General features: G+C 39.5%; 1 protein-coding gene and 1 long non-coding RNA gene across 3 annotated transcripts; one reads left to right on the top strand and one right to left on the bottom strand.

Annotated features, from left to right (window-relative positions):
• Nucleotides 1-20,754: 20,754 nt before the first annotated feature.
• On the bottom strand, nt 20,755-38,045 carry LOC130471555 (uncharacterized). The gene is made up of 6 exons (XM_056841749.1): nt 38,037-38,045; nt 36,857-36,961; nt 36,466-36,726; nt 22,092-22,508; nt 21,861-21,914; nt 20,755-21,142 (listed from the first exon to the last, which is right to left on the bottom strand). The coding sequence occupies exons 1-6, from the start codon at nt 38,043-38,045 to the stop codon at nt 20,870-20,872; spliced, it is 1,119 nt and encodes a 372-aa protein (XP_056697727.1). The 3' UTR covers nt 20,755-20,869.
• A 168-nt stretch (nt 38,046-38,213) lies between these two features.
• LOC110777904 (uncharacterized) lies at nt 38,214-53,289 on the top strand. 2 transcript variants are annotated; one of them, XR_008932862.1, is made up of 6 exons: nt 38,214-38,414; nt 38,791-38,844; nt 50,454-50,575; nt 50,660-50,798; nt 50,907-51,057; nt 52,540-53,289. It is a non-coding gene; the product is annotated as an uncharacterized lncRNA (long non-coding RNA). The 2 variants fall into 2 exon arrangements; XR_008932861.1 differs by having other exon boundaries at nt 38,216-38,414; nt 50,977-51,057.
• The last annotated feature ends 18,800 nt before the right edge of the window (nt 53,290-72,089 follow it).

Genomic DNA, 72,089 nt, shown 5'->3' with positions numbered 1-72,089 from the left:
CCCACACGCGCACAGCCACATAGGCGCTGGGCCTTGGGCCGCGCTGTGTGCGCTGCTGCTGCTGTACCTCGCGTGCGCGCGCGCGCCCAGCCAAGGCTTGGGCCTTGCGCGCTGGCTCGCTGCTACGCCCAGTGGGCCTTACGCGCTTGCGCGCCTTGGCTCGTTGGGCTCGCAGCGTTGCCCCTTTCCGTATCCACGATTAATATATTTTCGATATATTATTTATCGTTTCGTATACGGCGAATCACCGTCGTACGATACGATTTATTCGTTTTGCCTAGCTTACGAATATTCGCGATACGATATACGATTCCGATGCAAGGTCGTATCGTATAATACGTTTTCCAACTAATTCCCGAAAAGCTATTAAATGAATTTCCGATTCATTTAATCCGGTGATCTTTTACGTGTCATTGGTGTGACCTTGTAGGTTTAGTCAAGAGTAAGTTGTGAGTTCAATATCCATTAGAACTCACTGATCGGAAGCATTGCTCCAGCTAGCTGTTCCGATCACTTGATCTCACTGAATTAATTATTCGCAATTAATCTGAACCTTGGTATTAGACTTAATGCACCTTGGGTGAAGGACATATTTCCTTCAATCTCCCACTTGTCATTCAGACAAGTGTGCATCCACATTCCTTTGTCACTTAGTGTTACTTACTGAACATAAGGTAAGATCCAAGCCATCCTTATTAGGTCCAGAAGTGTTTCTCGGATTACAGAGTTCAACTGTCAAACTTTTGCAGAAGGTTAAGCCTAACCATTCTGAGCACGGCCATGCATTTTACAGTATCTAACTCTCCGAGAGGCCTTGTTACACAACAACACCATATCCTATCAAAGATAGGAGGACAGTCCATTCTTGCAATCTATGAACACTCACTTTGATTCATAGTACGCCCAATAACTGCTTTTATAGCCTCCTTTTACGGTGCGACGTTTAGCTAGTATCAAAGCGAACTAATTCTCAAACGAGCAGACATAATCGCTCATGTTCTGAGGAACGGTTTCTAATCACCATTAATGAGAAATACCTATGACATGACTTTAATCTCTTAAAGTGTTCTCATGGTCAATCCGATACAAGATCCAATAAGTATCTATGCAAAAGATTCTGACATCCAGTCACTCTAGTTCAAGAAATAGAACTAAGTAATCTACTTGCAATCTAATCTTCATTAGTCATTGGTCGTCCACCTTTCAATGACCTGGATTAGGGATCCTTTGTGACTTCAATATTCAAGTTCACTTATGGGTGTTTCTTTGTCGAAGAATCCATCTTGACATCCCATTTGAATGATTTGAATCACATGGACTTATCATTTAATACTAAACCCAGATTAAATGAACTATGAAATATAATTTCATAAATGATAAATGTTTAAACCAAATGCTTACCAATTTGTGGGCCTCTAACCCAAAATCAATCATTTAATGTCTTACACATATAGGCCTTTCACCCAATACTTAAAACATTCATGGAACTTAAACTTAATTCCATATCTGCATATGAATGTTGTGTATCATTCAATGTAGAGGTTTAGTTTATCATACTTTGCTATCATTAGCATCTTTTCTATCGAAAGCCTTTCGATGTAAGATGAAAAGATATTTGAATATGTTTCTAGAATGATCTAGTCTTTTGTTGCTGTTTAGAATGATAATCATATCTAAAATAGAAAATCATCCAGGTAGCAGACTTGTGATCAACTTGAGTTCATTGAAGAACTCCCACTAAAAACAATTCTCTTTTATTGCTTCTTAGGCAACAATGAATTCATTTCAATTATGTAGAATTTCAAATGATGCTTCCCTTTTGGAATGCTCCAACCAGTTCACATAGATGTGGGAGATACATCTTTCAACTGTGAACTTGGAAACCAATCATTGATCCAGTTTCCCATGCATCACATATGGTTTAGAACCTATGTAACCACCTTTTAATCACGACGCCTAATTGCCCGTGTTTGTTTGTGGTTTGCCTAACAACAAGATTCAACTTTTGCTTAGGCAAATGCATGTAGCATCAAAACTTTAGTTATCTTCACTTCCTCTTATCAAGTGCTCATCCTACACGTCCAAATGTATTGGATGTTCTTGATACTGTTCCAATGATCTTTGATCCAGATCAATAGAGATTGGTATAAACTCGTCACGATCCAATGTTCACGAGTTATCTTGGCGATCTATATATCACATTATACATGATTGATTTGTAATGAAAAAACCATTCGCATTTTAAAATCCATCCATGTAACTTTTAGCTTTATTCTGTTTCAAGAGACACTGAATCTTGCTAAAATCTTGGCATTGCCATGTGATATAAGGTGAAGGCACCTCATCAAGGTTCTTCATGCTTAACTTTAGTGATAACAGCCTAGCTTTATACTTAGTTAAAGCATTCATAACTTAGACTTACTCATATGGGTTGAGAGTCTCTTTTGAGTCTCTCCATTGTGTTTGATTTAGTAATCACTTTTACAAAATCCAAACAACGCTTTAGATCCTATCCAATAGATCTTTTACCCAGTATGTTCTAAGTTTCGCCATGGTTCTAATATTGACAAATACTTTCAAATCTAACCATTTGAATGTCATTTTTCAATAGAGAGATATGTATCTCATATATAGAACCAATAAACGTGATCTAGCTCCCACTAAACTCCTCATCTACAAGATGATCCATATTTTCATAAAGCTATGATTGCTCAATAGCCGTTTAGAAAAATATGGTCCAATTCCCACTTGCATGCTTTAATCTACGAATATATTCCTTAAGCTTGCTCTTATATCTAGCATCCAAAACTTTTACATTGTGTGATGTACACAATTCCTTTCTACAAGTCCAATTGAGTAAGGTGTTTCGTTTTCAAATTGCCATATTGGCATATGCAATGATTGCTAGATTTATCCAAAATAGTTCAAGCATTCCGACTTGGTGAAAAAGATTTCAACATTATCAACGCCGTGAAGTTGTTTACAATCTTTTAGCCACCAATCTAGCTTCTCTTTTGTATGTGAATACAATATCATCTTTGTATGTTTTAAAAACATGTTTGCAACCAGTGGGAGTAAACCCTTTATGCAAATCAACGTTGTATGTTTAGAAAACATGTTTGCAACCAATGGGAGTGAACCCTTTATGCAAATCAACGTTCTATGTTTAGAAAACATGTTTGCAACTAATGGGAGTGAACCCTTTATGCAAATCAACCAAATCATAGATTTGATTCTTCAAGATGAAGGTACTTTGGATGAAATGGCCTCAAACCATTTTGTATGGCCTCGAACCATACTTGGGAATTTTAATTCGTCGTAGCTAACCTGTAAGTCGTATGTTTTTGAAGCACTTTCCAAAGTCTTCATAGTTTTCATTCCTCAAGATATCTATGTATCTATCTTGGTTGAATTCTATTTCTTATACGATTTACCTAGGTATTGAACATCAAACGTTAGTGTCTATAAAGACATTACTCAAGTCCTTTGAGTATTAGGATTCTCTTGAAGCACTTCTAAAGTCTTCCTGAAGCTCTTCCAAAAGCTTCTAAGTACGGAGATTTTCCAAAAACTCCTAAGTATCCTACATTTGTTTGTTGCTTGACTCGAAGTCCATTCGAGGTCAATTTTCTCCCACTTGCCTTTTTGGAAATATGATGGTTTCCTAAAAGACATTATCTTAAGAAACAACCATATGTTCTCAGATTTGTGGTAGAATCAATACCTTTTGTTTCTATGAGTCGCTCATAAAGAAACATATATCTATCCTTGAGTTTGTTTGATGAAACACTAACTCCCACTGGGTTCGACAACCCTAGATATATATGTACTGAAAAGATGTACTGAACCGAAGTTCAATCCTTATGACATCTTATCCTTAGCTTTGACAACCTTGTTTAGTGTGATAGTCACTTGAGAGTATCATTTAGAAACTATATAGGAAAATAGTCGTGATTATCGTTAATCGAAATAGATTCCGATTTCTCCATTTGGACATACCATATTCTTATGGAGCTTCGATTGTTTTAATGCCATATAAACAATCTAGATAATCTTTCTTGGCTCATGAAAACATCACCTTGACGCTATCCTAGATATTCCAAAATTCTTGCCAAGTTGATTTTATACCCTTTTGTGAATTACATTGAAGTATTTCACATATTTCACTTTGAGTAAATAAAGCCATATTTTCTCAAATTCTTGTGAAATAGGTAGGTCATAAAATCCATCTTTGGCCCATGAACTTCATTGTCTAGAAACTTCTAACAACAGTCCATTTCTATGTCATGTTCAACAAGCAAGACCCATATGTCTTAAATTAACCAACTTTCAGAAATCCATGCCATGGAATCTTAGAATGTTGACTTGTTGATATGGTCGTATGACATTGCCAAAGATATGTGGAACACAAATCAAAATGTTTGATTTGAACCTTCTGAAGTTTGAGTGTGAAGAGATTCGTTTGTTTATTAATCAATCATATGACTCAACCCTTAAGTGACCATTTCATTCAAATAAACACTCAACGAATGTTTTTGTTTACTTTGAATGTGAGTCTTTCCGTTGTCCAAACAGAAATTGATTATGATGATTAATGGAACATAATGCCATTAAGTTCCAGCCTTTAGAAGGACTTTAAAACAAACATGATGACCTTACAATTAATGTAGCACAACTTTGCTTCATTTCCTACTTGTAGGTCAATAACCAGACTTAGCTCCCGGAATTTGAGTTCTTAATAAGAGTTTAGAACCTCAACGGTAATCTAATACCATAGGAGTTTATTTGCTAAGTCGTTTCTCTTTAACATAAACTTCAAGGTAGAAATTGAATATTGAATTCATTTCTTTTGTTCCCCTTTCCTATCCTTTCCAGCACGTTTTCTTATAGTCCTAAAGATTTTACTCTTTGCTTGATCTTCTTACTTTGTTATGCGTACAAAGTTCCTTTCTTTTATTCACTTTGAGTGACCACATCCAATGAGTCTAGTTCATTATCGAATGAAAAGAAAATTGGTTGTTAACCATTGGTTATACATGAGTCTTTAACTCAATACTTCATTATTTCAAAACTACCCAGTATTCTGAATATATGAGGTCCAATTGGTCTACCATTCAAATTTTAGTTTGAAAACAACCATGAAGATCACTATAAGAAAATAGAATTTAAGATACGCTCTCACTCTCCTTTTCTTTGAGAATTGTTCTAAAAAATAGTTACCAATCGATCGAGGAAATATCGCAGTTCTATTCTCCGAACGCAATAAAGTTGAAGATTTACGATTCTACAAAATGAACTAGCAAAGAAAAACACTTATCATACTTTAATAACTTGAAATAAAAGCATTCACGCAATCATCAAAGCTATTAAACATTTCATTCATGCAAAAAGCAAAAACATGGTCCAAAAAGAATCAAACGATTCCAAGACCCCAAAAGTCCTAAATCCTTAAGCAGCTTTAGCATGTCTTAAGTAGTTTAAGATTTTAGGTAAGCAAAACCTATTGCTAGTAATCTCCAAATTACTCTTGGTTAATAAATTAATGCCATAATTTATCCTATTGCCACAACATAATGCCATTGTTGTTTGAGTTGAAACCACAATCAACGTGCTCCTTTAGGACGCCTTACCACCTAAGTCAACTAAAATAGCACCTCGCTTTAGTGTAAACCTACTATCTTAGATCCTTAGATTTTTGTAAGTGCTTGATTTGGAAGGCAATTTTTAAACTCAATATTACTTGGACCTAGTTGTTTCTATGTTGTTTCGATTATTTAGTGAACTTAATCTAATCGAGTCATATGAAACAACATATTCATGCAAAGCATACATACATTCATACATTCATGCATAATATATATATATATATATATATATATATATATATATATATATATTAAATTGCATAAATAAATGGTGATCTAGTATGGCCCAAAACATCTTGTCTTGAAGCATCCAATCTTCATCACCTCCTTGTCAGCTTGGCATCGTCTTGAATCTTCGTTCAAATGCTAACTTAAAGTTCTAAACTTAGAAATACTTGAAAATAATAAAATTACATCAAAATTTCCATGGTACGCAGACCATATTTAAAACTTTACATTCAAAGATAGAACGGTACGCAGACCGTATTTAACTATCCTAAATTGGCCATACTAGTCACTTGGAGTACCTGCATTGCATAAAATATATATTCTACGCATTCATCCACTCGTGTGCTAAAACGAATGGCCCATGTAAATATGCAAGTATTTACGTGAATTAATTAAAAGTCACGTTCACATTAACGCGTCCTAAAAGATTAATCAATTTCCAAATTATTAATCCTTAGACTTTATTCTAATTAAAATTGAATTTAATTAAAATAATGCGACCTACGAAATAATTAAAATAATTATTTCATTTAATTATGAAATATTTAATTAAAACTCGCGGCCCGGCCTAAGCAAATAAAATATTAAATTAAATATCCCTTTAGCCCAAATTAATGCAAATATACGAAGCCCAACGAATTAAACGATTTTTTTAAAAAAAAGTCCAATTGCTTGATTGGGCTAGGCTTGCGCCCAGCCCCGCCTCGCGTGAGGCCCAAGAGCACACGAGCAAGAGCTCGCGCACCCCGCCCCATCACTCGCGCGCGCGCTCCCGCAGCGATGCTGGCCTGCGCTGCGTGTGGTGCATCGTGAGTGCTCGACGTCGCAAGGCTTGCGCCTCGCTTCGTCGCAGCCCCGCAAGCTCCCTCGCCTGCCCCTTCCTCGCCTAGCGCGCACGAGGCACGCAGCATAGCTGCTGCTGCCCGTGTCGCATGGCTCGGCCTAAGCGCAATGGCCTCGTATGGCTCGACGAGCCATACTTCCATCATGCTCATGTTCGTGATTTTGGTTCGTAGTACGGACCAACTTAACTAAAATTAAATTTAATTCACGAACTTGCATTAATTTTATTTTTCAAAAAGTTACGATTTTTATTTTCGAAAAACAACGATTTTTAACGATTTAATAAACTTTAACGACAATCCAATTTCGTAAAATTAATAAATCAAGGGCTAACAATATTCAAACTTTTATGAACGAACGAATCAACATTAAAGTTTGAACTTTTAATTAATAAAATCCGAAGCTTTAAATCGTTCATAAACAATTAAATTTCAGATTATTAATAATTTGGTTTAAGTGCGATTAAAATTAACGAAACCATTAAAAATTTTAATCCAATAATTTTTAAAATTAGCCATTGACCCATGAAATTATACCCCCTTCCCCAATTAACCGAATTATTAAACCAAAATTAATTAAAATTCAATTAGGGTTTCAAATTTTACGAATTGGGGAAAGGCAAAATTAGGGTTTATACTTATCGGTAAAATCTGAAATTTTACCATAGCCCAAGAATGTACACAGCAACATTGTGTCAAAATTTCAAGCAATTCCGAGTAGTATATGTCGACCTTTTAATTGAATTACTATCCGACGCTTTTAATTTTTAATGAAAAATTAACAAAAACGCCCAAAAAACGATACTTCGAGACCTGTTTTCGCAATTCTATTCTCATGATTTGATCTTAGAAAATCGTTTTTCATCAGATTAGGGTTTTAAAAATCGAAAAAGCGATGATTTTTGATTTCGGACCTGATTATACGCAATTCATCTAGTAAAAAATTCCGAAAAATCAACAAAAAATCCAAAATTTCGACAGATGCAAAAACAATAATAATCATGCTAATTCATGCTTTGAATACATAAGGCTCATGATACCACTGTAGGGGAATACAGTTAAACATAATAACATGTGCGGAACAATCCCCAAAGCCAGGAAACATGTATAAAGCACAAATTAAGCAAACTTACATTCGAAGCATGTCAACGAACACGAACAAAGAACTCCACTTGTCGTTCCTCTACTTGGTTCACCGACACGTTCAGATCCGTCTTGATTATGGTAGCTTAGACAATCGATCAAGAGTTTGTGTTTTTGGGAAAAACAATTCTAATGGGGGCACAGAGAGTTTAGGGTTTCTCTTGCCTTAGGTTAGAATCTGATTTTGCATTAGGTTATTGGAAAACGTGAGTTGGAATAATATTATAACCCTTAGGTTATAATATCAACCGGCCAAGGCACATAGGCCATGCGCCAGCCAGCCACGTCCGTGCAAGCCCACACGCGCACAGCCACACAGGCGCTGGGCCTTGGGCCGCGCTGTGTGTGCTGTTGCTGCTGTACCTCGCGTGCGCGCGCGCGCCCAGCCAAGGCTTGGGCCTTGCGCGCTGGCTCGCTGCTACGCCCAGTGGGCCTTGCGCGCCTTGGCTCGTTGGGCTGGTAGCGTTGCCCCTTTCCGTATCCGCGATTAATATATTTCCGATATATTATTTATCGTTTCGTATACGACGAATCACCGTCGTACGATACGATTTATTCGTTTCGCCTAGCTTACGAATATTCGCGATACGATATACGATTCCGATGCAAGGTCGTATCGTATAATACGTTTTCCAACTAATTCCCGAAAAGCTATTAAATGAATTTCCGATTCATTTAATCCGGTGATCTGTTACGTGTCATTGGTGTGACCTTGTAGGTTCAGTCAAGAGTAAGTTATGAGTTCAATATCCATTAGAACTCACTGATCGGAAGCATTGCTCCAGCTAGCTGTTCTGATCACTTGATCTCACTGAATTAATTGTTCGCAATTAATCTGAACCTTGGTATTAGACTTAATGCACCTTGGGTGAAGGACATATTTCCTTCAGATACCATTATCATTATTAGGCGGTACAATCCAAGTACAATCTCGCCCAATGGAATATCCCATTGGTTTTACAAGGCCTTTTCCAGTCGAAATGACATCAAGAAATCCAAATTCGGGCGCCGACCCACAAAACCAAGCAAGCCGGGCCTCGTCCCGTAAAACCGAATTCAAAAACCCGAAACGGCTTGTTTTTAGACGCAAACCAAACCTTAATCATCAAGGAAACACTACGTGCCAACTTCGTACAATTCGTACAAAGGTACACCATTACAAGCCAAAACAAGGACGAACGCCACGTCAGCAACGCCTGGCGCTGGCAGCTGCGCTGCAACAACTTCTCCTATTTAAACCCCTAATTATGGGCATTATGGGGAGGCAAAAATCAAAACACAACGTCGTAATACAAAAATTGCCACTCAAATCAAAATACAAAAATCCTCCAAAATCTCATACAATTTCCAAGTTCAAAGCAATTGAGAGCTCTAAAAGGAATTCTTGCCTAAACCTAACTAGGTAATTCCGAATCCCAACCCTAATCTATCATGTTTTTTTGATTTTCTCTTTCAAAAATGATGAGTAAGTTGGCACTTTTAATCTTAAAAGTGTCACTTACAACAATCATACATTTCTTACAAAATCCAAACTTTATGTGATACAAAAATGCAAACTTTCAAGATTCAATGATGTTCAAGGTTGTTTGTAATCACTTCCTTGAACTAGAATCATCTTCAAAACATGGAGTAATCAAAGATGATGCCTTTCTAATGTTTAAAGGTTTAATCTTTGAGATTCAAGACTCCACTTTTCAAATTTCAAGTTCAAGTTTCAAGATTTAATAATGTTTAGGGTTGTTTGTAATCACTTCCCTAAACTAGGATCATTTCAAAATAAGAGCATATCAAAGATCAAACCTTTTCAACATTAAAAGGTCCAATCTTTGAGATTCAAGACTCTTAAGTTCAATATTTCAAGTTCAAGTTCAATATTTCACGTTCAGGTTCAATATTTCAAAGTTCAACATTTCAAGTTCAATATTTCAAGTCCAATATTTCAAGATTCAAACTTTTCAAGTTCAAGTTCTATGTTCAAAATCCAAGACATTCTAGGTCGAGCAACTTGACCTAAAGTAGAGATTTTTTCTTTGAATCCGTGTCAGGCGCACTTATTCTTAAGGAGTCGCTTGACGTTCGGATCTCATGTGCTAAAATTCAAGTTCAATACCGCACTTTCAATTATGCAAGTTCAATACCGCACTTTCAATTATGCAATTTAAATTCCGCACTTTCAATTATGCAATTTCAATTCCGCACTTTCAATTATGCAATTTCAATTCCGCAACTTTACTTGCCTAGTCCTTCTAGGCAATGTGGTTCCACCTCCTAGTCCATTTTCTAGGTGGTCTTGTACTTTACTAATTTTGCACCTATTTTCCATTGTGATGTTGCTTTACTTGTTTATTGCTTTCATCACCTAACATGCTAAATACAAGAAAATACAAGGTTACGCCACGCTTAACAAAGATAATTTCTTGGACAAACCGATCTTAGGTTCCCTTAAATTAACTTTAAAGAAAAGTGACCACAATACAAAGTAGAAATTATATTTGTTCTAAATTCAAACCCACATAGTATAAACTATGGTATTTTCGAAAATGTTGTGCCACGCATTTGAATCATTTTTAAAGCTCGCGGAATAAGCATCTCGTTCCCTTGCCCGGATCTCACCCATCCGATTCTAAGATTCAATGCCTTATCCTAATAGAGTCACTTTTTTGGTCTTTCCAAACGAGACCCTAAATAATGTTTGGTGGCGACTCCTTCAAAATACAAAGATACAAAGGTTCTAAAACCGCCCCCGTAGGAAGGGAAAAAAGCAACGAAAAATACCCCCTACAATTCTGGCGACTCCACTGGGGACTTCCTGATTTCAACTTCGAAAATACGAGCAGACTTTGAGCATCAAGCCACTAATCTGCTTAAGTTCTGGATGCCAGCACTGGCGCCAGGCGCAGGCCTCTGCGCCAAACGCCACTGCCTGCATCCAGCACAGTGGCTCACAGTGGCTTGTTGCCCACGTTTTCTCAAGTTTTCAAGTGGGAGTCAGTCTGTCTTTGAATTTTGAAGGACGCTCCCAAACCTTGAGAACGAATGTCGAAAAATGATCTTTTCAAATACAATATTCAAGTGCGATTTCAATTTTCAATTTCTAGGGATTTCATGCATATTTCGAAAACCATATTTGTGCAAAACGAATTTCTACCTTGCCCAAACGGATGTGTTCTACATTCGGGCTAGCCCCGGGGGCAACGAAATGGTGACTCTACATACGGTTCCCGACCAAAGTGTGTGACCATTTCCGCGCCTACCGAAACTTGGCATTTGCTTGACATTCCCGATGTCAAGTATGGAGGTCGTCTGCCGACACACACGTCCCTTAGGTGGATGTGCAAGTTGTCACCGGATCCGCCTCTTAGTCGAGTAGCTTTTGACACCCAAAGCCGACCACTTGCATCACACAAAACTTAGACCGACCTTAGGTTGAGAACTTTGCATGTCGCATTCATATTCATGTTAGTGTGACAACGTGCTACTTGTGCATTGTGTGGGCGTCTTTGCACGCGTGAATGGCTAACCTTGAGTTCTAGCTTTCCCAAAACCATTAGCCTCCAACTAGGAAACCAAACCCCTAGGAGCATCATCCAAGCCTCATGCATCTAAAATCGCCGATTTAAGGTCTTTTAGGAGTGCCACTCCGTTTGATTCAAAGCCCTTAAACGCGCCTCACGCACAAATTCCAAATCCAATCCAACGACGTCATAATGCCGGATTTTCTAGTCCAAATTTCGAGTTTCAAAATCAAAATCCAATCCAACGGCGTCATAATGCCGGATTTTCTAGTCCAAATTTCGAGTTTCAAAATCAAATTCCAATCCAACGGCGTCATAATGCCGGATTTTCTAGTACAAATTTCGAGTTTCAAATTCAAAGTTCAATCCAACGGCGTCATAATGCCGGATTTTCTAGTCCAAATTTCGAGTTTCAAATTCAAAGTTCAATCCAACGGCGTCATAATGCCGAATTTTCTAGTCCAAATTTCGAGTTTCAAAATCAAGATTCAATCCAACGGCGTCATAATGCTGGATTTTCTAGTCCAAATTTCGAGTTTCAAGTTCAAGATTCAATCCAATGGCGTCATAATGCCGAATTTTCTAGTCCAAATTCCGAGTTTCAAATTCAAGTTCAATCCAACGGCGTCATAATGCCGGAATTTCTAGTCAAAATTCCAAATTCCAAATTCAAAATTCAAGTCCAACGGCGTCATGCCGGATTTTCTAGTTCAAGCATTCAAATCTTCAAATTCCATCTTTCTGAAGGAAATATGTCCTTCACCCAAGGTGCATTAAGTCTAATACCAAGGTTCAGATTAATTGCGAACAATTAATTCACTGAGATCAAGTGATCGGAACAGCTAGCTGGAGCAATGCTTCCGATCAGTGAGTTCTAATGAATATTAAACTCACAGCTTACTCTTGACTGAACCTACAAGGTCACACCAATGACACATAACAGATCACCGGATTAAATGAATCGGAAATTGATTTAATAGCTTTTCGGTAATTAGTTGGAAAAACGTATTATACGATGCAACCTTGCATCGGAATCGTATATCGTATCGTGAATATTCGTAATCTAGGCGAAACGAATTAATCGTATCGTATGACGGTGATTCGTCGTATACGAAACGATAAATAATATATCGGAAATATATTAATCGCGAATACGAAGAGCGGCCCACGAGCCGAGTGTACGAAGCACTCAAGGCCCATGGGCGCGCTGGGCAAGCAAGCAAGGCCACGGCAACACGGAAGCGCTGGCCCATGGCCGAGCGAGCTGCACGTGTGCGCGCGGGCCGAAGCAGCGACACAACCATAGCAGCGAGGCCCATGGCCCAGCTCGCTGTGCTCGTCTAGCGCGGGGCTTGCTGGCCGGCCTTGCCTTATGGCTTGGTCGGTTAGTAAGGTTATGTTAATAACCTTCTAACCCCTTTTCCAACACAACACAATTCAGTCACACAAAAACCCTAGAGCACAGAGAGCCCTAATTCTCTCTGTGCCTCCAAAGTGTGTTCATCCCAAAAGGCAAAAACTCTTGATCGATTGTCTAAGCTACGATAATCAAGACGGATCTAATCGTGTCGGTGAACCAAGTAGAGGACGGCAAGTGGAGTTCTAAGTTCGTGTTCGTTGACAATTTGTGGAAAACACGCTTCAAACGTAAGTCTGCTTAATCTGTGCTTTATACATGCTTCCTGGCTTTGGGGATTGTTTCCGCACATGTTATTATGTTTAACTGTATTCCCCTGTATCATGAGCCTTATGTATTCAAAGCATATTTTAGCATGATTTATTTGTTTTTGCACCTGTCGAAAATTTTGAATTTTTTGTTGAATTTTCGGAATTTTTGCGAATTATTGGATGAATTGCGTACTAAGCTGTTCCGAAATAAAAAATATTCGTTTTTTCAAATTTTAAAACCCTAATCTAATTGTAAACGATTTTCTAAGATCAACTCATGTGAACGGAATTGCAAAAACAGGCCTCGAAGTGTCGTTTTTTGGGCGTTTTTTTGTTAATTTTTTAATAAAAATTAAAAGTGAAGGAAAGTAATTCAATTAAAAGGTCGACCTAAACTACTCGGAATTGCTTGAAATTTTGACACAATGTTTCTGGGTATATTCTTGATATATGGTAAAAATTTTAGATTTTTCAGATAAGTATAAACCCTAATTTTGCCTTTCCCCAATTCGTAAAATTTGGAACCCTAATTGAATTTTAATTAATTTTGGTTTAACAATTCGGTTAATTGGGAAAGGGGATATAATTTCACGGGTCAGTGGCTAATTTTAAAAATTATTGGATTAAAATTTTGAATGGTTTCGTTAATTTTAATAGCACTTAAACCTAATTATTAAAATCTGAAATTTAAATGTTAAAGAACGATTTAAAGTTTTGGATTTTATTATTTAAAAGTTCAAATTTTTAATGTTGATTCGTTCGTTCTTAAAAATTTAAATAATGTTAGCCTTGATTTAATAATTTTACGAAATTGGATTGTCGTTGAAGTTTATTAAATCGTTAAAAATCGTTGTTTTTCGAAAATAAAAATCGTAACTTTTTGAAAAAAAATATTATTGCAAGTTCGTGAAATTAAATTTATTTTTATTGTGTTGGTCCGTAGCACGAACCAAAGGCACGAATACGTGTGTGTGGTGGGCGTGTGGCTCGACGATCCATGCGAGCTACCATGCGCGACCGAGTCGCGGCGACGCGGGCAACTGCATGCACGCTGCGTGCCGCGCGCGCTGGGCGAGAGTGAGGGGCGTGTGCTGCGCGCAAAGCAAGGCGCAAGGCCTTGCGATGGTGCAGCGACGCGCTGCACGAGTCGAGCAAGGCACGCAGGGGCAACATCGATGCTGCGGGTACGTGTGCACTGGCTGCGATGGCTACGGGCTATTCTCGTATGCCTCGTAGGCCATGGGATGGCTGCGATGGTTGCGGGCTATGCTCGTGTGCCTCGTAGGCCACGCAATGCTAACGGGCTGGGCGCAAGCCTAGCCCAAGTAAGCACATGCCATTTATTTAACAAAATTTGTTGGGCTTGACTTATTTGCATTAATTTGGGCTAACAGGATATTTAATTTAATATTTTATTTGCTTGGGCCGGGCCGCGAGTTTTAATTTAATATTTCATAATTAATTATCTGGAATAATTATTGGTTTGAGTGGGAGCCACAAAATGAAATTAAAATGAAATAATTATTTTTAATTATTTTCGTAGGTAGCATTATTTTAATTAAATTCGATTTTAATTAGAATAAAGTCTAAGGATTAAAAATTTGGAAATTGATTAATCTTTTAGGACGCGTTTATGTGAACGTGAATTTTAATTAATTCACGTAAGTACTTGCATATTTATATGGGCCATTCGTTTTAGCATACGAATGGTTGAATGCATAGAATATATATATTTTATGTAATGCAGGTACTGCAAATGACTATTATGGGCATCTAGGATAGTTAAATACGGTCTACGTACCGTTCTATCTTTGAATGTGAAGTTTTAAATATGGTCTGCGTACCATGGAAATTTTGATGTAATTTATTATTTTCAAGTATTTATAAGTTTAGAACTTTAAGTTAGCAATTGAACGAAGATTCATGACGATGCCAAGCTAACAAGGAGGTGATGAAGATTGGATGCTTCAAGACAAGATGTTTTGGGCCATACTAGATCACCATTTATTTATGAAATTTGATATATATATATATATATATATATATATATATATATATATATATATATATATATATATATATATATATATATATATATATATATATATATATATATATATATATATATATTATGCGTGAAAGTATGAATGTATGTATACTTTGCATGAATATGTTGTTTCATATGACTCGATTAGATTAAGTTCACTAAATAATCGAACCAACATAGAAACAACTAGGTCCAAAGTAATATTGAGTTTAAAAATTTCCTTCCAAATCAAGCACTTACAAAAATCTAAGGATCTAAGGTAGTAGGTTAACGCTAAAGCGAGGTGCTATTTTAGTTGACTTAGGTGGTAAGGCGTCCTAAAGGAGCACGTTGATTGTGGTTACAACTCAAACAACAATGGCATTAAGTTGTGGAAATGGGATAAATTATGGCATTAATTTATTAACCAAGAGTAATTTGGAGATTACTAGCAATAGGTTTTGCTTATCTAAAATCTTAAACTACTTAAGACATGCTAAAGCTGCTTAAGGATTTAGGACTTTTGGGGTCTTGGAATCGTTTCATTCATTTTGGACCATGTTTTTGCTTTTTGCATGAATGAAATGTTTTAATAGCTTTAATGATTGCATGTTTTTGCTTTTATTTCAAAGTTATTGAATTGTCTGAATGGTTATTTATTGCAAATTCTTTTCGATTGTAGTAATCAAATGGCCGCAAATAATAACACTTTTAACCTGCGTTCAATTCTCGACAAAGAGAAGTTGAATGGCAACAATTTCCTCGACTGGCAAAGGAACTTACAGATAGTTCTTATGCATGAGGAAAAGGAATATGTCCTTGAGGAAGAATTATCGCAAGAGGCTGGGCCGGAGGTCAAGCTGCCCTTAATCGTTGGATTCAGGCCAACAGGGATGTCAAATGTGTGATGCTTGCATCCATGAGTCCTGAACTTCAGAAAACGTTCATTAACTCGGATTCTTACCAAATCATCTCGGAGTTGAAGAACATGTTTCAGGACCAAGCCAGAATCGAAAGATTCGAGACTCAGAGGTTAATCCTTGAGACTAAGCTCAAGAAAGGAGAACCAGTGAGCCCACATGTTCTTAAAATGATTAGACTCTTTGAGAACATGAGAGATCTAGATTCTGATGTCTGAAATGAAATGGCTATTGACATCATTCTCCATTCGCTTCATAATGGCTATGATCAGTTCAAGTTGAATTACAACATGAACAGCATGGAGAAATCTCTTACTGAGCTTCACGGTATGCTGAAAACCGCTGAAAAGACGCTCAAGCAAGAGAATAAGCATGATATGCTTATGGTGTGTAAGGGCAAGAACTTCAAGAAATCAGGCAAGGATAAGGGCAAGAAGGGTAAGGGCAAGGCTGCGCCCTCATCCAAGTCCAACGGCACCAGTTCTGGTAAACAGAAGAGGGTGACTCGTTCCCCTACCGACTCTGAATGCTTCTACTGCAAGAAGAAGGGGCATTGGAAGAGGGATTGCTTGAAGAGAGAGGAAGATGAGAAGAACTGGAACGTTGCTTCTACTTCAGGTATATATGTTATACATTGTAATCTTGCTAATTCTACTTCTTGGGTATTAGATACTGGTTGTGGCTCACACTTATGTTCCAATTCGCAGGGACTAAAGAGAAGTATTGATAAAGGCGAGATGGATCTATGTGTGGGAAATGGAGCACGGATTGCTGCATTAGCCGTAGGATCTTATTTTATTTCTTTGCCTAGTGGTTTTGTTTTGGAACTAGAAAACTGTTACTACGTTCCTAGTATCACCAGAAACATCATTTCCGTTTCAAGTTTGGATTCTAAAGGTTTTAGTTTTCTATTTAAAGACAATAGTTGTTCTTATTCTTTGAATGGAATGTTTTATGGTTCAGCACAACAAGAAAACGGTCTTTATGTGCTAGATACGAGCAAACACATTTATAACATAAATACCAAAAAGGCTAAAACTGGTGATTCGGATCTCACATTTCTGTGGCATTGTCGATTAGGCCATATAAACACAAAGCGCATGGAATTACTTCAACGGAAAGGAATTCTAGAATCATTCGACTTAGAGAAGATTGATCAATGCGAATCTTGTTTACTTGGCAAAATGACAAAGCAACCTTTCTCAAAGGTGGGAGAAAGAGCAAGCGAACTACTAGGTTTAATAAATACGGACGTATGTGGGCCTATGAGTACGAAAGCTAGAGGTGAGTTCAGCTATTTCATAACGTTTACGGACGACTTCAGTAAATATGGCTATATTTACTTAATGAAGCACAAGTCTGAATCGTTTGAGAAATTCCAAGAATTTCAAAATGAAGTAGAGAATCAACAAGGCAAGAAAATCAAAGCTCTAAGATCGGATCGAGGAGGTGAATATCTTAGCCACGAGTTTGATGACCATCTAAAAGAATGCGGTATTCTTTCTGAATTGACTGCTCCAGGGACACCTCAATGGAATGGAGTGTCGGAACGGAGAAACAGGACCTTACTCGATATGGTCAGGTCAATGATGGGTCAGGCCGAACTTCCTTTACAGTTCTGGGGACATGCGTTGCAAACTGCAGCACTCACACTGAATCGTGCTCCGTCAAAAGCTGTTGAAAAGACTCCATACAAATTATGGACTGGGAAACTTCCAAAGTTGTCTTTTCTGAAGATTTGGGGTTGCGAAGCATATGTTAAGCGATTAATTTCGGACAAGCTACAACCAAAATATGACAAATGTTTCTTTGTTGGGTATCCAAAAGAAACTATGGGGCATTATTTCTACAACAAGTCAGACAAGAAGGTTTTCGTTGCTCGTGACGGTGTCTTTTTGGAAAGAAATCATATTTCCAAATTGACAAGTGGGAGAATAATAGACCTCGAAGAGATTCGAGACGAACAACGAACTCAGAACTCTTTAGAAGCAGTTCAGGTTGATGAACCTCCAAGGTCTTTAGAAGAGCCAGTGGGAGTAGTTCCTCAAAACGTTGTTGCCCCTCGTAAGTCAAGTAGAACTATTTTTCACCCGGACAGATGGACAGGCGTCCTCTTGACTTAAAACTTTGACGTTCTCATATTAGATAGTGATGAACCTATGACTTACAAGAAAGATATGACAAGCCCAAGCTCCATTAAATGGTTAGAGGCCATGCAATCTGAAATAGACTCCATGTCTGAAAATCAAGTCTGGGATTTGGTTGATTTGCCGGATGGGTTCACACCTATCAGATGCAAATGGGTCTTCAAGTTGAAGAAAGACAAAGATGGAATTGTATACATATACAAAGCTAGATTGGTAGCAAAAGTTTATAGGCAAGTTCACGACGTTGACTACGATGAAACCTTTTCTCCAGTCGCGATGCTTAAGTCTATTCGGATAATCCTTGCGATTGCCGCTTTTCATGACTATGAAATATGGCAAATGGATGTCAAAAATTCCTTCTTGAATGGTGTTCTTGAAGAGACTGTGTTTATGACGCTGCCGGAGGGTTTTGTCGATCAAAAGAACCAAGGAAAGGTATGCAAGCTTAAGATGTCCATCTACGGACTAAAGCAGACATCAAGGAGTTGGAATAAACGATTTGATGAAGCAGTCAATAAGTTTGGCTTCATCAAGAATCAAGACGAATCTTGTGTATACAAGAAGGTCAGTGGGAGTAAAATTGCATTCCTAGTCTTGTATGTTGACGACATACTGCTTATTGGAAACGACATTCCTATGTTGGAGTCTGTAAAGACTTGGCTTGGGAAGTGTTTCTCAATGAAGGACTTAGGAGAGGCACAGTACATATTGGGCATCAAGATCTATAGGGATAGATCTAAGAGGATGATTGGACTAAGCCAAAGCACTTACATTGACAAAGTGCTAGCTAGGTTCAGTATGATGGAAGCCAAGAGAGGCCATCTACCCATGTCACATGACACATATCTAAGCAAGAATCAGTGTCCCAAAACATCTGATGAGCGTAGAAAGATGAGTGGAATTCCATACGCTTTGGCTATTGGATCCATAATGTATGCTATGATTTGTACAAGGCTGGATGTTTCGTTCACACTCAGTGCAATGAGCAGGTACCAATCAGAACCAGGTGAGGCACATTGGACTGCTACCAAGGATATCCTAAAGTACCTGAAAAGGACTAAGGATCAGTTTCTGGTTTATGGTGGTACAGATGAGTTGATTGTTAAGGGCTATACGGACGCAAGCTTTCAAACCGACAGAGATGATTTCAGATCACAGTCTGGGTTTGTGTTCTACCTCAACGTCGGAGCAGTAAGCTGGAAAAGTGCTAAGCAAAGCACTATTGCGGATTCTACAACTGAAGCCGAGTACATTGCTGCCTCAGAAGCAGCAAAGGAAGCTGTTTGGATTCGGAAGTTCATCGAAGAACTTGGGGTTGTCCCCTCCATTAAAGGACCAGTGGCTTTGTATTGCAACAATAGTGGAGCCATTGCCCAGGCAAAGGAGCCTGGGAGCCACCAGAAGTCTAAGCACGTACTGCGGCGATTTCATATACTTCGAGAGATCGTTGAAAGAAAAGAAATCGAGATTTGCAAGGTTGGAACTGACGGCAACGTAGCGGATCCATTGACTAAACCGTTGCCACAAGTGAAACACAACGCACATGTAGCAACCATGGGAATCAAGCATGTTGGAGAATGTCTTTGATTTTCTAAGTATTGTTTTAGAACATCTGTTAGATCTATGTTTAAAACAATTGGTTTAACCATTTCATATTTATGAAATTTATTTTTCATATTCATTTAATTTTGGTTTAGTATTAAATGATAAGTCCATGTGATTCAAATCATTCAAATGGGATGTCAAGATGGATTCTTTGACAAAGAAACACCCATAAGTGAACTTGAATATTGAAGTCACAAAAGGATCCTTAATCCAGGTCATTGAAAGGTGGATGACCAATGACTAATGAAGATTAGATTGCAAGTAGATTAATTAGTTTTGTTTCTTGAACTAGAGTGACTGGATGTCAGAATCTATTGCATATTGGATCTTGTATCGGATTGACCATGAGAACACTTTAAGAGATTAAAGTCATGTCATAGGTAGTTCTCATTAATGGTGATTAGAAACCGTTCCTCAGAACATGAGCGATTATGTCTTCTCGTTTGAGAATTATTTCGCTTTGATACTAGCTAAATGTCGCACCGTAAAAGGAGGCCATAAAAGCAGTTATTGGGCATACTATGAATCAAAGTGACACTAGTGGAAAATGACTCATTTGCATCGCACATTTAAGGTCATTTGCGTCGCACATTGCGCGACGCAAAAGGTCGCGACGCAAATGACTTAAAGTCATTTGCGTCGCACAAAAGTGCGACGCAAATAACTCTCATTTGCCACGCACATTAGCTTAATGTGCGTGGCAAATGACCTTTTGGCGCCAAAAAAAAATAAGTCATTTGCGTCGCACATTAAGCTAATGTGCGACGCAAATGACTTTGAATTTTGTAAAAAAATAGGTTTCATTTTAATATATATATATATATATATATATATATATATATATATATATATATATATATATATATATATATATATATATATATATATATATATTAAAATGAAACCTATTATATAGTGAGTTCAGCAAGGCAACGAGCAACAGAGCAAAAATGTGAGTTCTGAATACGACACACCAGTACGTTTTAGAGATGGAAAAGGCTTCCAAGTGGCTGAAAGTAGCACCAAACACTTGTAACAGACACAATATATTCTTTTGGGGAACAGGCAAACCGCCACATATGGCTGTCTTAACTCATTCGATACAAGCATAACTGTATAATCACCTTGACTCATACTCTAGTGTTAAGTGTTAACAGAATAACTGATCTAGGCAAGAACCTAGAATCAAAATTAATCACTTCAACAAGAAAGCAATCATGTAACCATATGGGCAAACTGATAATAAAAGACAAAAAGAAGAGCAGCTGCAGCTCAGTCCTGGAATAATCAGCTGCAGCTCCTAGAATGGAAAGAAGAGCAGCCATCCCAACAATCTCCTTCTTGCTACGAGTCCCAACAGCAATAGCAGCTCCAACTATAGCACCTGCACCTGCAACATTAACCTGCACAAGAAGACCTACTCAATTCGTATTGGATCAAGGGTCTCCAACTATTTTCAGTGTAGGCATATGCAGACATGCAGTACAGAATGTGCAGCTGATAAAATGAACAAGTAACAATAAGGAGTACTCCGTAATGTTAAGACTTAAGAGCATCTGAAATATTCTAAGGAGGCGGATCAGCAGGACAACTAATTGCCTAGCTTTCACTAATTTGTTAAAAGCTGCTGCCTTGCAGCTAAACAGACAATAATTCACGGTTAAGTGTCTTGATCACCCCCATGTAGATATTCACGGTTCTTATCTTTTAATGTTACAATCAATCCATTTTGGGACTTATCACTCGAGACACGGATGTAATTACCAACAAACTCAACCTCATAAGTTAGGGAACTCTTTGGGTGGGTGGGTTGGGTTGTGGACGAAGTGATTTATCCTACGAAGAAACTCACATCTGAAAAATCGGATGTCCTAAACAGCTCTCCTAAGGCAAGCAGGTCATACATAAACGCTTCCAGAACAATAATAGTTCACAAAGAATATAAATAATGAACTTCAAAGTATAGAAATATTAAATCTATGCATATCATAAACAATTCAACAACAATTTTTTTTGACTTCAGCTGCTTGGTACAATTTCTTTCAGAAGAAACTTATTCTGGTTTAAGATCCAAAAAGAAAAATTATAGTTACTAATCACAAGATAGCAATGGCTAATTACCTGATTCAGTACATGTTTATGGGTTTCATACTCAGCTGCAACAAATGCAAACACCTGCAGCAAAAATTACAGAAGCGCAAAAATCAAATTAAATTCAATTACCCCCCTTTTCTCCTTTGAATCCAATTGCACAAAAATCAGCAGTTCAGAGGAACCAAATTACGAAAATGCATGAGTAATTACATGAAATAAATCAATCAGATTAATCTAATTAAAAGATGAAGAAATTACGTTGTGCCCATCTTCTAAGAGGATGCGAGGGAGGGCGAGAGGTTCTGGGTTGTCGAGCAAGGCTGCACAAGCCAGGAAAGCGCGCGGGATCGCGCAAGTGTTGCGGGGACGCTTCGTAGTTACCCTGCTTCGTGCTGGTGGCTGGCTGGGGTGCTGAGGCCGCTGACGAACAGAGATGAAAGAGCAGGCCGGTGGTCGACGGTGAGGGTATAAGCGATTACGCCGGCGCTGCAAGGGTTGATTGGCTGGGTTTTGCGTCACCGCCCAATTGATTTGGGGGTTTTCTGGTGCTGGGTTTTGTTTTTTCAATCCCGCACTATCTCTTTTGGGGTTTTTTGGTTTTATATTTCGAGATCGAGATGAAGATAGGTTGGTTAGAGGAGATTTCAGGTGAAGTAGCCGTTGAAAATGGAGTTTCTAGGAAGAGGATGAGAGAGAAAGTGAGGAGCTGAGCGGCGAAATTAATGTAGGGTTCTATCATATCTGAAATAATGTTTGAGGAATATGGCAGGCACTGCGTCGCACATTTGTTAATCTGCGAGGCAAATGACTTTGGGATGCCCCCAGAGTCATTTGCGTCGCAGATTAACAAATGTGCGACGCACTTGATTGAGTTATTTGCCTCGCAGCTTTGTTAATCTGCGACGCAAATGACTCTGGGGGGCATCTTAGAGTCATTTTCCTCGCAGTTTAACAAAGTTGCGACGCAAATGACTAAATTTTATTCTAAAATTTGTCATTTGCGTCACATGTTCAGAATGGCGTGGCAAATGCGGGGACGCAAATAAGCGTTTTTCTACTAGTGTGAGTGTTCATAGATTGAAAGAATGGATTTTCCTCCTATCTTTGATAGGATATGATGTTGTTGTGTAACAAGGCCTCTCGGAGAGTTAGATACTGTAAAATGCATGGTCGTGCTCAGAATGGTTAAGGCTTAACCTTCTGCAAAAGTTTAACAATTGAGCTCTATAATTCGAGAATAACTTATGGACCTAATAAGGATGGCTTGGATCTTACCTTATGTTCAGTAAGTAACACTAAGTGACAAAGGAATGTGAATGCACACTTGTCTGAATGACAAGTGGGAGACTGAAGGAAATATGTCCTTCACCCAAGGTGCATTAAGTCTAATACCAAGGTTCAGATTAATTGCGAACAATTAATTCAGTGAGATCAAGTGATCGGAACAGCTAGCTGGAGCAATGCTTCCGATCAGTGAGTTCTAATGAATATTAAACTCACAGCTTACTCTTGACTGAACCTACAAGGTCACACCAATGACACGTAACAGATCACCGGATTAAATGAATCGGAAATTCATTTAATAGCTTTTCGAGAATTAGTTGGAAAAACGTATTATACGATGCAACCTTGCATCTGAATCATATATCGTATCGCGAATATTCGTAAGCTAGGCGAAACGAATAAATCGTATCGTATGACGGTGATTCGTCGTATACGAAACGATAAATAATATATCGGAAATATATTAATCACGAATACGAAGAGCGGCCCACGAGCCGAGTGCAAGAAGCACTCAAGGCCCATGGGCGCGCTGGACAAGCAAGCAAGGCCACGGCAACACGGCAGCGCTGGCCCATGGCCGAGCGAGCTGCGCGCGGGCCGATGCAGCGACACAGCCACAGCAGCGAGGCCCATGGCCCAGCTCGCTGTGCTCGTCTTGCGCGGGGCTTGCTGGCCGGCCATGCCTTATGGCTTGGTCGGTTAGTAAGGTTATGTTAATAACCTTTAACCCCTTTTCCAACACAACACAATTCAGTCACACAAAAACCCTAGAGTCACAGAGATCCCTAATTCTCTCTGTGCCTCCAAAGTGTGTTCATCCCAAAAGGCAAAAACTCTTGATCGATTGCCTAAGCTACGATAATCAAGACGGATCTGATCGTGTCGGTGAACCAAGTAGAGGAACGACAAGTGGAGTTCTAAGTTCGTGTTAGTTGACAATTTGTGGAAAACACGCTTCAACTGTAAGTCTGCTTGATCTGTGCTTTATACATGCTTCCTGGCTTTGGGGATTGTTTCCGCACATGTTATTATGTTTAACCGTATTCCCCTACAGTTTCGAACCTCAAATTCAGATTGCCAATTCCAATCTCAAATTCAAATGTCCAAATTCATGCCGGCGTAATGCCAACTTTTCAACTCAATCTTTCAAACTTCAAGACCAAATTCCTAAGTTCAATCTTTCAAACTTCAAGTCCTATACTCAAAATTTCAAGTTCCAAATTCATGCCGGCATAATGCCGACTTTTCCATTCCAAATTTCAAACCTCAAGTTCGAAGTCCTAAATTCAATCTTCCAAATCTCAAGTCCCATATTCGAAACTTTTCAATTCCAAATCCATGATGGCGTAGTGCCGGATTTTCCTCATTCAATCTCAAATTCAAAATTCCATGATCAAACACTTCAAAATTCAAAGTCCACGGCGGCATGATGCCGGACTTTCGAAATTCCAAATCCAATGTATCAAATCCATGGCGGCGTAATGCCGGGATTTTCAAAACTCAAAGCCTCATACCCTATACAAAAATGCGTCTTTCCATTTCAAAGTTCAAACTCCGAATCAAATCCAAATTTCGAATGCATCTTCAAGCTACAAAAAAAAAAAATCCTTGTCTTCCATTGTTCCCAAATACAAAATTCAAAATGTTTCCAATGGGTTGAAAATCCCTTGAAATAATACAAGTCCAATTGTCCAACGGGTTGAAAATCCCCTGAAATAATACAAATTCAAATTCCACATTCTATCTTCGGGTTGAAATTCCCCTAAAATACTTCGAAATCCAACGGGTTGAAGTTCCCCTAAAATACTTCGAAATCCAACGGGTTGAAATTCCCCTAAAATACTTCGAAATCCAACGGGTTGAAACTCCCCTAAAATACTTCGAAATCCAATGGGTTGAAATTCCACTAAAATATTCCAAGATCCAATGGGTTGAAATTCCCCTAAAATATTGACGGGTTGAAATTCCCTTGAAATAATACAAAATAAATTCCCTTTCAATCGGGTTAAAACTCCCCTGAAATAATACAATATCCAATCTTCTAAAATATTTCCAATGGGTTGAAAATCCCTCGAAATAATACAAGTCCAATTTCCAAATTCTCAATGGGTTGAAATCCCCCTAAAATAGTCCGAGTTCAATATTCCAAGTTCTAGTACAAGGAGGAAACCTCCACAAAAGAATGAAGCTCCTCTCAAATATTTCCAACGGGTTGCGAATCCCGAATACAAATACAAAATCCAAAATCCTGAATCTTCGGAGTGGCACTTAGAGTGAAGGTTAGGTCTCATTCATTGCATGCATATCATATCATGTGTCGGGAAGTCCAAGTTCTAAAATTCAAATCATGTGGTAACTAGGTGCTCGGACTCATTCTCTCAGAATCCTATTCAAGATGACTTCACTAGCAACGGTTGTAGCAGAGCTCTATGAACGTATTGAAGAAGCTGAGGCTCGCATAAGGGCTCTCAAAGACAATCAAGAAACTCTTTTCCATGCCATGGATCCTTTCGAGGTAGAGGAAATCTTTCATAACCAAAGGCCTGTGCCGCGCCTTGTGCAGCCAAGTGAAAACCCGGAATCCGAATTACCTCAAGAAGATATTTGTGGGATATGGGCCAACGACGATGAAGACACATATCAGGACCCTCCTATTGAGAACATCTCTGACGATGAATGCCAAGAAACTGTGAACGCCGACTGGTACTTGGACCCTAAGGCAGAAAACAGTGTTCAGGTAATGACCAGATCCGGTCGAATTCAAGAGCTAGTCACCAGAACGACACTCGCTGCTACCATCCCTCTACCCACCGAGGAGAATCCTTTGATCAAGCAATTGAAGCGCACTAAGGCAGAGTTTAATATTTGGCAACTCATGGCTTCCTCCGTGGAACATCGCACTTCTCTAATCAATGCTCTTGTCAAGTTGAATGTCACCCCAGAAGTCACTCCCGACGAGCTGATCGGGTTACTTACAAATCTGGAAGAAGGAATTACCTTTACGAATGAAGACCTCCCACCTGAGGGGGCAAGCCATCACAAGGATCTCTATCTGACTGTTGAATACAAAGACAAAATCATCCCCATGACTTTAGTGGACAATGGATCAGCCATCAACGTGTGTCCTCTTCGCACTACTTAAAATTTGGGTTTCACCCCTAGTGACTTTTCTAGTTCCTCCCAAGGTGTTCGCGCCTATGACAACACTCGTCGGGAAGCAATGGGAACTCTCACTCTTCTACTCCGCACAGGCCCAATCGAGCGTAAAGTGAGCTTTCAAGTGCTCAACATCAAAGCAAGTTTCAATCTCCTTTTGGGGAGGCCTTGGATCCATGACCTCAAAGCTGTGCCATCCTCACTACATCAGAAAGTCCGAATGGAGGTCCAAGGAAGTGTCATTACTCTAAATGCATCCCATCCAAGAACCAAGATAGCCGACACGGCTCTGATATTAATAGAACATGATGACAATGGTGAAGACCTTTGGGGGTTCAGTGCCGAAGTTGGAGCCATTGAGTCCAAAATGAATCCCATGGCAAGGCGCATGATGATCAAGCGTGGGCGCTTCTTGGGCACTACTCTGCCACCGCCTACCGAGTCTCCTTTCAAGACTCATGGACAGACTGACTGTTGTGGTCTAGGATGCAAGCCAACTAAGTTCGATAACAAGCAGCAAAAGGCTAAGCTAAGAGCCCATCGAGATGGCAACGATCAATTCAAAATACTTCCCCATCAACGTACACTCAATGTGCAATTCACAAAAGAAGGAGAGGATGACTTGTACTTTGACTTTCCAGAGCCTTTCTACGACACTTCAAGAGGGATTCTATACCCTGGATTCGAGATCTTTCAAGACCGTCACTTCCTCAAGGATGCTCCTCCGATACAAGACAAGGCCCCCCTTGAATGCCTTGATTCATCAGCTTTTGGTCTCTTGTTTGGCCAAGAAGTAACACCAATCATTTCCGAAGATACTATGGTCCAAATGATCACTCAAATCGAAGATTTTGATCCATCTAAGCTAATTACTCCAAGTGAGAAGATGATCAATGGCTGGAGAAAGTCCCTCAAGATATCTGCTCCAAATGGAAAAATGTTCAAGATTAATGTGGGCGAAGGATATATGATGAGCGAGTCCGAGTCAGAGGATGAGTCTGGATTCGAGTCTAGTAATGAATCTAAGAGTCTAGGGCTAGAGTCTTGCATCAATCGAGAGCCTCTAAAGGCCGAGCTTCAAGTCAAAATTGTCGATGTAATGATTGCCAATTTCAATAACACTTCAATTTCCTCTTACTCTTTGAGTCCAAATTCAAAACACACTTCTAATCCAAACAACTTTGTTTCACAAGAAACTGACCTTGAAATACTAAAAGCTATTGAAAATCATGAAAACAGGACGCCCATAATTGAGGAAACAGAAAAAGTTAACTTTTCTAACAACAGTGATTCAAAACTAGTTTAGATTGACTTAACTCTATCTCAAGCAGAGCGGGATGATCTTATCAAGCTACTTTCAGAGTACATAGACGTCTTCGCATGGTTCTATCATGTTATGCCAGGGGTTGATCCAAGCATCGGTCAGCATACAATTCCCCTCATTCAAGGTTCAAAACCCATCAAGCAGAAACTCCGTCGCATGAAACCGGACGTTTCCCTCAAAATTCAAGAAGAGGTCTCTAAGCAGCTAGAGGCCGGGTTTATTCGAGGAAGCCAAATATCCAGAGTGGATTGAAAATGTCATCCCAGTTCCAAAGAAAGACGGCAAAGTACGAATGTGTGTGGACTACAGAGATCTTAACAAGGCCAGCCCTAAAGACGGTTTTCCATTGCCTCTCATCGACATCTTGGTCGACAACACCCAAATCATGCCTTACTGTCTTTTATGGACGGGTATGCAGCCTACAATCAGATTCCCATGGCAGAGGAGGACATGGAGAAGACAACCTTCATCACTCAGTGGGGTACATATTGCGATACAGTTATGCCATTCGGACTAAAGAACGAAGGGTCTACGTATCAAAGAACAACCACATCCATCATGAGTGATATGATTCACAGGGAAATTGAGGTATATGTTGACGACATGATTGTCAAGTCCAAAGAGAGACATGAGTATACCTCAGTACTTCGAAAGTTCTTCAATAGGCTCAGGCAATACAATATGAGGCTCAATCCTCAAAAATGCTCATTCGGGGTAACGTCAGGCAAGTTACTCGGATATGTCATAAGCTCTCGGGGCATCGAGGTTGATCCTTCACAAATAAAAGAAATTCTAGAGATGAAGCCACCAACGAATGAAAAGGAAATTCGGGGGTTTCTCGGCAAACTGCAATACATCAGTAGGTTCGTTTCGAAGCTCACTATAATCTGTGAACCGGTATTTCGAAAGCTCCGCAAAAGTGAGCCCAAAGTCTGGGATGAGGACTATCAACATGCGTTCGACATTATCAAAAATTACCTCTCCAACCCACCAGTTCTAAAACCATCCATGCCAGGGATTCCCCTCAGGCTCTACCTCACAACAACAGATTCAGCAATAGGGGCCATGCTCGCCCGGGAGATTGAAGGCAAGGAGAATGCCGTATACTACATAAGCAAAAGGTTGATCGAGTACGAAACCAGATACACTAAGCTCAAGAAACTCATCATTGCCTTGGTTTGGGCCACAAAGAAACTACAGCACTACATGCTCTCTCATACAGTCCTCTCAAGTACTTAGCAAAGCAGATCCTCTCAAGTACTTATTTGAAAAACCAGCTCTCAACTGACGGTTTTCCAGAAGGTTGGTCATGCTAGCAGAATTCGATCTCAAATACATCCCTCAATAATCCATCAAGCGTTCAGCAGTCTCAGACTTTCTAGCCGACTGTCCCATCGAGGCAGAAGAGGAGGATTACGACTTACCCGACGAGCAAATCTTAATGACAAGTGATGACAGTTGGTCGATGCATTTTGACGGTGCTTCAAATCAGAACGGATGTGGTATTGGAGTAAATCTAGTAGCCCCAGACGGCACCCACATTCCTATGTCAGCAAAACTTCAATTCAACGTCACAAATAATGCGGCAGAATGTGAAGCATGCATTATGGGCCTGGAAGCCGCTTTAGCATTGGGTGTCCAGAATCTTCGAGTCTTTGGGGATTCCTCCCTAATCATCAACCAAATTTCCGGCAAATGGAAAGTAAGGAGCGAATGCTTGGCCCCATACCAGTCCTATCTTGAGAAGTTGTCTGAGCAAGTAGAAGAGCTTCGCTATACATACATCCCGAGAGAGGAGAATCAATTTGCCGATGCACAAGAAAAACTGGCCTCAGTGATCAACATTCCAAATAACAAGGCTGAAATGCCACTTACAATTGAAACACGTCAAGAAACAGCATATGTCCATGCTATTGACGACATCGAGTCTGACAGAGACGAGCCCTGGTTTACAGACATTCAAGGGTATCTACAACATTCTGAATATCCCTCACACTTTTCAAGCAAGAGCCAGAGGGCTTTACGACTACAAAATCAGCCAATTTCGTCATAGAAGGCGGCATTCTATACAAGAGGTCCCCTAACGGCCCCAATCTTCGATGTGTTGACAAGCACGAAGCTCAAAGAGTCATGGACGCCGTACATGGCGTTGTTTGTGGCACCCCCAATCTTCGATTTCTTGACAAGCACGAAGCTCAAAGATGTTGTCCCTCAAGATCATCAGGGCTCGATATTACTAGACTACCCTAGAACGGGATTGCTACTTCTTTGTCAAGAGATGTCCTACCTACCAAAAGTGTGCGAATCTAAATCACATTCCCCCATCATTGCTACATTCTCAATCATCACCATGGCCATTCTCAGCTTGGGGTATCGACGTCATCGGCAAAGTCACTCCAACAGGCATCGGGGGTCATGAGTCACTACTACAAAAATGGCTTAAGAAACCGCATAAAATAGGTCAAAGAGACCGAAGATAACGCGGTGCCTAGGTAGTTGGTCTCTTTCCATAAGAAACCGGATTTATGGCACGGTTTCTTAGGTCAGGAAAAGACACCAGTTACTTTAAAAATATGGTTTCTTTGATAAGTTCATAATCAGTTTTATACGGTAGATAAGAGACCGGATGTGTTGGAAATTCAGTTTCTTTACTATATCTAAGAAACTAAATTTTTTATATAATCGGTCTCTTTGCCTCAATATTTATTTAAAAATAATTAGCAACACAAAAAATTAATTATTGTTATTCCCATGTATATAGAATTCAGTAGCGGTTATAATAAACTAAATCAAAACCAATCAACCAAAATAATAAAGCTATAGGTTCTGTTCATCACTATACTACTGCCAAGTACAAAAGACGGAGTATAAAGTCAAGTATATAGGTTATGTTCATCAGCAATAAGGCTACTAAATAGACGACACAATGTTCTTTATTGAAAAGTCTCCAAGTAATAAACAAATCGAAATAGTTTATGTAGGGGAATACAGCTAAACATAATAACATCTGCGGAACAATCCCCAAAGCCAAGAAACATGTATAAAGCACAGATTAAGAAAACTTACATTCGAAGGGTGTTTTCCACAATAACCTGTCAACGAACACGAACAAAGAACTCCACTTGTCGTTCCTCTACTTGGTTCACCGACACGTTCAGATCCGTCTTGATTATCGTAGCTTAGACAATTTATCAAGATACTTTGCTTTTGGGAAGAACTCACTTTGGAGGCACAGAGAGAATTAGGGTTCTCTGTGTCTAGGGTTTGAGTAGTATGAATTGTGTGTTGGAATAATACAATTTGCCTATTGTATTAATGATGTAACCGGCCAAGAACCAAAGACCCTTGACCGGCCACATCACGCAAGCACACGGACCACATAGCCCCGCACAGCGACACACTGCAGGCCGAAGCCCACAGCGCGCGCGCCGAGCAGCTGGGCCGTGGGCCTGCTCGCTTCGCGCTGTGTTGCTTGCTGTGCGTGCTCGTCCAATGGGATGGCCTTGCTCGCCTTTGCTCGCGAGCTTGCTGGCTCGTTGGGCCTTGCAGGCTTACGTGCTTGGCTCGATGGGCCGGCAACTCCGATGCCCTTCTTATTCGCGATTTAATATATTTCCGATATATTATTTATCGTTTCGTATACGATGAATCACCGTCGTCCGATACGATTTATTCGTGTCGCCCAGCTTACGAATATTCGCGATACGATATACGATTATGATGAAGGTCGTATCGTATAATACGTTTCCAACTAATTCCCGAAAAGCTATTAAATGAATTTCCGATTCATTTAATCCGTTGATCCGTTACGTGTCATTGGTGTGACCTTGTAGGTTCAGTCAAGAGTAAGTTGTGAGTTCAATATCCATTAGAACTCACTGATCGGAAGCATTGCTCCAGCTAGCTGTTCCGATCACTTGATCTCACTGAATTAATTGTTCGCAATTAATCTGAACCTTGGTATTAGACTTAATGCACCTTAGGTGAAGGACATATTTCTTTCAGTTTATTTATTCAAACAATAAGCTAAGTAACAAATGAAATTAATCACACAAAAAAAATCTATAATCAGCCCCATTCGTAAGACATTAAAGAAATTAGCAACAAAATTTAAAAATTAAAATTTCATAGGTTAATTAAAGGGTTTTCAGCCGTAGAGACCCGGTTTTTTGGCAACACATGAGATTAATGTGATCTTGTAATCTGATTGGGTGCGTACATTGCAGATCTGATCACACCCTCAACTGATGAGTCTACTCGATTGATGCTTCTCCGCTTCACCGTTTCTAAACGCAGTATGAGTCTGCTCTAGGATTTATGTCGCCGACCTTGGAATCGACTCAAAGAGGTTGGTGACCGGATCTCCAACACTATACTACTGGCCTGGTGTGCGATGGACCGATGGTTAGCGAAGTACTCTTCACCCACTCACCGCCATATACGTTTCCATTCTCACAAGCGACCTCATCATTGTAGATTAGATAAATAAATCTATGGATATATAGTAGAAATTGGAGAAGATGAAGCATATGAAGGAGAGGAAGAAAAAGATGGGCGAAGGAAGTGGGTGATTGAATATGTAGAACATATCAAAATTTTATTTTATGTACGGGTGGAGATGAAACCAACTAACCATAAATACTAATGATAAGTGTTCCTATAAGTTTTTTTTATTTTCCGGAAAAGATAAAGAATACTCTATAAATATCTATTTAGCAGTTGTTGGAACGCTCATTTAACAGTTATTCTTTTTTTTGTTTTTGATAAAACATTTAACAGTTATTCTTAGGAAATTTTGGTATTTACTACCTTTAAAATACACCACTTTTGCATTTACTACCTTATGAAATTTTTATTTTAAATTACTACCTTAAACTTCCAGATTTTTTTTATTCACTACCACTTTACAGTTTTCTCATTTTAAAATTAAGATATCTCTTTCGTTTCTTAATCGTTTAAAGTGATTCGAAGTTCATTATTTTCCTTTTTCTATAGGGATTTCATTGAGAACGTCATTTCAAAAAAAATCGTTTGATAATTCATAAATATTTTAAACTTTTAAAAACAATATTTAATTTGTTTAAACTTTTACGAAATGTTAAAAAGTAAGATCCATATGGAATCCTTACATATAAATGAGAAGAATGAGTTTTGAATCACTTAATATGATTAAGAAACGAAAGAGATATCTCAATTTTAAAATGAGAAAACTGTAAAATGGTAGTGAATACAAAAAAAATGAAACTTTAAGGTAGTAATTTAAAATAAAATTTTCATAAGGTAGTAAATACAAAAGTGGTGTATTTTTAAGGTAGTAAATACCAAAAAATCCTTATTCTTATATTTAATGATAATGTTTTTTATTTTTTTCTTCTAAGAAACCAGCTATCTCTCGTATAAGGTTTCTTGATTTAAGAAACCAAATTATAATGATAAATGGTTTCTTATTTTTCTTTTAAGGAACCAGATATATGTCATATAAGGTTTCTTTATATAAGAAACCAGATTATTTATATCTATGGTTCCGTATGAGTAGTTCCTTAGGCAATATTTGTAGTAGTGAGTTCATACTGGTCGCCATCGACTATTTCGCCAATGGGTTGAAGCCAGGTCATTCAAAGTGTTGGTTCCAAGCAAGTGGCCCAGTTCATACAAGAAAACATCATATGCAGATACGGAGTTCCTCACGAGTTCATTAGCGACCAGGGAACCCATTTTCAAGGAGAGTGTGAAGATCTATTCACCGAGTAAAAAATCCAGCATCATCGTTCTTCGCCTTACCGCCCACAAACTAATGGGGCATTCAAAGCAGCCAACAAAAATGTCAAAACCATCATCATGAAAATGAAAACCAATTACAAAGACTGGCCCCAGAAGCTGCACTTCGCATTATGGGGGTATCAAACTTCAATTTGCACTTCAACTGGTGCAACTCCATTTTCATTGGTCTATGGAATGGAAGCAGTACAACCTATCGAGCTGGAGATACCTTCTCTAAGGATAATCCTCGAAAGAAAAATACCAGAAGCTGCATGGGTACAAGCAAGGTATGATGAGCTAATCATGCTTGATGAGCATCGGCTTCAAGCCGCTCATCATTTACAAGTCTATTAGCGCCGTGTGGCCAGACATTTCAACAAGAGGGTCGGAACCCGAAACATCAAGGAAGGCGAGCTTTTCCTGAAAGCCCTTCGCAAAAGTGTCATGGACCCAAGGGGAAAATTCAAACCCAACTGGGCAGGACCATACATTGTCAAGAAAATCCTCTCCGGGGGAGCAGTCGAATTAACGGATGTCGATGGAACAGAATTCCGATCTCTGACAAACCTCGATCAACTCAAGAAGTTCTAGGTCTAAGTTCAGTGTTCAAATTCAAATCCAATTAAAAAAGTCTTATAAGGGTTAGAACTACGTCCGACCTGATTCCTTAACGGGACACGTAGGCAACCTCATTCCGAGGCCCGGCCACATTAATACAAAAAAAATTCAAAATTTCCTCAATTAAGGGCATCCTAAAAACCAAATTCAAAACTCAATGGTTGTTGTCTTTATTCCAAATGTGCCAATTCAAAGCAAAGCATGTTCAAGCGATATTTTACACAATAACCTATTTATTTGGCTCTAAGGCCTTCAAAGCTAATTAAAAAACAAGGTTGGAATCAAGTGAAGCAAAGTTCAAAGCCTTTTCACTTCCACTAAACACACTTCCTAAACACATTTTCTAAACACATCCCCTGGCTCATCCCGCAATCATTCATCAATCTTCCCTTTGCCCAAGCGGCGGGAGAAGGAACTTGCTAATCTTCCAAGACGGGAGAATGACGAACCTCCTTTGGACTCAGAACGGTCAAGCACTGGACGAGCGACACTCCCATCACCTTCCTCATAATCAGTTGATACAGGGCGTCTAGCTCTAGAACCTCGGACTCTAGCTGGTCCGGAGAGAGAAATGTCCCTCTGGCTTGGGTCGTTCATCCATACAATGTACCCCGCAGGCAGAGTATCAGGCTCAGGTGGGTATTGAACACTCAAGAATGGTTTGGCGACCCAGTACCGCCTCCAAACTTCAAGCGATTTGCATTCAGCGGAACAGGTTTCAGATGCTCTTCAGCACAGTCCTTCCTGTTTCAAGCCATACTGTCTCATCACTCTAGCAGGCGAGTAGAAGACCAACATTATGAGGCTTGTCACCCTCAAGGCAGTAGAACCTGGGGCATGTCTCATAGCAGCAATTCCCCACCAAGGAACTACCCACCTTATACAAGATCTAATCCCAGAGAGTGCGCATCGCCACTCATCCAATGAAAGTCGGCCATACACCATGGGCCGCACAGTGAACCCTTTTCTATTATAGCTTTCCATGTTCTCTGGTGGTGCCACCAGAATGAGCCTCTCCATAAGCCAGACCTTGGGGAGTATACAAAAAAAAAGCATTTCAAAATTCAACATTCAAAATACAAGTACAAATTCGATTTACAAGAAACTCCAGATCCTTACTTGGAGTAATACCGGGCTTCCCGACGGCAAAGAAGAGGGGTCCGACTTCAGCATATCAAGGCCCATCAATGTTTCGCCAATCACTAGCGGCATTGGGTCCCGTCCACTAGCAAATTGCTCTACAATCTCTATTAGGGAGGCATCACCATTACCAAACCCCTGTTTCGAAAAGAGGAAGCGAGCAAAGATACAAAAACTCAAGGCCCTCAAGCGGAAAGCCTTGGGGACATCAAGCCCAACAAAATAGGTGACAAGGAGGGACAAATCCACCCCTCTGCCATATACAACAGCACTCAAAAGTGGGGGCTTCAAGCCCAAATATCTTTCAAAACCCAAGAAAAACCCAAATATCTTCAACACTAGGCATGCATGGCTCCGACATAACGGGCCACCCCAATATGGCACTAAACTCTTCAGGGAGGGGACATACCTCATTATTTCCAAAGCGGAAGACATGATGGTTCGGATCCCAAGCCTTCATAGCAGCAAGAATAAAGTGCACATCAAGCTTTACAAACCGGAAGGAGGCGAGCACCCCAAGATGCATGCCATCGAGCTCCCTTTTCTCTAATTTGCCTAGCGAACCGAGCCAAGAGTTCAAGGCATTTTCAAAAGACATGGCCATTTTCTATTTCTTTTCGTGAGGAAGCAGTATACAAAGAAAAGCAGGGATGGATTGATGCAAAGTATGATCCGAAAAGCTCCCTATTTATACAAAAACCGGCCCTTATGAAAGTACACCGGCGCCAAGCGCAGGGGCCTGCAACAAAGGACAAGGCCACCGTCCCCTTTATGATTCCGAGTACGCACTCTTTAGTGCTTCGGACAGCAAAGTACAGTCTCAATTATTCAAGATTCCGAAGCCGCAAGCCGCGCAATTTCAAGCAATCCGAGTCAGCGCCTCGGACCGATTTCGGGTCAATCTGTTCAAAATTCAAGCATTCCAGTCCTAGATCGGCGTCCTAAGTCGAGTCTGCATATGCATCAGCAAAAGTTGAATATACTTTGACTTGCGCTTTTTCTAACCAAAAAACCTCAGTCAAAGTGGGGGCTTATAGTGGGTATGTACACCCGAAAAAATGGGAAATTTTTTTAAATTTTTCATGCACGCATATAGCTACAAATTTCAAAAACCACACAACGCATATAAAATTCAATTTTCAACCGTACAAAAACCAATTCTCAGCCATACAAGATCCAAAAATTCCAAACCTTACAAAATTCAATTTCAAAACCATACAACCATACAAAATCCAATTTCTAACTATACAAAACCCATACAAATACAATCCATACAAAAATCAACCAAGGCAAGCTGGAACTCGCTACCATGCAGGATCAGTCCGAGTCATCATCAGCCGTAATGTATACCACAAGCTCCTTACCCCTGTTTCGTCTCCTGTAGCACTCCAGATCCCGATCCACCTCTGTCTCAGGGGTACCAGGCTCTTGCTCCGTAATACAAAGAGTACCGGGAGAATGATAAGTTACCTGCTGAGGGGAAGGGTACTGATAAGGCTGCGGATCGCCATGAACTGGGGCTGCGCCCCAAAAATCTGGGTCTGACGCATCCTCTCCATCTCCTGCCAGTAAGTCCAAGGATCTAAACCCCAAGGCTGAGAGCCGCTCGCTCTGAAGTAATAGCCGGGAGGAGGTACAAAAGGCCTTGAACTGCTCGCGCCCCCAAAAGAATGCCTGGTAGGATCAACATATACAAAGGGGACACTTCCCCTATCAGCATCAGAATGCCTCTGATAAGTACCAGCACCGGACCCTTGTCCCAAATCCAAGCTCGGCTCTTCCTGCCCTCTCGAAATCTCCACCTAGACCTCCCTGTTAACAGGACCTCTGCGACCTCGACGAGCTCCTATACAAAGTACAAAATTCAAGAATCAGATATCCAAGTTCGTATATCTAGAGTATAAAATTTCACAGTCAATTAAAGCACCTCTCTGTCCCGGCCAGAAAGCTTCTGGGTCAGCTTGGCACAATGCCTCTTCAAAGAATCAATTAGAAGCATCCAGCGACGCACTCTCACCCGAGGCGCCTGCATACAAAATTCAAGATCAATTTCCAGATACAAGATTAAAATCAGTTTCAAGCAAATACAACAGTACTTACTGTGAGGGGGTCGAAAAAGCACGAGGCTAATGCGTGACCTCGTCCCTCGTGGGCGTGACGTTGTCAGATCAAGTGTAATTGGATTTCCTGTGAGTTTACACCCAATCGACTAGTAATATAGGAGTCGCCATTCAGTTTTTAACGACAATGAGAAAAACTGACAAAACCCGGTTATCGTGACATAAAGGGAGTGCAATTATGTTCGACCACGACGGCCATAGGTTCCCTTGTGATCCCTGGTGTGGGGATCGCTCAACGTACACCCGCAGGGCAGAGATTGAGAGTTCGGGGGACTGTAACTACCGAGAGGAGTGCTCATCGATAACTCCAGAGGCAGGTTATCCTTACTAGCTCAGCATAAATAATTGAAGGGACATGCGTTAAACTATTAAACTATTCTGAATTGATTTTAGCAATATGAAACACACAATACTAAATCGATCGTGATTATCTTATTTAAGGTACCTAGCATGATAATTCAATTGTCCAAGGTATTATCTTATTAGGCGTGATAGATCAATCAAGTTAATAGTTCGACAATTTTATAAAAGGGTGATGAAAGCGATTAAATCATATGAGGGACACATTACAACGCACCCTTGAGAGGTGCGTTACGGTTCTCAGAAAACTAACCACTTGGCTTTGCTATTTCTCCTTTTATTTAACGAATCCCGGTTTCCAAGCAATGTTCCAGTATTTAGGCTTAATTCATCAGCTACAAGGGGCAGGATGCGTTCTGTTCGACTTTTGGGTCGATTGCGACAGAACGCCGGATCAATTTCGCAGCGTGAAGCTAGGCTTAAGGCTAGATCCACTACTACAAAATGCATGTTTTTTCGACGCTTAGGGCTCGACGCATGGGGTACAGCGTTAGGCGAATATTATATTATCCGCTCTTCCTCGACGTCGTTCGCTGTCTACTTAAATTCTAGATACTTTTCAGCGTCGAAATGTCACCTGCTTTGCACGTGGCCTCACTAAGCAGGGTCAGTGTTCACATTTTTGGAAAAAAACCCGCCCCACAACTCTTTCTCTCTCTCTTAACCCTCTTCTGCTCTCCTCTCCTCTCATCTCAACCCTAACTCCTACCACTCTCTCCCTTCTCATCAAGAAATTTTGAGATCTACTCCCACTCTCGAAGATTATCGCTCAATTTTAAGAAATACGACAAATTGAAAACGAAATTCAAAGACTTTGAGGTATTCATTGGCCTCCATTGTTCTAAATTTGTTGGATATTTAGGTTTTTGCCTCTAGTTGAACTTTTTGTTATGGTATGTGAATTGAACTACGCTGTTTACATTTGTTTCGTAATCGCCTATTTTATCTCTGTCTAGTTCTTTGTCAGATTAGTTCTCTGGACTTCATATTCGATTAATGTCGTGTTTTGTTTTGGGTACATTTTAGGTTTTCTACACTTTTCATATCTTTTTGGTCATTATGTTTTACTGATATGAATTTATCTAATTTGTATTTTAGGTTTAGATTGTTGTTTGATTGAATTTAGGGAAATTTATGACTAGTAATTTGATTTGTGTTGATTAATTTGTCTAAGAGGTTATTTTGATTTCTATAGGATCGGCAGACGCGACCACCGCTGCAAAGTTGTTCGTGTGAATTGAGATCCAAGGTATTTTGTTTCTCCCTCTTCTCATGTTAGGTTTAGTGGTTGTTTCGATTATTATCGAGTTTAAATTCTTGTCTTTCATTGTTTTCTAGCAATTTCAAGCTATGTACTCTACAAATTGTGATTTTCTAGTTGTATTGATACCATGGAATATACTGCAGTTCTACCATTTTTGGAATTATGGAAATGTCTATTAGTTTGGTTAATTTTACGTAGGCTTTCAATCTAATCTGGTTCTAGAAGTATAACTTGATATTGTGAACTTCTTGAGTTGCAAATCAGGGTTATTGTTCTTTAATAGTGAGTAAACCAGAGATTGTTGTTTAATTATGAAAATATATCTTATACAGTTATACCATACCAGTTTAGACTATAGAGATATCTACAGGAGTATCTCGATCATTAACCTCCCCGTGTTTCTCAGAAGAGGAGATTGTTTCCTTGTCAACTAGGTCGAGTGTATTGCAATTTGTAGTTGTTCCTTGAAGAAATTGCCTTGAGATATATGAAGTGCATATATATATATATATATATCAGGTAAAGATAAATCAAGTGCAAACGACTAATGGAGCATAAATTTTCATTTTTCTTAGGTACTTCAACTCTGTTGATGCTCATGAAAGTGAGAAACTTGGTGAAGATCCTAAACGTATCCCGAACAGCCTTATGCCCTTACATACAACATGTTGTTGTCGGCAGACCGCCTGAGCTCAATGTATAAGCATTGACTATCCTACAAGGGATATACAGGGTTATGTAGTATGTTATATATTGTTTCCAAATACTGCTCTCACTGTTAAATCCTTTGATGTGTTATGCCAATTAAAATATAGTTCGCTTGTAATTAAAATAGCTTGTCTTGGTGAATTAACTAAAGGAAATACTGAAGGAAATAATGCCCTTGGTCCAAGTATGCATTCTATGTTAAGTCTAATAAATGCGGTTCAGTATTAATTAACAAGTTAATAATTCAGTGAGATCAAGTGAGCTGAATGCCTAGCTAGAGGCCGCTTCAGTTCAAGTGGAATTAATGATATTAATCCACAGCTTACTCTTGACTGAACCCGTAGGGTCACACAAATAGTACGTAAACGGATCAAGTATTTAATGGCATTAAATACTCCATCTATGAATATTCGGAATCGACGGATCTTGGTTTCAGTGGGAGCTAAGATCGTCACAGGCAAGGAATGAATACTCCGGAAACGATGATATTGCCGGAAACGGAAATATGGATCGTATCGGAAATATAAATATTATCCAAGTCGTAGATGTTGCCGGAAACGGAAACATGGTACGTGTCGGAAAATATTATCGGAAATGGAAATATTGCCAGAATCGGAAATATTGCCGGAAACGGAAATATTGTCAGAATCGGAAATATTACCGGAATCGGAAAATAATTCCGGAAACGGAAATATTAAATATTTGTTCGAAACGGAAATTAATTCCGGAATCGGAAATATTAAATATTGTTCGTATCGGAAATGAATTCCGGAATCGGAAAATTTAAACGGAAGCGCATCGTACGAATAAGCATCGGACGAGGCCTGCCGGACGAGGCCCAGCACGAAGCCAGGCCATCGCCCAGCAAGCCAAGCGCGCCGCACAAACAGCCATGCCAGGCCAAGCAGGCTGCGCGCAGCGCGCAGCGCGCGCGGGCGCTGAGTGGGCTGCTGCTCGCGCGCACGCATGGGGCCCATCGTGGCTGCCGTGCGTGTGTGTGCAAGTGTTTGTATTCGTGCACGTTTCCTAAAACATGCAGAGTTCGGTTAATGATTAAATTCCTAATTCTATTTGATAAATTAATTAAGTTAGAGTTCTTGTAGGATTCTAGGTTTAATTAATTTGTATCTGAATAGGATTTCGATTCCCTTTCCATACCGCTATAAATATGAGGCTAGGGCTCACAATTTATAACACAAGTTTCAAAGTATTCAAAGTGAGTTTTTGAGAGAAAAATTCAGTCACACATTTGCCTATAAAGTGCCGAAAATAATAGTACCTTAAGGGCGATTCTAGTTGGTCAATCTTAAGGCGGATCCGGACGTGCTGTGGACTATCTACGGAGGGACGACACTTGGAGTCCTAAAGACTTGTTCTTGTTCGGTTCGGGCGCAGCTAGGGAAGGCACGCAACAAAGAGTATGCATCTAATCTATGCTAAATGATTATGTGTAAATAATATGTTTTCCTGGGTTTATGGTTTTTCCGCATGATTTATGAATTGTCATATGTATTATAACCTAACAGTGGTATCACGAGCCCCTTATTATTTTCATAATCTAAATTGCATGAACATGGTTAAATATTACAAATTTGCAAGAATTAAAAGGGGTGATTAATTTTCGTAATTGTTAATTAATTGCAAATTGCGTTTATTTAATTATACGTACGCAGTTTTTCGGCAGTTTCTTCGTTACTCATCCGAATTGAGTGATTTTTGTGTCAATTCCGCATGTAAAAGGCATTCTAAAATTTTGACAAAAATAGTATTTTTCTGCCGAACCCAGAATTCTCAAATTCGAAGCCTAACTATGACTTTTCGAAGGTTTTAGTTTTTCGAATGCAAAATTTCGTAAATTTAAGATGTTAAATTAAAAATTTGCGATTCTTGTTGATAAATCTTGAATTTTTGATTGACCTACTGCATATGTTTAACAAGTTTGAATGCCTAGTCTTGTTAATTATGCAATCTAATTTGTAATTATGATTAATTTGTTGAAAATTAGAATAATTTAGAATTAATTTGATTTTCATAATTAATTGTAATTTAATTAGAAACCTATGATTAAAAACCACCATAAAAATTGTAAATTTACGATAAATTTTAAATTTTTATGACCTAGACTTGAATCCATAACAATCGGAAATCAATTGGATAATAAATTTTCGATTTTTTCGCCCTAAAATTATGAAATTAATATTATTTATTAATTTGTCATTAATTTTAAATATAAATTTTAAATTTTTATGCGATTCGTTCATATAACTTGCACGCACAAAGCAATGGACGCTTCGTGTTACCCTTAAGGGGTGTTGCATAATGCGGGCATGCGACGACGAGCAAGGGAGCTCGTCGCCCATGCGGCACGAATGCAATGAGCAAGGGCGTAGTGCACGAGCACAAGGCAGCAGCCCTGCCTTGTGTCGTGTGCCACGACCAATGGACGAATGGGCATGGGCGTAGGGCGAGCCAAGGCAGTCGCGTGTGGGCAGCAAGCGAGCTGCGCCACAACGCGCGCTGCCTCGCACAAGAGCGCGCAGCCTCGCGCGCAGCGAGCGCAAGCTCGCGTGCCACGAGCGTTGCGCCTAGCATTGCTCGCACGCACAGCGAGCGATGTCGCCCGCCCAGCGAGCGATGTCGCGCGCCCAGCGAGCGATGGCTCGCGCGCCCAGCGAGCGATGTCGCGCGCCCACCGAGCGATGTCGCGCGCGCACTGCGAGCGATAGCTCGCGTGCGATGAGCGCTGGCGCGCGCAGCAAGCACCAATGCGTGCGGAGGCTTGCGATAGGGATGCAGCAGCTATGCGACGAGCGCATGGGCTGCGCGCACATGGCCAGCAATGGCTGTGTGCGTGCGGCCCATGGGCGTGCAATGCGTAGGGTGTTTGCGTTACGATTAGATCGTTTTGAATGTTTAATTTGAAAATTTCAGTTCACGTAATTTTAATTAATTTTAAAATTAATAATTTAAATTATTTTCTTGGATTTTAATTTTGAATATTATAATTATAATAAATGTAATTTATTCTAATTATTTTACTAAAATTAAAATCATGAATTAATTTAAATACGACTGAAATTAAATTAAACTTTTTGGATTCAATTATAAATTTATATGAGCTTTAAATTTTAATTAAATTTGTATGTTTCCGGTTAGACTAGAAATACATTTTTATGTTTAAAATTGGTAAAGCATATGAATTTATTGGTTTAAGTGGGAGCGCTTTTTAGTCATAAACTCTTGATTAGGTCTACAAATCCTTAAGGTTAAAACAACTTGATTAGAATTAATAAGGACTGAATAATTGGTAGATTATTGGTGCCCTTGATTAATTACTGCAAATGTTTACGTGATGCATAATGTGTTTTACTAACCAGCTATGTGGGCCATTCATGATAATGAATGGGTGAATGGTATATATTGTATATGTACTGTTTTGCAGGTTATGAAGTGACTAGTATGACCCAAATAGGATAGAAAATATGGTCTGCGTACCATTAATTTGAATGTAATTGGTCTAAAGTACCAAAGTTATTTTTCAATTCAAATATGGTCTGCGAACCATCAAATAGTTGTAATTAATTATAGCTTATCCTATTTGAAGAAAATGGTGCCTCCCACGGAGATTTTCAAGACGGACTTTGAAGTCAAAGCTTCAAGATGAAGTCGGGCCATACTAGATCACAAATATCTTATGCATGTTTTAAGTTATTTATTGTTTTAAATATGTCTTAAAATGCATGAGATCAAAAGCTTGATTATGTTGCATGATTAAGGATTTTAGTTCACTTAAAATCTAACCAACATAGTAAGAGCCTTAAGTTCCAAACTTAAAAATTGAGTTAAAAGGTGCCATGCCAAAATATACACTTGCTTGGATATCCTTTACATCAATCTAGTAATAGTTTTCGCTCAGCGAGGTGTTACTTATTGGTCCTAAAGGGGCAAGGTACACAAATAATTGTGAGTACATGTTAGTTTTGGTGAAACTCAACGATATAAGTAAGGAGTCCTTTTATGTCGTGGCAAATTCGATAGGTTTACCTAATAAGTTCTTAGACGTACCTATCAACCAAGAATAGTTTCTAGACTATTAGCAAAAGGCTTTTGCTTACCTAAGATGTTCTAGGATTAAGTCGACAAACTGTGCTTAGTTCTTCAATGATTTTAGGATCTTGGAATCATTTTATTCACACCTGCCGGAACACATAAATTGAATAAAATGCTTAATAAACATTGAATTATGCATGTATGCTAGAATTTAAGTTTATTAAGAGAAACTGTGAAAGGTTATTTATTTGTTTATTCTTTTCAATTGTAGTTTTTTAATATGGCAAACAACAATTCATTCAACATTCGATCAATTCTCGAAAAGGAGAAGTTGAACGGGAAAAACTTCCTTGACTGGCAAAGGAACTTGCAAATAGTTCTTATGCAGGAAGAAAAGGAGTATGTCCTAGATGAGGCGATGCCCGAAGCTGCAGGCGACGGGGTCACTCAGGCAGCCCTCAATCGTTGGATTGATGCCAACAAGGATGTGAAATGTCTAATGCTCGCCACCATGAGTGCGGATCTGCAGAAAACGTTCATCAACTCAGATGCTTTCACAATCATCAGTGAGTTGAAGAACATGTTCCAAGATCTGGCTCGAGTCGAAAGATTCGAGACTCATAGGCAAATTCTTGAGACCAAACTTAAGAAAGGCGAGCCCGTAAGTCCACATGTTCTCAAAATGATTGGACTCATTGAGAATATGAGTCGGCTGGATCAGCAATTTTCTCAGGAAATGGCTATAGACACCATCCTCCATTCTCTTCATAGCGGGTATGATCAGTTCAAACTGAACTACAGTATGAATAGTCTGGACAAAACGCTCACTGAGCTTCACGGTATGCTGAAGACCGCTGAAAAGACGCTCAAAAGTGATAAGCAGGATGTGCTTATGGTGCGTGGGGGCAAGTTCAAGAAATCTGGACAGAAGAGGAATGCTAAGAAAGGTGGCAACAAGGCCAGCCCAACTAAGCAAACTGACGCCAAATCTGCAAAGAGAAAGGTCAGTCAACCCACTTCTGAATCCGAATGCTTCTACTGCAAGAAGAAGGGGCATGGGAAGAGAGATTGCTTGAAGCTAAAGGAAGATCAGAAGAACGGAACAGTCGTTCCATCTTCAGGTATTTTCGTTATAGACTGTATACTTGCTAATTCAACTTCTTAGGTATTAGATACAGGTTGTGGCTCACACTTATGTTCCAATCCACAGGGACTAAGAAGAAGTAGAAAGTTAAGCAAGGGTGAAGTCGACCTACGAGTGGGAAATGGAGCACGGATTGCTGCATTAGCTGTAGGAACTTACTATTTGTCGTTGCCCTCCGGGCTAGTTTTGGAACTGGAAGAATGTTTCCATGTTCCAAGTCTTACTAAAAACATCATTTCAGTTTCTTGCTTAGATGCTAAGGGATTTTCCTTTATAATAAAAGACAATAGTTGTTCGTTTTATTTTAAAGAGATGTTTTATGGATCTGTTAGATTAGTCAATGGACTTTATTTATTAGATCACGACAAACAAGTATATAACATAAATACCAAAAGGGCCAAAAAGGATGATTCAGATCTCACCTATCTGTGGCATTGTCGATTAGGCCATATAAACTTGAAACGCTTAGAAAGACTTCAAAAGGAAGGAATTCTAGAACCATTTGACTTAGAGGATTATGGTAAATGCGAATCATGTTTACTTGGCAAAATGACGAAGCAACCTTTCTCTAAAATTGGAGAAAGAGCAAATGAACTATTGGGTTTAATCCATACAGATGTATGTGGACCAATGAGTACAAATGCTAGAGGTGGTTTCAGCTACTTTATCACTTTCACTGATGACTTCAGTAGGTATGGTTATGTCTACCTAATGAAGCATAAGTCTGAATCCTTTGACAAATTCAAGGAATTTCAGAGTGAAGTAGAGAATCAATTAGGCAAGAAGATTAAGGCACTGCGGTCTGATAGAGGCGGTGAATATCTGAGCTATGAATTTGATGACCATCTGAAAGAATGTGGAATTCTATCAGAATTGACTCCTCCTGGAACACCACAATGGAACGGTGTGTCAGAACGGAGGAACAGAACCTTGCTAGACATGGTCAGGTCAATGATGGGTCAGGCCGAACTTCCATTAGAATTTTGGGGACATGCACTAAATACAGCTGCACTCACTATAAATAGAGCTTCGTCTAAAGCTGTCGAAAAGACTCCATACGAATTATGGTTTGGAAAGCCTCCAAATGTGTCTTTTCTTAAGATTTGGGGATGTGAAGTATACGTCAAACGATTAATTTCAGACAAACTTCATCCAAAATCTGACAAATGTATCCTTGTGGGCTATCCAAAGGAAACAAAGGGGTATTACTTCTACAATACATCTGAGAACAAAGTGTTTGTTGCTCGAGATGGTGTCTTTTTGGAGAAGGATCACATTTCCAAAATGACAAGTGGGAGAAAAGTAGACCTCGAAGAAATTCGAGTCGAACAACAAACTCTAGAGAATGCTCAAGATGACATTCAGGATGAAACTCAGAGATCTTTAGAAGAATCTGGTGAGAATCATGGTCAATCTAGAAATGTTACCCCGCGTAGATCGCAAAGATATAGATCTCAACCGGAAAGATACTTAGGTATTTTGACGAACGAGAGCTATGACGTTCTATTACTTGAAAGTGATGAACCTGCGACTTACAAGCAAGCTATGACGAGCCCTAGCTCCAAGCAATGGCAAGAAGCCATGCAATCTGAATTAGACTCCATGTCTGAAAACCAAGTATGGGATTTGGTCGATTTGCCAGATGGCTACCAAGCCATTGGAAGCAAATGGGTTTTCAAACTGAAAAAGGACAAGGATGGGAAACTTGAAGTTTTCAAAGCTAGATTGGTTGCAAAAGGTTACAGGCAAGTCCACGGTGTGGATTACGATGAAACCTTTTCACCAGTTGCAATGCTAAAGTCTATTCGAATAATGTTAGCAATCGCTGCATATTACGATTACGAAATATGGCAGATGGATGTCAAAACTGCTTTCTTAAACGGCGTTTTAACAGAAACTGTGTTTATGACACAGCCTGAAGGTTTTGAGGATCCAAAGAATGCTAAAAAGGTATGCAAGCTAAAGAAGTCAATCTACGGATTGAAGCAGGCATCCAGGAGCTGGAATATACGTTTTGATGAAGCAGTCAGTGACTTTGGTTTCATCAAGAACGCGGACGAATCTTGTGTATACAAGAAGGTCAGTGGGAGCAAAATTGCTTTCCTAGTATTATATGTCGACGACATATTGCTTATCGGAAATGACATTCCTATGTTGAACTCTGTCAAGATTTGGCTTGGGAAATGTTTTTCGATGAAGGATCTAGGAGAAGCACAGTACATATTGGGCATCAAGATTTACAGAGATAGATCTAAAAAGATGATTGGACTTAGTCAAAGCACTTATATCAATAAGGTGCTTGATAGGTTCAAGATGGCGGACTCCAAGCGAGGCTACCTACCCATGTCTCATGGAATGACTCTAAGCAAGACTCAGTGCCCAAAAACACTTGATGAGCGTAGACGAATGAATGGGATTCCATATGCATCATTGATTGGTTCAATAATGTATGCTATGATATGTACACGCCCGGATGTTGCGTACGCACTCAGTGCTACGAGCAGATACCAGTCAGACCCAGGAGAGGCGCATTGGACTGCTGCCAAGAACATTCTGAAGTACCTGAAAAGGCACAAAGATGACTTCCTGGTCTATGGTGGAGATGATGAATTAATTGTTAAAGGCTATACGGACGCAAGTTTCCAAACCGACAAAGATGATTTTAGATCACAGTCTGGGTTTGTCTTCTGCCTCAACGGAGGAGCAGTAAGCTGGAAAAGTGCTAAGCAAAGCACCATTGCGGATTCTACAACTGAAGCGGAGTACATTGCTGCACATGAAGCAGCAAAGGAAGCTATATGGCTAAGGAAGTTCATAGGAGAACTTGGTGTAGTCCCCTCCATTAAAGGACCAATAGCCCTGTATTGTGATAATAACGGAGCTATTGCACAGGCAAAAGAGCCTAGACACCACCAGAGAGTCAAGCATGTACTTCGTAGATTTCACCTTCTACGAGAGTTCGTTGAAAGAAAAGAAGTCGAGATAAGCAAAATTGGAACTGATGACAACATATCAGATCCATTAACTAAACCTCTGCCGCAGGCGAAGCACAACTCGCACACTGCAGCTATGGGAATTAAGCATATTGGAGAATGGCTTTGATGTCTCTGTTTAATGTTTTAAAGTTTTAGAGTTTAAATCTTTGTAAAACATTATTGGTTAATCATTCACAATAAATGAAAAGAATTCATTTATCCATTTAATTTGTGGTTTATTAAATGATGAGTCCCTTCAATTTGACGATATATTCAAGATAGACTGTCAGGACCAGTCCTGTGACTAAGAAATGTCTATCAAGTGAACTTGAATGTCAAAGGTTGAAAATGGTCCCTAATCGGAGTTTTCTATAAAATTGGACGCATAGAAAACGTTAGACGATTAGAATGCAAGATGACTAGTAGTTCTGTTTCTTGAACTATGTGGACATGGCAATGTCATAATCATTTGCATAGATACTTACTTTGGGAAGACTAGTATCGGACAAGACCTATGAAACTTTACTGTAAGAGATGAAAGTCTGTCATAAGTAAATTTCATTAAATTATTAGACACTAAATCCTCAATACCTGAGTGATTTGAAGATTACTTGTTTGAGAACTGGTTGCTTTGACGTTGACCAACCGTCGCACCGTAAAAGGAGGCTATAAAGGCAACGCTCAGGTAATCACCTATCAAACGAAGTCTAATCTCAAGATCGCAAGATTGGGATTGTCCTCCCATAAATCGGGATGAGATGCTTAAAAGTTGTACAAGGCCACTCGGAGAGCTAGAAACTATGAAATGCATGGCCGTGCTCGGATGAATCATAGGCTATGATTATCTGTTTATTTGATCAGTTGAACTCTGAAACCGAGGAACACCTCTGGACATAATAAGGATGACAACTCTTACCTTATGTTCAAGAGCAAGCATCGAGCGACAAAGGAATTAGGAAATGCACACTTGTCCCTAAGGACAAGTGGGAGACTGAAGGAAATAATGCCCTTGGTCCAAATATGCATTCTATGTTAAGTCTAATAAATGCGGTTCAGTATTAATTAACAAGTTAATAATTCAGTGAGATCAAGTGAGCTGAATGCCTAGCTAGAGGCCGCTTCAGTTCAAGTGGAATTAATGATATTAATCCACAGCTTACTCTTGACTGAACCCGTAGGGTCACACAAATAGTACGTAAACGGATCAAGTATTTAATGGCATTAAATACTCCATCTATGAATATTCGGAATCGACGGATCTTGGTTTCAGTGGGAGCTAAGATCGTCACAGGCAAGGAATGAATACTCCGGAAACGATGATATTGCCGGAAACGGAAATATGGATCGTATCGGAAATATAAATATTATCCAAGTCGTAGATGTTGCCGGAAACGGAAACATGGTACGTGTCGGAAAATATTATCGGAAATGGAAATATTGCCAGAATCGGAAATATTGCCGGAAACGGAAATATTGTCAGAATCGGAAATATTACCGGAATCGGAAAATAATTCCGGAAACGGAAATATTAAATATTTGTTCGAAACGGAAATTAATTCCGGAATCGGAAATATTAAATATTGTTCGTATCGGAAATGAATTCCGGAATCGGAAAATTTAATCGGAAGCGCATCGTACGAATAAGCATCGGACGAGGCCTGCCGGACGAGGCCCAGCACGAAGCCAGGCCATCGCCCAGCAAGCCAAGCGCGCCGCACAAACAGCCATGCCAGGCCCAGCGCAAGGCCAGGCCCAGCAGGCTGCGTGCAGCGCGCAGCGCGCACAGCGCGCACAGCACGCGCAGCGCGCAGCGCCCGCGGGCGCTGAGTGGGCTGCTGCTCGCGCGCACGCATGGGGCCCATCGTGGCTGCCGTGCGTGTGTGTGCAAGTGTTTGTATTCGTGCACGTTTCCTAAAACATGCAGAGTTCGGTTAATGATTAAATTCCTAATTCTATTTGATAAATTAATTAAGTTAGAGTTCTTGTAGGATTCTAGGTTTAATTAATTTGTATCTGAATAGGATTTCGATTCCCTTTCCATACCGCTATAAATATGAGGCTAGGGCTCACAATTTATAACACAAGTTTCAAAGTATTCAAAGTGAGTTTTTGAGAGAAAAATTCAGTCACACATTTGCCTATAAAGTGCCGAAAATAATAGTACCTTAAGGGCGATTCTAGTTGGTCAATCTTAAGGCGGATCCGGACGTGCTGTGGACTATCTACGGAGGGACGACACTTGGAGTCCTAAAGACTTGTTCTTGTTCGGTTCGGGCGCAGCTAGGGAAGGCACGCAACAAAGAGTATGCATCTAATCTATGCTAAATGATTATGTGTAAATAATATGTTTTCCTGGGTTTATGGTTTTTCCGCATGATTTATGAATTGTCATATGTATCATAACCTAACAAATACAGTCCTAGTTTTTTTGTGATATAGAATTAGATCACTTTGTAGTTGTAGTTTGGGTAAAATATTAAATCAATTTCTTGGAGTCTATTTATTGAGCGAGGATTTAACTCGATCTAATTTAGAAACGATAATGCAAACATGTAATCACCTGCTTGAAAAGTAAACTCAACTTCAAATTGTTCTATCAGGTCCTAAATGCTAATTAGGTTAATTTGGGAATTTATATTTTGTTGGGGTTGTAACTACACACTGGGTATATTTAATTGTTAAAGTGTGTTTGATCTGTGTTTTTGTTTATGATATAGGTTGAAAGAAATGATCTTTGATCATTTGCATGCAAGACCTTTCCAGTACACTCCTCTAGGGAGAACCATTGTTGGACCTCTTGAGAATGTCAAGACTATCATTAAAACTCATCTCTATAATGGTATACTCTTACTAACTGATGTTTATAAAGATATAATTTTTGTTCCGTTGTTGCTGATACTTTAGAGGGTGCTGGAAATTTTAGGTCATTGCCGCCTCTGGAATTGTTAAACACGCGGATGTTGTAGCGCTTGTAGAAACTTTTTTTTACAAAGTTTTCAACAGATCCAACCACCGTTGCTCAATTAGTTGTCCAGGAACCAACCTCATTCACTGGTTCGGAGGTGCGTGTATATTTCTTCAGTACTACATTTAGTTGTTTGAAGTAGTATTTGACTTTCTCCTTAGCATAGTTTTTATGTATGCATATCTGTGTTTTTATATAAAATCAGGTTAGAATGATTGATGATGATATTGAGTTGGCTCACTTTACTGTTCCCTTTAATGGAACATCATACACAGATTCGATGATTTCGCCTTGATGGCTATGCAGCCAATGTTGAGCTTTCGGACCAAAAAGGCTGGTGGTGGAAAACATACGGGGTGAGTGTTATAGTCCATTGACCTCTTTGTTATCCTGATTAAGATGTACTACAAGTGGGTTTCTCAATCTGATACTCTAATGTAATTGTTGGTCCTTGTGAGGAGAAATTTACTAATCCTCTTTCATTATCCTGAATTTTTCTCTATCTAAGTTCCCTTCTGATTGAACTGCCATATCTTAGACCTGGAAGTTGGATATTTGGTGGAGTAACATGTTATAATATCAAGGTTAGTTCAATAGAGAATTTTAATATGAATGATTATTCCATTAGCAATAATAGCTTGTGAATTCCCTAGCAGATTATTTCACTTAGCCTGCTTCTCCCATAACTTTCACTTTCTGGTGTTTTTTCTATATATTTATGGTCAAATACTAAGATATTTATTGTTTAAGGTCACACATATTTTATATATGTTGATATTACTTTTATGCTTTGCTTTAGTTCAGATGTGGTGTGGCTTTCTCATTTAGGTGTATGTTCCATGTACTTTGTTTCTTTGTAGCTTTGTGTTCAGTAAAAAGCGAAACTTGACTTAGGTTTTTTGTTATGGACGTATCAGGTTCTGGCTGAGCAACTCTATTGTTGGGCACTTAGGCTCATTTTTCTAGATGATTTAAGCTTCTACTTCGAACATGGTTTGACAAGCTCCTTTTCAAGATATGATTGATTGGTTGTCTTAATTGGCATACTTGTGAACAAATTAAATTTGAAGGCAATTTAACGAGTTTCTGTGCATGGACAAAGGGTCACATGTTATTTACAAAATCATGCCTTGATTATGTTGTATAATTTTACTCGCGAAATATAAGGGCATATTTCTAGATAGTTTGAAATACATGGTAGATGGAGAATGTTTAGATGTTGCTGGTTTATTTTCTCAAATTCTAGGTAAAGTTCATACAGGACATTGTTTGAAAGGGTTTGTATTGGTGCTTGAGAGAAAAAGTGTCTGTGAGAGGATGGTGTTGTCAGGTTGTGGCATGGGTGCAAATATGCAATGATGCACAGATCATTGCTGGAATAGTCTGTGTTACTGCTCTATTATTTGTAACTTGGGTGATGTTCAATTTTTTTTCCTTGGCTAGGCAAGACGCAATACACTATAAGGTCTTTCTGCAATAGAGCTTGATTAATTATAACAGAACAAACCAAAAAGGGAAGTATAGCTATAGACTAGGCAATCAGGTCTAGAGAGTGCCTAGGGGTCTTGTTGCTATGCTAATTACTGCTTATGTTTAATATTCTTGAAATTATTTGTTAGCTGTTTGGTTATAAATTTCATTCAAAGAACTGGAATTGAAATTGTTCGCACTTTCATATGTTTAATTTTTCTACTGATTAGGTCCTTAGATTTCATGATTGTTAACAGAGATTCAAGCTTCTTAGTAAGCAGTGGCTAAAGTGCCAAGGTTTCCTCTCACTTAATTTCCATGCCCGCTAATCTTGGTCAAATCGCATTTTGTATTTTGTTCTTCTCCAGATTGATGAAACTGTCAAGTCATTTCTTCATGGTCAAAGGAAATGCCTCGTGCAGCTACGAAGATGACCAAGTGGTTCAACACCAACAGTTATGGAGAATCTTATCAATTTTGACAATGCATACTACAAAATACTCCTTGAGATAGAATAAACGATGCACTCGCTTTAGCTACAACTGATATCGGAATTTCATTTGGACTGTCAGGTTTTGCACTCGCAATGGATACAGGACACTAATTCTAAAAGTCCAACGACCATCAGAAAGATACCAGAAGCCATTCAGATATATCCTAGAAAGCCTCTAGGACAATTGTCGAAAATGTAATCATATCATTCTCTACTAGTTCTAGAATTAGCCCTTGTTGGCTATGCTGTCATTTGCCAGATGATGCCTGCTAGTAATACTGGCATGCTGCTTCTCCGGGGAACTAAAGAATCCAAGAAGACAATTGTTATGAATAAGGCCTGTTGTGATAAAACTGTTAAGGAAGAAGTCAAGTGTCGTAGTTCAGTTAGCAAAAGAATGATGCAGTCGAGTATTACAGAAAAGTCGAAAGAAGGGTTTAGGCATTAGTTATTTTTGGATTGGTTTTAGGCTTTAGTTATTTTTGTATAGGATTTAAGCTTTAGTTAGTACGGAATAACTACTATTTGTATTTATGATGGTGTTGACAACATTTCTTATTTAGGGATGTTAAAGGTATAATGTTTAAGAAGTTTTATAAAAATTTTGCACGTGCAGTTGCTTTTATCTATTGTATATTACTACTAAATCTTTATTCAACATTAAAATGAAAAAGCTTATGATAATACATATTGCACAATATTTTTTTTAAATCCTACATAAGAATTGTGGACGCTTCCCGCAATATTCCTAAGATCGACGCTAGAACGCGTCACCAAAGCGGCTGGACAACAAAAATCGTCGGCATTTTCGACGCCTACCAGCGTCTCAAAATTTGAAAGGGGCACCAGAAAACCATCACTTCTCGACGCCCGATAGCAGTTGGAGACCACTTAATTTGTCGAGGTTTTCAACGCCTTAAAGCGTCGGTAAATTTTGACTAACATTTTGTCGTCGATTTCTGAAGGTGTCGAGGAGATATTTCTCGACGCCTTCTGATGTCGAAAATATGCCAAAACAGCGTCTCCAAACACCGGAAATTGTAGTAGTGAGAGTCAATACTCAGGTTATGCAATTGTGTGTGTTCTTCGCGTCGGTTTTGAGGCTGTATTTATAGGAAAAGGGTGTGTGGAAAGATAGATTTTAAGATACGGATCCAAAAAGAATCCTGAGATAAAACGGCCCCAGGCATTTTCAGCGCCCAGGGCTGGGCGCCGAAGATTTCGGCGCCCAGATCCAGGCGTTGAAAATGGGATTTGGCCGAGTTCTTTGTCATATTTGGACTCTTAGAATACGGAGCTTTTGAGATTTATCCGAGTCTTTTAGTGCGTATTAACTTATGACGGAATGCGTCTGGGCCCGTTACGAAATCTAGGTTCGTTAGGAATTTAGTTCATACGTGACTCTTATCTTCGAATTATACCAGGAATGCAAATTCTATCTCTTTTAGGATTTATGTTGGAGTGCAACACCTAATTCTGACAGGTTTCTATCTTTTATGACTTTGCCACTTTTAACAACTACCTTTTACGGCAGTTACTATCTTTAGCAGGTTTCCATTAATAGCAGTTTTGGCTGAAATGAAAAGGGTGATTGAGATTCGTTATTTTATAGGAGATGCGTTGCCAAGTGGAGATTTATGTTCTCATCATCGAACCTTCCCTTTCGGGAATGGGGACAAAAGTAGGTGTCTACAGTTAGCCCCCACTTTGAATGAGTCTCGAGATGAGACGATGGTCAAAGTACTAGACGGAGTGCGTCATGCAAGCCATGGTGTATGTGACCTGTTTTGCGAGGGTCTCACGAGCTCCCGAGTGATTACATTTGACTTAAGGGTCATCACTTGAAGTGTTAATGCATTCCTCACGTGTCATTGGAATTTGTTAACTAATAGTATAGAAAACTCCCTCACTTTGTCATTGGAAGTATCTAAAGATGTTTTCGAAATCAAAGCTATAAAGTGTAACTAGGCCTGGCCAAGCCCAATCACGAGGTAAAACGTTTTAAAAGATTCTCATTTTTAAGGTTAGCTAAACGAGAAAACCCCCTTGTTTTTATAGGACGTAAAACGAAGGAAAATCCAGCACATCGCTTTTTTTGGGAAAACGGAAAACCAATCCTTTGATTTTTGGAAAAGGGAAACCAGAAAAAGTTATCGCTGCAACGACTAAGGACCTGCGCGCTTAGTGACGCAGACCCTGCCCGTTGAAGGTGGGCGAGCCTGTCCGCTGAGGGTGGACGCCCCGTCCGATAGAAGTGGACGAATTTGTTTTGATGTTTTGAAAATAAGGACCTACGCGGTTTGTGACGTAGACCCCGCCGGCTGAAGATGACGAGCCTGTTTTGTGTTTTTGAAGATTTCATTTTCGAAAACTGAGGACCTGCGCGGTTAGTGACGCAGACCCCGCCCGCTGAAGGTGGGCGAGCCTGTCCGCTAAGGGTAGATGCCCCGTCCGATAGAAGTGGACGAATCTGTTTTGATGTTTTGAAAATAAGGACCTACGCGGTTTGTGTCGTAAACCCCGCCGACTGAAGATGGCGAGCCTGAATTCGTCTTTTCGATTTGGGACCCGCGTGGTTCGTTGCACGATCTTGCCCGATTGAGGTGGGCAAGTCCCTATTTCATTTGTTCTTGGGATTTCTTTTGAGAATTTCTTTTTGTTCATTCTTGTAAGAGCGAATTCTTTCGAGGGATGCTCGGATTTAGTTGCAACCTGAATGTGGGTTGACAACGTGCTTAGACGGACCATTGTCTCGTGGTCATCATCTTTCGTGGTTTTGAGCTAGTCTTTTCGGCCCAATTTGGCCACTACCTGGGTCCTTGATTAGGGGACTATGTATAAGTATTGACGGCGACCTTTGTCTTGCGGTCGTAATTCGGTTTTATCTTTTGGGATTATCCAAACACGGGACTTCGTATAGCATAGTCTGGGAATATTGTTTTATCTTTGCATACTCTCTTTTGAAATATATATTTTCTTTCAAGCCCCTAAGCACTCGTGCTTGACGCTCATTTCTTGTCAAAGAGGTTCCTTGGGGATACGCATTTTGTAATGTGCTTGATCGTGTCTGGGATCGTGCTCGTAAGTGCGAGCGATCTCTGTAGTGGTGTGCTACTCTTAACAAAGCCGTGAGGTGCGACTTTCAGTAAAGAAATCGACAATTTTCGAGTCGAATGGATACGGCAGGACCCTATAGAAGTCAGGGCCTCTTTGGGCTCATTTTCGGCGCCCAGGCTTGGGCGTTGAAATAATTCACGCCCAAGTGGGGCGTTGAAAATATTGTTTGGGCTGGTCTTTTGATGACACAGTTGGCCTCTTGTTCGTTGGTTTATTTCACTTGGAAATTCTACGTATTCTCTTCTCTTTTGTTTTTCTTTATTTTTGGAACGTAGAATTTAGAGATCACAATGAGTTGAGTGATCGTGATGATTTCTCGAGAAGCCGTAGCCGATTGGTGGGCTACGGTATTTGTCTCTTTGAGGCGATTATTTAAAGGGACTGTTGCTCTTAAGGCGTACAATTATTGCAATAGTTGGGCGAGTCTATATGGCCAAAGGAACATACCATGAGGCGTAAGACTTTGATCGCTCTTGTTGTTATTTTGAACGTATATTTTTTTTTGAACGAGTTCGTGAATGTTCGATACTAGAATGTATGTGCGAACGAGCGTTCATAGAATGGCCGTTGCGTGCGGTCCATTAATCAGTTCGCTTGAATCAATTTTTTTTTTTTAGCAATGACTGATGTTGAATAGTTTCTTTAGAAGCTTGATAGGGTTCAGGCCCATTCATTAAGTGGGCTCAAGCATCGTGCCCTTTCGATCGTTCAAACATTTGCTTTGAGATTTTTTTTTATTTTGCTACGGTCGTTTCGTAGCTTGGAGCCCCCAAGTATGCATGTTGGGATGCTTCCTTTTGGCGTACGATTTTTGTAGGTTCTTTCGAGAAAGATGCCTTGGGGTTCCGCTCGTGTAGGTGCGAGCTGTCCCTTCTGTGGTAGGTAATGTTTTGCTACCTTTAATCCTTAATGTAGAAGTCGTGTGGCTTGCATTTTGAATTTGGGCGATAAGTAGTCTTTGCCTCATCTCTTGGTCGTGCCCGCATTAGTGCAATATGCCTTACTCTTTTTTTTTAGACTTGTACTGTGGGATGGTTGAACTTATGGTGCGGCGTAGGCTTGTGTGGCCTAACAGCGTGTCTTAGAACATTCCTCCAGGTGTTGGGATATATCATCATTATTTTGTTTGGCATTGGAGTATTTCATCACGCCTTGTTCAGGTGTTCGAACAAGTGTAGTACCTTCTGCGTGGGTGTGCACGGCTTATTACTTCGTTCGATGCGAGGATTAATAGATGTTTCTTTCTTGTTTTTATCCTTGATTTTTCTTTCGCTTTTGCTTTGGAACGACGTAGAATGTGTGACGGGCGCTTGTAGGGCGAGTGTATTGTGAAGTAGTTTGATCGGAGTTTTGGTGACTCGCGATCTTCAGTTACCCTTATTAGTGGGGTGACTTTATATATTCTAAGTAGTGCTTAGAATTTGGGAGGGGTTGTAGCCATTCTAAGGTTCGTTTTACACGATTAAACCTTAGGATTGTGCCCCTATGACGTGTGCATAGCATTAGCGTCGAGAATTTTTAGAGTGTTTTTCTCAATCCCTCAATTGTAGCTACGGGGTTGGCTTGGTGCTATAATGCTTGGCACACGTTTTTATGCATTCATGGTGACATGGATCATGAATAGTTTGAACCAGACTCGTTTAGTGCGAGGTACGTTCGAGTAGTGATTTGCTACTTCTCTTGTAAACGTCGTATTGTGCGACATTGCCATGGTCAAGGTAGTCACATGTTGAAGTGTGCCTTGAGCAGAAGCTAGGTGCCTTTCTTTACCCATAATCATATTTAGAAATCTTTTTGACTCACTTGCAACATCGAGATAAACGCATATTTAGCTTAAACCAACGACACTTTATTATGTTCGAAGAAGTCTTTGAAAATTATTTAAAATCCGAGTCCTACTGTGTACAATCCGAGGTGTCCTAAGTAAGTTGACTTATAGAAGGGTTCGTATAGGATTACATGAGTGAATCAAAATACTGTTACGATTTTCGGAATGTTGTCTAAGAATTTGCTGGAAGCCAGGGTGCAGGCGTCAAGATATTACTTGTGCCCGTGTGGCACATGCTTTAGGCTTTTAGGGCCATCTTTTCCAGAATTGCGGGAATATAAACCGTTTTCAAATTGACTTAGATTTACTTGTTGTATGTCTGCACAAAAGGTCAAGGTATACTTAGTTCTTTCCCTAGCTCTTTCATTTCAATTTTTAGCCCCCAGTTGCTATTATGTCTTCTCATTAATGATGCTTTCAGATTTCGATTTTAGATGCCCATGTCATATGTCTGAGTAGGGTGAGCCTTGGTTAAGTGCCAAGTCCTATTGACAATGTCTGATTTTTTCAAAAGGGGATTCACAAGCATTTGAATTACCATGAACGGGTGCCCTGAGTTCGAAGGAACGATGGGGCGATGCCGTAGAACAATCCTTTTTATTGCAAGCTTACTGCCTTTACTACTTGTTGGCGATTATGACTGTGTCTAGTGGTGAAAGAAGGTCTTAAGTGAGTTACTTTGCTTTAGGCAGGGTCAAGTCGAGTACTTTAGAGGTCATGGACGCTCGCGCTAGCCCCCATTCAATTGAGGCAAAGCGATCTTTGGAGTATTGCCTAAGTGCCTAGGAGTGTGAGTGCTCCTTCTGGCAAGGGTACGTGCCCTTATTATTTTTTGATGTGTGCTCATTTTGGCATCTTGATGACTTGGATTCTTCCTTTGACTTAAATTTTTCTTTCGATTTGGATTGCAAGTAATTAAATTTCAATAAGGGACTCTATTTTTATTCTTGTTATTCTATAGGCTTTAACATTTTTGCAAATTGGTTGGACCGAATCATGGATTGCCTACGTATCCGCCTTAAATAGATTTAATTTGGAATCAGGTCTTGCGTAGTTCTTAGCCAGAAAATGGTTTCTTAGAATGCCGATTTTAAACAAGTACGTTCGAGTGGAATCGTAATGTTTGAAATAGGGTGAAATAAGTGTACGAAAATTTTGGAGCGCGCGTATTTTGTGTATTTCATATGATCTTCTACCCCCCAAGTGCTCGTTATTCTTCCGCATGTATATAGGAAAATATACGAATACTTTTAGGAATTGGGAGTTGAAAAGTGATAAGCAAGAACGGCGCCCAGGGATGGGCGTTATTATTTTTGGCGCCCAGGTCTGGGCGTTGAAAACGTGTTCTGGGCTGCCTTTTTGCGCTGCTCCTTTTCGTTTTGTGCCAAAATATTTGTGAATCTTTTTTGTGCGCTAAATGCTTCTTTTTCTTTTTAGACGAACTTTAAAGGCGCTTTGCAAAGTTTCTTTTTTATTATTTATTTTTTTACGTTAAGCGTAGAATGTACTTTTCATTTGTCTTTTTTTCTTATTCGTGACTCAAGATGGTTGAAAGATGGGTTGAATGAGATAGGATAATTTGTATAGGTATTAGTCAAGCATGAGGATTGGAAAGAGTAGAAGATCGTAGAACTTTATGTAGTTTTTGTGGTATGATTTGGATTGGTTGACTTAATTCTTTTCCTTCGTTTACTTGGGTAAATTTCGCACTTTGGGAGGTACGGGCTAAGTATTTCATGGCTCGCTTTTTTCGCTTTCCCTTTTCTCTTTCTCTTTTTTCTTTTTTGCTTGGGATTTCTCCCCCTTTTTTTATTTTGAGCTAAAAGGTAGATGGTTGTGGTCTTTGAGTCACGAGGCGAGACTGAGTGAGCCTCGTTTGGTAGGCCTATAGTGGACCTTTAATTTTAGTAGGCCTAGGGTGGACCTTTAAATTGTCTTACTTTGCAAGCGTATTTATGTTTGGTTATGATACATATGAATAAACATAAATCATGCGGAAAAACCATAAAGCCAGGAAACATATTATTAACACATAATCATTTTGCATAATTCAGATGCATACACTTTGTAGCGTGCCCTCCCTTACTGCGCCCGAACGGAACAAGAACAAGTCTTTAGGACTCCAAGTGTCGTCCCTCCGTTGATAGTCCACAGCACGTCCGGATCCGCCTTAAGCTTGACCAACTAGAATCGCCCTTAAGGTATTTAGAATTTTCGGCTATTGTAGGCAATGATGTGACTGAATTTTTGTTCTCAAAAATCACTTTGAATACTTGAATTCTTACATGTATAAATTTGTGACCCTAGGCACATATTTATAGAGTTATGGAAAAGGACTTAGAATCCTATTAGAATACCAATTTAGTTTAATTAGAATCCTATTAGGACTCTTATTAAATAAAATCTATCTACTAGGATTAGGATTTAATCATAGAACAAATTCCAATAGCTTTAGGATTTGTATTGCACACAACCGTACACAAGCACGAGCACGAGCACCACCCGCGCAAGCCTTGCGGCCCACGCGAGCTGCACTCGCTCGCAGCCCAAATGTCGCAGCCCAGATTTGCGCGCGCCAAGGCCTTGATGGGCCTGGCCTTGCGCTGGGCCTGGCGGGGCTTGGCTGTGTGCGATTGATGCGTGTGGCTTGCTGGGCGATGGCACGGCTTCGTGCTGGGCCTTCGTCTGACAGGCCTCGTCCGATGCTAATTCGTACGATACGCTTCCGATTAAATTCCCGATTCCAGAATTTATTTCCGATACGAACAATATTTAACATTTCCGATTCCGAAATTAATTTCCGTTTCGAACAAAATATTTAATATTTCCGTTTCCGGAATTATTTTCCGATTCCGATAATATTTCCGATTCTGACAATATTTCCGTTTCCGGTAATATTTCCGATTCCGGCAATATTTCCATTTCCGATAATATTTTCCAATACGTACCATGTTTCCGTTTCCGGCAACATCTATGACTTGGATAATATATATATTTCCGATACGATCCATATTTCCGTTTCCGGCAATATCATCGTTTCCGGAGTATTCATTGTTTGCCTTTGACGATCTTAGCTCCCTTTGAAACCATGATCTGTCGATTCGGAATATCCATAGATGGAGTATTTAATGCCATTAAATACTTGATCCGTTTACGTACTATTTGTGTGACCCTACGGGTTCAGTCAAGAGTAAGCTGTGGATTAATATCATTAATTCCACTTGAACTGAAGCGGCCTCTAGCTAGGCATTTAACTCAATTGATCTCACTGAATTTATTAACTTGTTTAATTAATACTGAACCGCATTTAGTAGACTTAACATTAAATGCATACTTGGACCAAGGGCATTATTTCCTTCAGTCTCCCACTTGTCCTTAGGGACAAGTGTGCATTTCCTAATTCCTTTGTCGCTCGATGCTTGCTCTTGAACATAAGGTAAGAGTTGTCATCCTTATTATGTCCAAAGGTGTTTCTCGGTTTCAGAGTTCAACTGATCAAATAAACAGATAATCATAGCTAATGATTCATCTGAGCACGGCCATGCATTTTACAGTTTCTAGCTCTCCGAGTGGCCTTGTATAACTTTTAGCATCTCATCCCGATTTATGGGAGGACAATCCCAATCTTGCGATCTTGAGATTACACTTCGTTTGATAGGTGATTACCTGAGCGTTGCCTTTATAGCCTCCTTTTACGGTGCGACGGTTGGTCAACGTCAAAGTAAGCAGTTCTCAAACAAGTAATCTCAAATCACTCAGGTATTGAGGACTTAGTGTCTAATAATTTTAATGAAATTTACTTATGACATATTTTCATCTCTTACAGTAAAGTTTCATAGGTCTGTCCGATACTAGTCTTCCCAAAGTAAGTATCTATGCAAATGATTACGACATTTCCATGTCCACATATTTCAAGAAACAGAACTACTAGTCATCTTGCATTCTAGTCGTCTAACGTTTTCTATGCGTCCATCTTTATAGAAAACTCCGACCAGGGACCATTTTCAACTTTTGACATTCAAGTTCACTTGATAGACATTTCTTAGTCACAGAACTGGTCCTGACAGTCTATCTTTGAATATTTCGTCAAATTGAAGGGACTCATCATTTAATAAACCACAAATTAAATGGAAAAATGAATTCTATTCATTTATTGTGAATGATTAACCAATAATGTTTTACAAAGATTTAAACTCTAAAACTTTAAAACATTAAACAAGGACATCATAGCCATTCTCCAATATGCTTGATTCCCATAGCTGCAGTGTGCGAGTTGTGCTTCCCCTGCGGCAGAGGTTTAGTCAATGGATCTGATATGTTGTCATCAGTTCCAATCTTTCTTATCTCGACTTCTTTTCTTTGAACGAACTCTCGTAGAAGGTGAAATCTACAAAGTACATGCTTGACTCTTTGGTGGTGTCTAGGCTCCTTTGCCTGTGCAATAGCGCCGTTATTATCACAATATAGGGCTATTGGTCCTTTAATGGAGGGGACTACACAAGTTCACCTATGAACTTCCTTAGCCATATAGCTTCCTTTGCTGCTTCATGTGCAGCAATGTACTCCGCTTCAGTTGTAGAATCCGCAATGGTGCTTTGCTTAGCACTTTTCCAGCTTACTGCACCTCCTTTGAGGCAGAAGACAAACCCAGACTGTGATCTGAAATCATCTTTGTCGGTTTGGAAACTTGCGTCCGTATAGCCTTTAACAATTAATTCATCATCTCCACCATAGACCAGGAAATCATCTTTGTGTCTTTTCAGGTACTTCAGAATGTTCTTGGCAGCAGTCCAATGTGCCTCTCTTGGGTCTGACTGGTATCTGCTTGTAGCACTGAGTGCGTACGCAACATCCGGGCGTGTACATATCATAGCATACATTATTGAACCAATCAATGATGCATATGGAATCTCATTCATTCGTCTACGCTCATCAAGTGTTTTTGGGCACTGAGTCTTGCTTAGAGTCATTCCATGAGACATGGGTAGGTAGCCTCGTTTGGAGTCTGCCATCTTGAACCTTTCAAGCACCTTATTGATATAAGTGCTTTGACTAAGTCCAATCATCTTTTTAGATCTATCTCTGTAAATCTTGATTCCCAATATGTACTGTGCTTCTCCTAGATCCTTCATCGAAAAACATTTCCCAAGCCAAATCTTGACAGAGTTCAACATAGGAATGTCATTTCCGATAAGTAATATGTCGTCGACATATAGTACTAGAAAAGCAATTTTGCTCCCACTGGCCTTCTTGTATACACAAGATTTGTCTGCGTTCTTGATGAAACCAAAGTCACTGACTGCTTCATCAAAACGTATATTCCAGCTCCTTGATGCCTGCTTCAATCCGTAGATTGATTTCTTAAGCTTGCATACCTTTTTAGCATTCTTTGGATCCTCAAAACCCTCAGGTTGTGTCATAAACACAGTTTCTGTTAAAACGCCGTTTAAGAAAGCGGTTTTGACATCCATCTGCCATATTTCGTAATTGTAATATGCAGCGATTGCTAACATTATCCGAATAGACTTTAGCATTGCAACTGGTGAAAAGGTTTCAATGTAATCCACACCGTGGACTTGCCTGTAACCTTTTGCAACCAATCTAGCTTTGAAAACTTTAAGTTTTCCATCCTTGTCCTTTTTCAGTTTGAAAACCCATTTGCTTCCAATGGCTTGGTAGCCATCTGGCAAATCGACAAAATCCCAAACTTGGTTTTCAGACATGGAGTCTAATTCATATTGCATGGCTTCTTGCCATTGCTTGGAGCTAGGGCTCGTCATAGCTTGCTTATAAGTCGCAGGTTCATCACTTTCAAGTAATAGAACGTCATAGCTCTCGTTCGTCAAAATACCTAAGTACCTTTCCGGTTGAGATCTATATCTCTGCGATCTACGCGGGTTACATCTCTAGATTGTCTATGATTCTCACCAGAAACTTCTAAAGATCTTTGACTTTCATCCTGAATGTCATCTTGAGCATTCTCAAGAGTTTGTTGTTCGACTCGAATTTCTTCGAGGTCTACTTTTCTCCCACTTGTCATTTTGGAAATGTGATCCTTTTCCAAAAAGATACCATCTCGAGCAACAAACACCTTGTTCTCAGATGTATTATAGAAGTAATACCCCTTTGTTTCCTTTGGATAGCCCACAAGGATACATTTATCAGATTTCGGATGAAGTTTGTCTGAAATTAATTGTTTGACGTATACTTCACATCCCCAAATCTTAAGAAAAGACACTTTTGGAGGCTTTCCAAACCATAACTCATATGGAGTCTTTTCAACAGCTTTAGACGGAGCTCTATTTATAGTGAGTGCAACTGTATTTAGTGCATGTCCCCAAAATTCTATTGGAAGTTCGGCCTGACCCATCATTGATCTAACCATGTCTAGCAAGGTTCTGTTCCTCCGTTCCGACACACCGTTCCATTGTGGTGTTCCAGGAGGAGTCAATTCTGATAGAATTTCACATTCTTTCAGATGGTCATCAAATTCATAGCTCAGATATTCACTGCCTCTATCAGACCGCAGTGCCTTAATCTTCTTGCCTGATTGATTCTCTACTTCACTCTGAAATTCCTTGAATTTGTCAAAGGATTCAGACTTATGCTTCATTAGGTAGACATAACCATATCTACTGAAGTCATCAGTGAAAGTGATTAAGTAGCGGAAACCACCCCTAGCATTTGTACTCATTGGTCCACATACATCTGTATGGATTAAACCCAATAGTTCAGTTGCCCTTTCTCCAACTTTAGAGAAAGGTTGCTTTGTCATTTTGTCAAGTAAACATGATTCGCTCTTACCATAATCCTCTAAGTCAAATGGTTCTAGAATTCCTTCATTTTGAAGTCTTTCTATGCGTTTCAAGTTTATATGGCCTAATCGACAATGCCACAGATAGGTGAGATCTGAATCATCCTTTTTGGCCTTTTTGGTATTTATGTTATAAACTTGTTTGTCGTGATCTAATAAATAAAGTCCATTGACTAATCTAGCAGATCCATAAAACATCTCTTTAAAATAAAACGAACAACTATTGTCTTTTATTAAAAAGGAAAATCCCTTAGCATCTAAGCAAGAAACATAAATGATGTTTTTAGTAAGACTTGGAACATGGAAACACTCTTCCAGTTCCAAAAACTAGCCCAGAGGGCAACGACAAATAATAAGTTTCTACAGCTAATGCAACAATCCGTGCTCCATTTCCCACTCGTAGGTCGACTTCACCCTTGCTTAACTTTCTACTTCTCCTTAGTCCCTGTGAATTGGAACATAAGTGTGAGCCACAACCAGTATCTAATACCCAAGAAGATGAATTAGCAAGTATACAGTCTATAAAAAAAATACCTGAAGATGGAACGACTGTTCCGTTCTTCTGATCTTCCTTTAGCTTTGGACATTCTCTTTTGTAATCGCCTATTCCATCACAATAAAGACAGCTTGATGTGGACTTGTCCTGCTTTGATTTAGCATTGCCCTTGGACTTTCCACCTTTCTTGAACGGTCTCCCTTTAGCCTTGAGTAAATCTTTGGCTTCACAGTCCAGTATTATCTCAGCCTTTCTGACAAGGTGAACAAATTCTGCAACTGTTTCTTCTCTTGGTTCACTTAGGTATAGTTGCTTGAAGCGACCAAACCCACTGTGCAGTGAATTGAGCAAGATAGAGACTGCCATCCTTTCGCTTATTGGTGTTCCTAGCAGACTTAGGCGATCAAAATATGAAAGCATAAGATCCACATGGAACCTTAGTGCGACGCCAACCCTTTGTTTAGTGCGAAGGAGTTGAACATGTGTTTCTTGGACCTCCATCCTATAACACCTGTTGGGAGAACTAACCTTTAGACCAGACATTGATTCAATCAACTCATGGACGTTCAGGTCCCTGTCCTCCGTGCTTCCACGACAGATATCCCTCAGATTCTTGATGAGCGTAAAAGGTTCGTAAGCTACAAACCTTCTAGCCCATTCATCAGGGATATTGTTCAGCATGAGACTCATAACCTTTTTGAGATCCGCATCCCAGGCGGCAAATCTTTCAGGGGTCATGTCTCTGGCATAGTAGCTTGGCATGGGATGTAACAGTACATACTCAAGTCCATTGAGTCTGACTATTTCAACTAGCATAGCTTCCCATTCAAGAAAATTTTTTAGGTTCAGCTTGACCATAAGCTCAGAACCCATGATGATGCTTTGATTGTTGTTTTCCATAGTTAAAACTACAATTGAAAAGAATAAACAAATAAATAACCATTCACAGTTTCTCTTAATAAACTTAAATTCTAGCATACATGCATAATTCAATGTTCATTAAGCATTTTATTCAAGTTATGTGTTCCGGCAGGTGTGAATAAAATGATTCCAAGACCCTAAAACCATTGAAGAATTAAGCACATTATGTATTTTTACTCAATTCTAAAACATTTTAGGTAAGCAAAATCCTTTTGCTAATAGTCTAGAAACTACTCTTGGTTGATAGGTACGTCTAAGAACTTATTAGGTAAACCTATCAATTTTGTCACGACATAAAAGGACTCCTTACTTATATCGTTGAGTTTCACCAAAACTAACATGTACTCACAATTATTTGTGTACCTTACCCCTTTAGTATCGATAAGTAACACATCGCTATGGCGGAAACCTATTACTAAGATCGATGTAAAGGATATCCAAGTAAGTGTTATTTTGGCATGGCACCTTTTAACTCAATTTTTAAGTTTGGAACTTAAGGCTCTTACTATGTTGGTTAGATTTTAAGTGAACTAAAATCCTTAATCATGCAACATAATCAAGCCACAATCTCATGCATATTTAAGACATATTTAAAAGCAATAAATAACTTAAAGCATGCATAAGATAATTGTGCTCTAGTATGGCCCGACTTCATCTTGAAGCTTCAACTTCAAAGTCCATCTTGAAAATGGATTGGAAACTCCGGCTTGAATTTCACCGTGGGAGGCGCCATTTTCTTCAAATAGGATAAGCTATAATTAAACTAATTACAACTATTTGATGGTACGCAGACCATTTTTGAATTGAAAAACAAATTTGGTGCTTTAGACCAATTACATTCAAATTAATGGTACGCAGACCATATTTTCTATCCTATTTGGGCCATACTAGTCACTTCATAACCTGCAAAACAGTACATATACAATACATACCATTCACCCATTCATTATCATGAATGGCCCACATAGCTGGTTAGTAAAAACACGTTGTATGCATCACATAAATATTTGCAGCAATTAATCAAGGGCACCAATAATCTACCAATTATTCAGTCCTTATTAATTCTAATCAAGTTGTTTAACCTTAAAGGATTTGTAGACCTAATCAAGAGTTTATGACTAAAAATACTCCCACTTAAACCAATAACTTTATATGCTTTACTAATTTTAAACATAAAAATGTATTTCTAGTCTAACCGGAAACATACAAATTTAATTAAAATTTAAAGCTCATATAAAATTATAATTGAACCCATTGATTTAATTTATTTTTCAGTTGAATTAAATGAATTTAAATTAATTCAAGGTTTAATTTTAGTAAAATAATTAGTATAAATTAAAATTTATAATAATTATAATATTCAAAATTAAAATCCGAGAAAACAATTTAAATAATTAATTTTGAATTTAATTAAAACTATTTCCGAACTGAAAATTCAAAATTAAAACGAAACGCATCAATGCTTTGCAAGACGAGGCACTTGGGCTTGCGCCCAAGCCCCATCGAGCTACGAGGCCCATGCCCCGTGCCTATTGATCGTCGCACATAGCCCGCACAACCATACGCACCCACGCCCATGCCACGCACACACGCAGCCTTGCGGGCTACGCTGCGCGCAGCCTCGTGTTGCGTCGTGGCTGCTGCCCCTTGGCGAGCTTGGTGCGTCGTGGCGCAGCGCATTGCTGCCCACACGCATCTAGCTCATCGTTGTGTGCCTTGCCCTCGCCCATCGTACTGCGCGCATGCCAAGGCGTAGAGCTTTGCGTGCCGCACAGCTCGTTGCTCGTTGCATTTGTACCGCACGGGCGACGAGCTCCCTTGCTCGTCGTCGCGTGCCCGCACTATACAACACCCCTTAAGGGTAACACGTAGCTTCCATTGCTTTGTGCGTGCAACATTTATGGGCGTTTTCATAAAAATTTAAAATTTTTAATTTAAAATTAATGACAAATTAATAAAACATATTAATTTCATAATTTTAGGGCTAAAAATCGAAAATTTATTAATCAATTAATTTCCGATTAACATGGATTCAAATTTAGGTCATAAAAATTTAAAATTTAACACAAATTAACAATTTTTATGGTGGATTTTAATCATGGATACCTAATTAAATTATTAATTAATTATGAAAAACAAATCAATTCTAAATTATTCGAATTTCAACAAATTAATCATAATTACAAATTTGGTTGTATAATTAACAAGTCTAGGCATTCATAATTGTTAAACATATACTGTAGGTCAATCAAAAACTCAAGATTTATCAACAAGAATCGCAAATATTCAATTTAACATCTTAAATTTACAAACTTTTGCGTTCGAAAAACTTAAACCTCCGAAAAGTCATAGTTAGGCTTCGAATTTGGGAATTCAGGGTTTCGGCGGAAAATACTATTTTTGTCAAAATTTTAGGATACCTATTACATGCGGAATTGATACAAAAATCACTCGATTTGGTTGAGTAACGAATATTCTGCCGAAAAAACTGCACATATAATTAAATAAACGCGATTTGAAATTAATTACGAAATTAATAACCCCTTTAATTCTTTGCAAATTTGTAAAATTTAACCATGTTCATGAAATTTAGATTATGAAAATAATAAGAGGCTCGTGATACCACTGTTTGGTTATGATACATATGAATAAACATAAATCATGCGGAAAAACCATAAAGCCAGGAAACATATTATTAACACATAATCATTTAGCATAATTCAGATGCATACACTTTGTAGCGTGCCCTCCCTAGCTGCGCCCGAACGGAACAAGAACAAGTCTTTAGGACTCCAAGTGTCGTCCCTCCGTAGATAGTCCACAGCACGTCCGGATCCGCCTTAAGCTTGACCAACTAGAATCGCCCTTAAGGTACTTAGAATTTTCGGCTATTGTAGGCAATGATGTGACTGAATTTTTGCTCTCAAAAATCACTTTGAATACTTGAATTCTTACGTCTATAAATTTGTGACCCTAGGCACATATTTATAGAGTTATGGAAAAGGACTTAGAATCCTATTAGAATACCAATTTAGTTTAATTAGAATCCTATTAGGACTCTTATTAAATAAAATCTATCTACTAGGATTACGATTTAATCATAGAACAAATTCTAATAGCTTTAGGATTTGTATTGCACACAACCGTACACGAGCACGAGCACCACCCACGCAAGCCTTGCGGCCAACGCGAGCTGCACTCGCTCGCAGCCCAAATGTCGCAGCCCAGATTTGCGCGCGCCAAGGCCTTGCTGGGCCTGGCCTTGCGCTAGGCCTGGCGGGGCTTGGCTATGTGCGATTGATGCGTGTGGCTTGCTGGGCGATGGCCCGGCTTCGTGCTGGGCCTTCGTCTGGCAGGCCTCGTCCGATGCTAATTCGTACGATACGCTTCAGATTAAATTCCCGATTCCAGAATTTATTTCCGATACGAACAATATTTAACATTTCCGATTCCGGAATTAATTTCCGTTTCGAACAAAAATTTAATATTTCCGTTTCCGGAATTATTTTCTGATTCCGATAATATTTTCCGATTCTGACAATATTTCCGTTTCCGGTAATATTTCCGATTCCGGCAATATTTCCATTTCCGATAATATTTTCCAATACGTACCATGTTTCAGATTCCGGCAACATCTATGACTTGGATAATATTTGTATTTCCGATACGATCCATATTTCCGTTTCCGACAATATCATCGTTTCCGGAGTATTCATTGTTTGCCTTTGACGATCTTAGCTCCCACTGAAACCAAGATCCGTCGATTCCGAATATCCATAGATGGAGTATTTAATTCCATTAAATACTTGATCCGTTTACGTAATATTTGTGTGACCCTACGGGTTCAGTCAAGAGTAAGCTGTGGATTAATATCATTAATTCCACTTGAACTGAAGCGGCCTCTAGCTAGGCATTCAGCTCACTTGATCTCACTGAATTTATTAACTTGTTTAATTAATACTGAACCGCATTTATTAGACTTAACATTAAATGCATATTTGGACCAAGGGCATTATTTCCTTCAATTTAGTCGTTTCTTAAAATGTGCAAATAGCGTAGATTCAAAATGTTGTTTTTACTTTATTTAAATTTAACGAAAGAATTACATCGAAAATAATTTTTTTTGCTTCTTTTTAGATTCCAGTTTCGGGATTTAATTGGAAGTTGTGATTTAGACTCGTACTTTCATTAATTTTTCTGATTAATTTTTCTGATTTAATTGGAAGTTGTTATTTAGACTCGTACGCCTATAATACTTGACCAAGCGACTTTCAGACTTGGGCTTATTGGACCATAACTTTTGTTGGTTGACACTTTAGATTTTAACCCTTGGGTGTTCATTTGTCATGCGCCATTTTGCTTTAATGTTGGCAAGGTAGTTAGTTGGGGAGATCGAATTTTTATTTTTGCAGGACTAGAATCATTAGTGCGGCTTCCCTCTTAGTGTGTATTGCCTTACCCCAATGGTAGCCTTATGGCATGCCGATTTGGGTATTTTCATGGTTCGCCATGTTGCATTCATGGAAAATCTTTTAGTCCGTACTTAGGAGTACTTCAAGGAGCGAGTGGCTCGAGAGGACTATGATAGTCGTGACCCAATGTGATCATAAGCCTTGAGGCCATTAAATTTTTTATTTTTTTTCTTGCCAATGGTATTGACACCTTGGGCTCACTTTGGGGGTTGTGCGACTATGGAGGAATGATTTTCAGAACGTGACTGTTTCCATTTTGCAAATACTTGAATTACATAATATATTCTTTTTATTGGTGAGAGAGAGTATTGAGGCCGTAGATTCTTAGCAAGGGATGACAATTACATATGGGTGCTTATTGATTTCTTTTAAATGTTAGGAAGGGAGACTCAATGTGGTTTAACCCTTTTAACTTGCAGAACGACACCAAGCATTAGGACCGATTCTATGTATAAGACAACTAAGACTTAGGATTTAGATTGTACTTTGGCATAGCCTAGTCTAGACTCGGATTTATTTATTTTTTATTCGAACATTATTTTTCCTTGAAAACTATATTTGAACATCATTTTTTGAATACTTCGCCCATGTGACATTCAAGGTCATTCAATCAGCGTGCTCGGTTTAGTGCCGAACATAGTCGTCATAGGAGGCCTAATGACGACACAAGGAGTTATTTATCTTATAAGTCGTTCTTAGAATCGAGTGCCTTTTTTCATACGTCCTCGTAGAAAATTTGTTACGAATTTTTTTATTGCTACGTATACTTTATGCGCGGGTACCGAGGCTGCTGGGCCTGACCAAAAGGCCAGGCAGCAACTTCAGCGCCCGGCAGGGGCGTTAAAAATAATTGGCGCCCATCCAGGGGCGTTGAAAATGCGTCCCTGACTGGTACTCGTATTCTATTCGTCTATCCTTTTTTCGTACGACTTAATTTTGCGTGCTTGCCTAATAACGTCCTTTACGCGTTGTGCAGCGTTGTGGGATCCGTTACAGGCCGTCCTAGGCGTCGCTTATTTTTGTGGCGATCGCCCGGGGCTGCGGAACACGTATTTTGGTATAACTCTTTGGCCAATCGGTGTTTATGAATGTTTGGGCAATTTTTAAGGTCGTTGGTTTTCCGGTATTATTTGTCACACACAATCTCAACACAATCACATAATTCGCTACACATAACTAGCATTACAACATGAAGTAAGAATAATATGTCACGTAGATTATGATAGGCTTCTATGGGTAATGTTTGCGCCGGCTTGGTACCGCTTCTATCGTAGATCCAACACATGCCACGGTCGAGGTAGTGCATTCAACAGACGAATTTCGTCCCAAGAGGCCAATCACGATGTAAGCCAAGGGGGCATGCACCAATGAGAGGGACCTAGTGGGCGAGCGATTGGGTTTGGGACAGGTGTACAACTAGCGAAAGTGCCGAGTGGACAACATTCGAAGCGTATGCACCCCCCGAGTGGCGATGGGTATCCTTAGTCCCAACTCCCGAGATGAAACACACCAAGGGAGCCAAGATTCGTTATGCGGTTCTGTTCGTTCACATTAATATGTTGATTTTCAGGTCATCCCAACTTGATAAGGAAATAAACGCGGAGTAGGATCGTTTCACCCTTCGGCTATTTTGATTACCTACAAGCACGAGTATTTCATTAACGTTCCCCAGCGGAGTCGCCACTGTGAGGAGGTCGAAAAAGCACGAGGCTAATATGTGACCTCGTCCCTCGTGGGCGTGACGTTGTCAGATCAAGTGTAATTGGATTTCCTGTGA

This window comes from Spinacia oleracea, chromosome 4 (assembly GCF_020520425.1).
Source record: "Spinacia oleracea cultivar Varoflay chromosome 4, BTI_SOV_V1, whole genome shotgun sequence".
Lineage (NCBI taxonomy): Eukaryota > Viridiplantae > Streptophyta > Magnoliopsida > Caryophyllales > Amaranthaceae > Spinacia > Spinacia oleracea.
This window is presented reverse-complemented; position numbering and strand designations above follow the sequence as displayed.

What these genes read in the sequence shown, in the direction of transcription:
- LOC130471555 (XM_056841749.1), bottom strand. An exon ending in ACAGGGGTAAGGAGCTTGTG is followed by an intron (nt 22,509 to 36,465) that starts GTATACATTACG and finishes TCCTCTTCCTAG; the next exon opens with AAACTCCATTTTCAACGGCT. An exon ending in TCTTAGAAGATGGGCACAAC is followed by an intron (nt 21,915 to 22,091) that starts GTAATTTCTTCA and finishes TTTTTGCTGCAG; the next exon opens with GTGTTTGCATTTGTTGCAGC.